Source organism: Bubalus kerabau, chromosome 7 (assembly GCF_029407905.1).
Source record: "Bubalus kerabau isolate K-KA32 ecotype Philippines breed swamp buffalo chromosome 7, PCC_UOA_SB_1v2, whole genome shotgun sequence".
In the NCBI taxonomy this organism is placed as follows: domain Eukaryota; kingdom Metazoa; phylum Chordata; class Mammalia; order Artiodactyla; family Bovidae; genus Bubalus; species Bubalus kerabau.
The window spans coordinates 115459578-115531077 of record NC_073630.1 but is presented as its reverse complement, the minus strand read 5'-3'; the positions used below and the strand labels follow the sequence as shown (position 1 = coordinate 115531077).

At 48.4% G+C, this 71500-nt stretch overlaps 1 long non-coding RNA gene across 4 annotated transcripts; it reads left to right on the top strand.

Moving 5' to 3' along the window:
* The first annotated feature begins 17833 nt into the window (after positions 1–17833).
* LOC129658130 (uncharacterized) lies at positions 17834–51304 on the top strand. 4 transcript variants are annotated; one of them, XR_008717282.1, is made up of 4 exons: positions 17834–17946; positions 23678–23796; positions 49292–49746; positions 51063–51304. It is a non-coding gene; the product is annotated as an uncharacterized LOC129658130 (long non-coding RNA). The 4 variants fall into 4 exon arrangements; XR_008717280.1 differs by lacking the exons at positions 17834–17946; positions 23678–23796 and adding exons at positions 43054–43097; positions 43769–43907; XR_008717281.1 differs by lacking the exons at positions 17834–17946; positions 23678–23796 and adding an exon at positions 43011–43097.
* The last annotated feature ends 20196 nt before the right edge of the window (positions 51305–71500 follow it).

Sequence of the window (71500 nt, the reverse complement as noted above, 5' to 3'; positions counted from 1 at the left end):
TCAAGACGTCACCCCAAGGGAAGAACAGGGGTCAGGACCACTGAGGGTAAGTCCCCACTCTGCTGCTAAGTGTCAGTTCCATCCTGGCCGCAGTCTCCCCAGTTGGAGAGGGGGTTTCCAAGGTCCCTGGGGTCGCCATGATCTGACAGGAGCGTGCAGAGACCTAGAAGGCTCTCTCCAGGCAGCTGCACACACCCCGGCTCGGAGGCCTCAGCTGGCAGAGGACCCCTGGGAGCCACCCCCCTACCCAGAGCAGCTCACAGGCTGTGTGCCCAGCAGTGGCAGCTGCTATGAGTCTGTGTGTCTGCCCCCGGGGCCTCGGGTTACTGTAGTGACCGTCTCTCCCCCAGGCTCCCCGCGGCAGATGGGACCAGCCAGCGGTAGGGCTAGGGGAGAACCGTCCCCTGGCTGGGAGACAGCTTGGTGCATCACGAAGAGCTCAGCCTCTCGGCCAGGGCAGAGGACCAGTGGTTAAGAGAATTCACAGCGGTGCTAGAGACAGGCTTGGCTTCCATTCAGGAGGTGCAGGGAGGCACCCTGGAATCGTCCTATCTCCTGGAAAGTCTGGCCGGATTCCCCGACACAGAGAAGGAAGACTATTTTAGGCAGCTTGTAACGATCTGCAGAAATCTATCCACAAACCCTGCCTCTGTATTCTCCCGAGAAGATACTTGGATGGCCAAGATGGATGGTTAATTTCAGCAGGCTTGCATGGGTTTTTATAAAAAAATTCAGATCTCAGTGCATTTAAGGTGAAGCACAGCTGACTTCACTCTTGTGACCTTTCCAATGACCGATTCTTCCTGCGCAGCTGCTGCCCAGCGGGGTGACCCCTGCCCCTGGCAGCTGGGTGCAGTCCGAAGGACACTGGCCTAGGTCCCAGGACACAGGAGCATGAGAACAACCTGGGTGACTTTGAAGAAGTTGATGCTATGCTCCGGGCCTCCGCAGACTCATTTGGGAACTCAGATTACAGTGTCTGTTGTGCCCACCTCCGGAGACTGGGAGAAGGTTCAAGTGGGCAGACACGTTGGAGGGACTTTCTAAGAAAGGGCCTGGGCCCTCCATTCCAGAGAAACAGATAGAGAAGCTGGAGGTAGAGGCAGCTTGGTGCGCAGTAAGGCTACAGTCCCTAAGTATTTTGGGGTCAGGCTCAGGTTTCGTGGAAGACAATTTTTCCAAGGACAGTGGGGAGGCGGGACACGTGGGGAGTGGTTCAGGCAGTGATGCAAGCAATGAAGAGCATAGATAAAGCTTCACTCACCTGGCACTCACCTCCTGCCAGGCAGCCCACTCCTAACAGGCCAAGGACCAGCACCAGTCCAAGCCTCAGGGGTTAAGGAGCCCTGCAATAAAGGATTGATTGTGCCCAGAAGTGTGGCTTTGCCTCCAGCTCCCGGGAGGTAACCTCTAAGCCCTTGGAATGTTCTGCCTGCTACCAGTTCCTTTGGTTACCTGGCTTTGGGGCTATGCCAGACAGTTTCCCCTAACTGTGTGGTCTAGGGTGGGGCCCATGGGCCAAGCAGTATCAGCTTGCCCTGCTGGAAGGAGCTAGATACAAAAGTCAGCCACAGGGGCGGTCAGCTGTGTCTGAGTGGCTCATCTCCGTAAAGACCCCAGACACCCAGGGTGGCCGCATGCCCTTGGCTGGCTAAACCCAGTGCACACGTCTCACGTGGCAGCTGGGAGGAGTGAGGACCATCCTGAGTCTCCTGGGAGAGGACCATGGGCTACTCACCCCTGGGATTCTCCTGGACCCTTCCCCAAGCCCCGTGCCCTCTTTTTGTTGCTGTTTATACTCTGTGAGCTTTTGCTATAATAAACCACAACCCATCCAGTCAGACAGGCCCACACTTGTTTTAATGCTCTGCTGTCCCCGTCTTTAAATCTTTTTTCATAATTTTTGGACAAGGAACTCACCTTTGGTTCTGCACTAGGTCTTGCAAATTATGCAGCCTGTTTTGCTTGGCAAGGCATCAAGTATCGTACAAGCGCAGGATCTGGTTATAACCTTTGCTTACCAGGAAATGATGGGATCCATCAAGGTGGTTTTCACAGCTGCCTCTTGCATTATTGTTATTTATTTTGTCTTAGACTTCATGAAACTACCACCTTTCCCACTTGCCGTAAGCCCCTGAGCCTCACCCCGTGGGGGCACCAGAGGCTTCTGAACCCCAGGCTCACTCCCTTGCTCTGCTGTTGTCTGTCCCTCTTGACTTTGAGCTCTTGGTGCTTCCGCTCCATTTCCCCCTTCCCTCCAGAAACGCTGCAGCCTGGACTCAGCCATCGTCGTGGCCCTGCTTTGTCCCTTTCTCCAGATGCTGCTTCTTTGTCTCTCCCATTTCCCTTTGCTCTACTTTCTCCCTGCCCTTCAGCCCTGGACGTACCCCCAGAGTGGGTTCCCTCTTGTGTCTGTTCTCCTCTACAGATCTCAAGTCTTCAAAATGAACTTTTCTGAAGCAGCTTCCAAGGCGGCTGTTCTGACCAGCTGGTGGGCATCACCCTGTGGCTGGGCAGCGTGGATGGACATCACCACATGGATGGACATCACCGTGTGGATGACTCAATCAGCTCCAAATCTAATACCACCCACCTAAGCCACCTCTACCACTCATCCTCCAGATTGTGCCCATGTGATCATCAGTCTTCTAGCTTAACTAGCCTCAACTTCTTTCCTGCCTCCATACTATTACCTTACTTAACACATGTCCATCATTAACTTTGTTCCTATAATTATTTCCAATAGGGTGTTGGGTGTGTCAGAATCTCTGGGCAGTGGGCTGGGGTGGAAAAGGGTGTCAGTTAGCCAAAGCTCCCTGGAGCTTCTGATAAATACCCCAATGACCTGCAGTTCCAATCCCTAAACTCCCAGTTTAGAGTCACTGCCTGGGAGGAGTTAGTAGCCACACCTGTGTATTGCTTATGATATTTACCCAGCTTCTGCACCAACGGTTAACATAACAGTCCCTAAAGCAAGATAGACGTTTAGGTCTCACAATACTGTCTGCCTGTGTGCCAACCAAGTCTGTTACAGACATCCCACGATTGTCAAAGACCTAGGCACCTTCTATCTCGTTTCATATCCTCAGTATATGGCTTTTACGCCATGGTCCAAAATGTCCTCTGAGCTCCAGCCATCATTTCTGCATTTCGGCCAGCAGGAGTCAGACTGAAAGATACTTTCTAGAAGCTAGACTTGACCATCCATCTCCTTTCCATTGGCTAGATATCTGAAGCAAAAAAGACAGTCTCTGTTCCACACTGTTATGACCCCACCTAAAGGTGGTGGGCCACTCTTCATCTAAGGAAGTTACTGTTAGTGGACAGCAACATCTTTGTCTCCATATACAAGCAAAAGTCTTAGGTGGAACCTGCAGGAAAACTCACTTCAATGAAGGAGCATTGTATCCCTGCTTTTTCCATCATATCTCCTTCTCTCCTCCGATCTGGCTGTCATGCACCAGACATGGATCAGACCTTGAGGATGTATGACGATGGAGAAGCAAAAAAGCAGAAAGAGCAAGTCTCGACGGCTGTGAGGTCATCATTCTACCCTGGGCAGTCCATCTCCAGACTCCGTTACATAAGGAAGAGATAACAACTGTCGTGTTTAAACCACTGTCAGTTTCTTGTTTAGCCACACACAGGAGAGCCAACCTTAAGGCCTAAAGGATACAGGCGTGAAGTCAGTCCCTGGCTGGCAGGCAGACCCCAGCTGTGATCCCCACTGTTCCTGTGAACCAAAGACAGATGAATTCACACCGCCACTGAAGGTGCTGGGAGCTCTGCAAGAGCCCTCAAGAAAGGAGTGGAATTTTGGCAAAATAAGTCATATTCAAGTCTTAGGATCCAGGGGCTGTGCAGGGGGGATCTGAAGATAGTCTGGAAGCTGGTGTTTGAGATCCATTCTGACTCAGCTAATAGGCTCCTTGGGATGGAAAAGGCTTGAAATATAAACAGAAGACCTACCTGCAAACCATAAGGATTATGGTCAAGGTGATCATAACTCCAGCCTGGGGAGGCTTGAAGACATTGGGAGCATGAGGCATGTGTGTGTAATGTGTGTGTGTGTGAGAGAGAGAGTATATATGTATGTGTGAGTGTGTGTATGCATGTGCACAGTATATGTGTCCACGTGTGTGTGTGTGTATGTGTGCACATGTGTGTATCTGTGAGTGTGTGTGTGTGTGTGAGTGTGTGCATTTTGGAGGTCACTAAATGCACATTTGACCAAATTCTAAATTGGCAGATGGTAGAATCAGTCTGTGGTCAAACCCAAGACAAAGCTGCCTATAGAAATCCTAAAAGGAAATTGAAGGAGAGTGTGATGAAGTGATTCTTTCTGCCCCGAGGCTGCCGCTCTTGGGATGCTTGGTCCACGGGGAGCCCAAGTGTCCAGATGCCACATCCTCAAAGGGATGGACACAGCATTATTGATGCTGTTCCTCCAGTCAGGCACACAGCAGGGCCAGCAAATATTTGTTGAGGAAATGAATGAATGACATGCTTTCTGCTTTCAGGCTCCCTATAACTAATGGTTGTTCAGTTGTTCAGTCTTGTCCAACTCTGTGACCCCATGGACTGCAGCACACCAGACTTCCCTGCCTTTCACCATCTCCTGATGTTCGCGCAAATGTGTCCATTGAGTCAGAGCAGGTGACAATTAACATTTTCAAGTTGCAGGGTCAAAGAAAAACTCCAACCACAGGGAATCACATTTTCAGGATCAAGCCCTGCAAGAATTCTGGTATTTTTGCCTGATGTTTAAATATATGTAAATGAAAATCTCATGAAGATACTTGAATTCAAACACACTCCACTGCTTTTCACAACCTTTATGCCTCCCAGCCTGCCACGAGCCATATCATCTCATGCCTGGCAACTGGGGTTGCTTCCCAACCATTCTCACCGATTCCATTCTTTCCTCCCGGTGAGGGGTCCAAGGCTTTCATATGTGGACACGGTACAAGAGAAACACTTCATTTTGGGATATCAATCCCATGAGGGGTGGTGAGAGCCTAAGGTTACTAATGGTCAGGTTCTCTGCTACTTGAAGAAAGTCGGTCAACAGAGAGAATAAAACAAAACAAAGCCCTGGCAACATCACTGGAACGAATGGATCTGGCTCTGCCTGGATTTGCCCCTATTCTTTCTGGACACCTAAGTCAACAACCTTTATGTTTAAGCTCCTTTGGAGCCAGGATTCTGTCTCTTGGCAACAAAAGGCTTCCAGCAAATGCAACTGTCTAGGTCTCAACTTCCTCGTCTGCAAAGCAAGTCACCTCCTGAATCTTAGGATCAGATGAAGTAGGGCTGCATCAGACCTTTGTGAATGTGAAGTAGAGTTCTTTGTTGTCATGTATAGGTCAAAAGCACTTATCAGCTAGGACGCTCTGGGTTGCAAGAAATAGAATGGCTAAAATGACTTTCAGCCATGGCTACTCTCAGACGGTAAAGAATCTGCCTGCAATGCAGGAGATATGGGCTTGATCCCTGGGTCAGGAAGATACCCTGGAGAAGGAAATGGCAACCCAGTACAGTATTCTTGCCTGGAGAATTCCATGGACAGAGGAGCCAGGTGGGCTACAGTCCATGGCGTCGCAAAGAATCGGACACAACTGAGGGACCAACACTTTCACTTTTGACTCAAGAGTGTAGCCCAGGATCAGCACCGGCATCATCTGAGATTTGCTGGAAACTCAAACTCGGGAGCCTTGCTCACCCCAAATCACACCCCTGTGCTTTAACAAGTTCCCCAAGTGATCCTCACACACACTCAAGTGTGGTCAGCAACAGCTTCAGCAACTATAGATTTAGTATTTCATGTACAAGTAGTGGGTTTCCCTGGTGGCTCAGATAGTAAAGAATCCACCTACAGTTCAAGAGACCTGGGTTCGATCCCTGGGTCGGGAAGATCCCCTGGAGGAGGGCATGGCAACCTGCTCCAGTATTCTTGCCTGGAGAATCCCCAGGGAGAGGAGCCTGGCGGGCTACAATCTGTGGGGTCACAAAGAGCCAGACACAACTGAGTGACTAAGCACAGCACAGCAAACAAGCAGCACAACATCAGCTGGGAGCTGCTGTTTGATTTGACCCGGGGCCTGGGTGCTTTCTGCGCTGCTTGGTTCACTGGCTTTTGTTCTCAGGTTTGTCTCACGGCTGCAAGATGGCGGCTCAGCCTCTGATCACGAATCTTCTTGGAATCACGTACAGGAACAGGAGGGCTGATTTCTCCACACATATCCTTTCCATCAGGGAGGAAATCCTCCCCCAATCCCCAAAGGACTCTGTCCTTTTCCGTCAGGAACGAGGGTTGTCTCCCATGGCTATGCATAAGCCATCACGGATGCAGGCAACGAGGGACCATGGATGGCTCTGACCGAGCCGCATCCATTGCCTGTGGGCTCAGAGGCTCCCTTGAGCGGGTGGGAGAGGGGATGCCCAGACCTGGCGGGGGCTTTGGCAGCAGGTGAAGAGGGTCGAGCCAGCTGAGGGGCACCCCCAGGAGGGTCTGCCGCACGGACGACAGGAGAGTGGTCTGGAGCCGCAGTACCCAGGCTTCTGGGCACCAGGGGCCGGTTTCGTGGAAGACAATTTTGCCACACACCAAGGGTGGGGAGGGGATGGTTTCAGGATTCAAGTGCATTACATTCATTGTGCAAAGTGACAAGTGTGACAAAGTGAAAGTCGCTCAGTCGTGTCCGACTCTTGGTGACACCATGGACTAGACAGTCCATGCAATTCTCCAGGCCAGAGTACTGGAGTGGGTTGCCTTTCCTTCTCCAGGGGATCTTCCCAACCCAGGGATCGAAACCAGGTCTCCTCATTGCAGGCAGATTCTTTACCAGCTGAGCCACAAGGGAAGCCCATTGCACTTTACCTCTATTATTATTACATTGTGATATACAATGAAATAGTTATACACCTCACCAAAATGCAGAATTAGATCATCAGATTCTCTAAGGAGCATGCCACCTAGACCCCTAGCAGGCGCAGCTCACAGTAGGGTTCTTGCTCCTATGAGAATCTAGTTCTGTCCTGGGTCAGACAGGAGGCAGAGCTCAGTCAGTGATGGGAGTGATGGGGAGTGGCTGTAAATACAAAAGAGGCTTCACTTGCTCACCACCACTCACCTCTTGCTGTGCAACCCGCTTCCCAACAGGCCATGGACTGGGACCCGTCCATGGTCCAGGGGCTTGGGGACCTCTGCTCTAGATGTTGGAGCGATCCTGTTGCTTTGTCCTCTGATCCGTCAATTAAACTCTAGGCCTGGGGATCTCCTCTGTGTCTGGGAGCCTTCTCCATGGGTCTTGGATGAGCAGGATTTTACAAGTGTATCAAGTGAGTTTTCGTTGGTTCAAAAGGACCAAGGAGAGAGGTTGGGCAGGCAGAGTCCCCCAGGCATCACCTGCCCTACAGGTCTATCCCGTGTGGATCGTTGTGAGTCTTCCCCGGTGTCAAGGCCACGCCCAAACCCGCCAGCATCACCATCCACGCAGCAGGGCTCCACCTGCTCAGTCCTCTCATCACCTAGCGGTACCTGACAGCCTCCAGGGACACAGTTCAAGGCATTTGCAACTTCTAAGTTCACGAACAAGGCTTCGTGGGGTACCCTGGGGATGCCCTTGGTACCAGGAGGTTTACCCGAGTTGTCCAAGCCCCCAGCTGGAGGACGCACGAGCCTCACTGGAGGGAGGGGTGTCCCGCTCCCAGAGTCAGCTTCCGTCCAACAAGCCAAGCCGCCTCCCCGGCAGGCCGGCCAGGCCGCCGCCTGGATGGGGCTCCCCGGGGGCGGCTGGGACCCAGGCAGCGCCTGGGCCCCTAGAGACAAGGGCGCAGCTCCTGCCGAGAAGTGCCCTCGTCTCCTGAGGCCTCCAGACAGACGGAGGACGGACGAGGGGACGAGCGCCTTGCGGGGATTCGAGCCGCGCGTGAGCCCTGGGGCCCCGCGGTCCTCCACAGCCAATTATCTGTGATGCCGTCTTCAGTCTTGGTCGGGTGATGTTTTTAATTCGCATCCTGGGAAAAGGCTGCAGCCTCTAAGCGCTCCTGTGGAATCTCAGGGAAGGCTCCACGCCCCATGGGGTTGTTCTGGTTACAAAGCAACGCTGGGCACGCTGAGCCCGCGGTGCTGAGAGCTCCGGCCTGAAGCAGCCTCCGAGCTTCAGGGCTTGAGGCTTTCTCGAGGTTGCTCAGGGCTCACTCTGCTCCGGGTCGGAGGGTGAGAACCCATGGACGGCGTCTGAGAGGGGCTGCGGGGGCCTGGCTCCGAGCCGGCAGCAGACGGTGCGTCCTGGCGCGGCCTCGCCCGAGGGTCCAGGACCATCTCCGAGGGCACCAGGCGGCCCCGGGGGGCCCCAGAGGCGGGGACCCGGGTGCTGACGGGCCGGCGTCTTCAGGGCTCCGCTCTGCTCTCCGGGGGCCCTGCAGGGGTGAGTCCAGGTGCCCCTGGGACGACCAGAGCGGGCGGCCGGAGGGGACGCCGACCGCAGCCCTCCGGACCCAGGAGGGAGAATGGGGAGCTTGGAGCCGCACAGAGAGAGGTAAGGGCCCAGGTCAGGGGTCTCCATCCCAGGTGACGGACCTCCGGTACCCGGGAGGGGGCCGTGGGGGCGGGATGGAGGCAGACAACAGGTCTGCTGGGAACCAGCTCTGCCCCAGCTCGCTGTGTGACGGCGGACACCAACCTCCCGGAACCTCGGCCTCCTTCTCTGAAAAAGGAGGCAGTGATGACGACCCAGTACACCCCAGACTCGAAAATCCGTATTTGCTTCCTTTTGCCTTTGGCAAATTGCTTGACCTCTCTGACCCCTGGTTTCTTCCTCTGCAGATATAATGATCCCCATGACATTGAGTTGTGGGGAAAATATGATAATAGCTGGGCTTCCCTGATAGCTCAGTTGGTAAAGAATCAGCTGCAGGAGACCCAGCTTCTATTCCTGGGTCTGGAAGATCCGCTGGAGAAGGGATAGGTACCGACTCTAGTATTCTTGGGCTTGGTGAAGAATCTGCCTGCAGTGCAGGATAGCTGGGTTCAATCCCTGGGTTGGGAAGATCCCCTGGAGAAGGAAAAGGCTACCCACGCCAGAGTTCTGGCATGGAGGATTCCATGGATTGTATAGTCCATGGGGTCACAGACTGAATGACTTTCACTTTCATGTGTTGGCTCAGCATTTATTCTGTGACTTGCTCCATCTTCAGTTCTTCATACGTATTATTCACTCATTCACTTTCTCAATGGACCCCTGAATTAAGTACTATTACCATGTCCTCGTACAGGTGAGGAAAGGGGATACAGAGAAGTCATGAAACCTACCCCATGCATGTAGTTGGTAGAGCAGCCTGGCTGCTCAGTGATGTTACCTTAGGGGAAGTGGAAGATTTATCTCTGAAATATTAGTATATTCTGAGCAATGAGACCAGGAGCCATCTTAAGCATCTATTTTGGGATTTTGTCAGTTTTCAGGTTTCCTACCATGACATGTGTGACTTTCATTATGAAACACACATAAGAGAGTCTCAACATAGGATAACATATATCAGAATGGAAACCACGGTTCAGCTCTTCTCAACCCAGTGCTCTGCAGGTCGCGGAGAAGAAGGGAGGGTCGTGCAGTTCCATTTGTGGGAAGCATCCCCAAGAGGTGACCCCAGCAAGACAGATGCAGATGTGGGGGGGGGGGCCTCCTGGGGGCTGGGGAAGGGGCGGAGCACCTGTTTCACGAGGTCGGAGGTGACCTTTCTTCAGAGGTGATGAAGGCGTGCTGGGACTAGACAGAGATACGAGTAGTTGCCCAACATTGTGAATGGACTAAACCCCAGGGAATTGTAACTTGACAAGGGTTAATTCTATGTGTTGTGAATTTATCTCAATCTTTTACAAAGGAGAAGAGACTCCTGCCTGTAGCTTATTTCTGTCCAGGGGTTGGATCTGCTGGAATGAACCCCCTCCCCGCCCCCACCACCCCCCCCCACCCCCCGCCCGCCCGCTTCCTCCCCAGGGAAGGAGCTCCAGTGGGGAAAGCCTCCTCTGCAGGTTTTGCCTGAGGCTCTGGGGGAGGCAGCCCCCTGTTGGGGCCCCAGCACCCTCGTGGGGGGCACTTATCAGGTCCCTTGGGGCCTTAGACCCTTTTCTGGATGAGAACCCCCTCCCCCGCCTCCTGCCCCCTCCTGGCTGCCTGGAAGATCCATGCTGTTACAGCCCCCACCCCCGGGGCAGAGGGTGGGGGACGGGTGGCAGGTCCGTGCTCGCTGCCCCTTCATCAGACTTACTCTTCTTTCCCTGTGATGTGGTCATTCAAGGTGAAACACTTACCCCGATGCTGCCCCCCATCCTTCGAGTCTGACCCCCGGGTCTCGCTGGGCCCCAGCTGGAAAGCTGCTGTCACAGGATGAGTGGGATGGAAGTCAGGTGGCAGAACTCAGAAGCACCACCCCAACCCCCGCCCTCAGCGATCTCACGGCCTGGAATCTTCTCCCAGCTACTCTGCTCTGGGGAGAAGCCTGCTCCACAAACCCAGCCCTGGAGCGATCGGACCACACCTGCCGTGTGGCCTCGGGTCCTCGGTGCAGGGACCAACCTGGTTCCCAGTTTCAACACTTTTAGGAGACAAAGTGGGTGCAAGTGATGAGAGAGCTCCGAGGCCCTGCAGGCCCAACAGAGAGGCGGGCAGGCCTCTGTTTCCACCCTTCCCCTCCTTCCCTCCTACAAAGTCTTCCCTGTGACTCAGATGGTAAAGAATCTGCCTACAGTGTGGAAGACCCACGTTCAATCCCTGGGTGGGGAAGATCCCCTGGAGGAGGACATGACAATCCACTCCAGTGTTCTTGCCTGGAGAATATCATGGACAGAGGAGCCTGGTGGGCTACACTCCAGAGAGGCGGGGGGTCACAAAGAGTTGGACAGGACCGAGTGACTCACATTTTCACTTTTCCCTCCTACAAACAGCTGGCATTTGGCAACGGTCTCCAGAAGATTTCTATGGAGAGACAATAAAATCTTGTGTTTCAGTCTCAGTTCTGCTTTCTGTGCTTTTCAAGCTTGGGTTTCCTTCCCTGTTCAACAGAGAGGTAGGAGCAGCCCCTGGCCCCAGCCCCCAGCACCACCCCCCAGGGGTGGAGAAGCTGGCGTAGGCAAAGGGTCGAAGGCCAGCAGGCCCTGCGAAGGGGCCAGGAGACCCTGAGCTGCAGGATGGGATGACGGCAGCTGGGAGAGGGGCCGCCACCGAGGCCCGCACATTGTCACTTTGACACATTTCCCCAAGCCACCTCATTTATTTTCCCAGGGTTCAGCCCCCTGGGGTTAAAGAGCTGGAACTCCCAGCGAGGCTTTCATTAGCTTTCCAATGTAAATAAGGAAACTTTCTTCCTCCTGGCTGCCAGGAATCTGATCCCTTCCCTCCCCCGGGAGGGAGGTGTCCTGCCCACTGTGGGCACCAGGGAGATCACTGGACCAGTTTCCACCGCACCCCGGAAGGAACAAGTGACCATGGTTACCGTCAGGGCCTCCTCCGCTGCAGCGCAAGGGTGCAGCCTGCTCCAGGCGTGGGAAACCCCAGGGCCCCCCAGCCTCCCACGCCCCATCTAGAGGAGCAGCTCCGGGCGGTGGGAGAAGGCTTGGCAGCCCGAGTTTCAGCCTCCGGTGGATGTAACACCCTTCTTGTCGTTGTTGTTGTTGCTCAGTCGTGTCTGACTCTTCGTGTCCCCAGACTCCTAAACCTGCCAGGTTCCTGTATGCATGGAGTATCCCAGACAAAAATACTGGAGCAGATTGCCATTTCCTTCTCCAGGGTATCTTCTTGACCCAGGGATCAAACTCGTGTTTCCTGCACTGGTGGGCAGATTCTTTACCACTGAGCCACCAGGGAAGCCTTGTGGGGAACACAAACACTTTATGAGCTTCAGCTTCCTTATCTGTAAAATAGAGACAACACTTCTCCCTTCGTGGGGTGTGAGTTCATTTGCTCAGGCCGCTGGAGCCAAGCACCACACACAGACAGGACTGTCTCACACAAGGGAAGGGTCTGTCCTAAGACTCTGTCCTTGGCTTGCAGACGGGCATCTTCTTCTCTCTGTATCTCTGCACAACATCGTCCCTCTATGTCTGTCTTTCTGTCCAAATGTCCCTTTTTTCTAAGGACACCAGTCAGTGTGAATTAGGACCCATCCTAATGACCTCACCTTAACAATTACATCTGTAAGGACCCTGTCTCTGGAGAAGGTCACATTTCAAGGTATTCGGGGTACAAACTTGAACATGAATTTGGGAGGATGCATTCCACCCATGCAGACCCTGATGCTGGGAAAGACTGAAGGCAGGAGGAGAAGGGGACGACAGGATGAACTTGAACATGAATTTGGGAGGATGCATTCCACCCATGCAGACTCTGATGCTGGGAAAGACTGAAGGCATCACCAACTCAATGGACATGAGTCTGAGTAAACTCAGGGAGTTGGTGATGGACAGGGAGGCCTGGCGTGCTGCAGTCCATGGGGTTGCAAAGATTTGGACATGACTGAGTGACTGAACTGAACTGAACTGAACTGATTCCACCCATATCACGGCAGATGAATGACACTCCGAGGCTGAGCTCTTGTTACCAAGGGAGGGTTCAAGTGCTTCATGCGCCAAGAGCCAAACTCTGACAGCTGTATTGGCAGCAAAGTCAGGATTGACTTGAAAGACATCAACAGAGGAGAACGGGAGACTCAGACTCAAAAGACCTGAACCCCCTGATGGCTTCCAGGAGAGGGTTTTGGAGACAGGGTTAGGAGAGGGTCTTAGGATGCCTGACTGTGGGCCTCCTTCTGATTAGTCGGTGGTGAGGTAGCAGGGCAATGGTTCAGGAATCTCAGTCAACACCCTTCTGGGCCTCAGCCTAGGGTCTCCATGCTTGTGCTCAGCAGTCACCATCCTCCATCTGGTGAGGTCTTAGGTTTTACAGAACAACTCGAGGTGTGCACCAGATTCTTCTCTGTGTCTCCAGGAGGAGTCGGGAGTCCAGTGACTACTGTTCTAATCCTTAACTGCGTGAGTCGGCTCTTTGGAACTCGGGGAAGACCTAGGGGACTCAGGCCTTTTTTCTATAAACAAGAGATGGGGCGCACGGAAGGGTTTGTGTACCTAGTGAGAGGGTAACAGGCAGGAAGGCCAGGGGTCTCCAAATGCAGGAAATAGCCTGCAAGTGTCAGACATTTTTATCTCTCTTAAGCGGCAGGAGGAAACAAACTAGCAATATTTTTTCCTTCTCTATACAAATTTAAAGAGAGGTTTCTCTTAAAATACTGTGTTGCCATAATGACACCTGGTTTCACCTGAAGTTAGCTATTCTTGAGCCTAGAGATAACCAATGCCTTTTTCTTATGGAAATGTTTGTCTTAAGCTATGCTAATGTACTACGCCTTTACCCCAAACTCGGTCTCCAAGTCGGTTCCGCCTCTGGGCGCAGAACCTACTTGACAAACCAGTATGTTATACTCAGATATTGTTCCCCTAATCTATGTAAATGAAACTATTTGTATGGTGGTCTGCCCTTCTTTAAGATTCAAGTTAATTATTTTATGGCCCAAGATAAACCATTTGGTGCCATTCTAAATTTTAAGACATTCCTTTCTTTCATTAACAGACTGCTAGTGACTATATAACATCCAGCTGAAGACTAGCAGGGGGGTACTCTTTTTGCCCCCTTCTGATGCCTATGTCAGAAGCTTTCTCTATCTCCTTTATACTTTAATAAAACTTTATTACACAAAAGCTCTGAGCAACCAAGCCTTGTCTCTGGCCCCGGATTGAATTCTTCTCCTCCGGGAGCCAAGAATCCTGGTGTATTCGCGTGATTCAACAACAACCTTTCACTAGGAGGGCCGCCAGGGTCCTGCTTGGCCTCAATCCCACCTTTTCTTTGACTCTCCTCAATCCTGAGGAGGGCTTCCCTGGTGGCTCAGAAGGTAAAGAATCTACCCACAATGCAGGAGACCCGGGTTTGAGCCCTGAGTCTGATCCCTGGGTCTGGAAGATCCCCTGGAGGAGGAAATGGCAACCCACTCCTGTATTCTTGCCTGGAGAATCCCATGGACAGGAGTCTGGTGGGCTACAGTCCATGGGGTTGCAAAGAGTTGGACATGACTGAGGGACTAACAGCTTCAATCCTAAGGGGACCTGGGAGGGACAAGAAAGGGAATGAAGTCTTGGATAGAGAGGTTAATCATAACTCAGTAAGTGAACTCAGTGTTAGGGGGACTCGGTTTCACTCAGGAGTGATTAAGCTGGGCTCCAAGCCCCTGGGTGCTGGGCAGGGTCTCCCACAGTGAGTCCAGTGTCAATCAGGCAGGAAGAAGGGGATTCTGGGACAGGAAGTGGAGTGGAAGGCGGGCCTTGACCTGGTGAGGAGCTGGCTGCCTCCTTCTCTGAGGGCCCCTCTGTGGGGACCGGGACCCCGGGGGCAGGGGGATGCCCAGGAAGAGGCGGAGCCAAGTCGGGGGCAGTTGTGGGAGGCCTGAAGGGTTCTGAGAGCTGCCATGGCGGGGGTAGTTGTCAGTTACTCTAGTTACATCCCTCCGGGGGTCCCTAAGCCTCCTATAAAATCCTGCAAAACCATCCAGCCCCGTCTCAGCTGGGTTGGGGCCTGTGTTTAGGGTTAGGTCAGAGAGTGAGAGGAGCGGCAGGGGCGTGATGACACCAGGGAGATGCTTGCAGGAGAGGGGAGTGTCAGAGCCAAGCCTGCCACAGCCCGCCCCATCCTTCCGGGCAGCCTGGAGGAGCGGGGTGAGAATCGGATGAGGAGGCTTCGGGGAGACACAGCCACCCACGTGACCGCATCCCTGCGGACATTGCCTTTCCCAATTCAGTGTGTCTGGGCTTGTGCGCCACAGGGGGTACTGGGGCCAGAGGTTCGAGTGAGGGCAGAGGGAGCCTCCGGAGGGTCAAGAGACTCTGCCCTGCGATAGCCAAGTTCAAATCCCGGGAGGACCAAGCTCAGAAGGTCAGAGCATGATTGGGGGGCATGTTATAGAGCCTAGAGTTTAGGAAGCTTCATCTGCACCCTCAAATCTCCGACCTTGTTTCCTGGCACTCCCCTGGGAACACCCAGGCTCCTGGCTATTCCCCGAGCCCGTGGAGTGGCCCAAATCAGGGCCTTGCCACTGTCAACGCCTCTCTCTGGAAGCCTTTCCCACGGTTATTCATGTAACTTGGATTTCTGCTTAAGCATCACCTCCAAAAGACATCTCTGACCGCCCCTGGGAAACAGCTCTTGTCCATCCTGCTACACTGTTTTTTACTTCACGGCTGTATTCCCCAAATTTCATTCTGTCTGTCTGCTGCTTAGTTGCTCAGTTGTATCCGACCCTTTGTGACCCTGTGGACTGTAGCCTGCCAGTCTCCTCTGTCCATGGGGATTTTGCAGGCAAGAATACTGGAGTGGGTAGCTGTGCCCTCCTCCAGGGGATCCTCCCAACCCAGGGATCGAACCCACATCTCTTGTGTCTCCCGTATTGGCAGGCAGATTCTTTACTGTCTGAGCCACCAGGGAAGCACAAAGTTTATTCTACAGCACGCTTATCTGTGTATCTGATTACTGTGAGTTTGCCCTGGGAGAATGGAACCCCATGAAGGCAGGAGCCATGTTTTGCTCCCTGTTGCCTCCCAAGGGTCTCAGACAGGGCCTGGCACATAGTAGATACTCAATGAGTGTCTGTTGAGTAAATAATTACAGGTGATAGGTGTGTACCGACCTTCCACTGGAGTGCCAACACTTGCCTTTCTGGACGTCAGGCTGCCTTAAAGGGCCAGACGCTGGCAGAGGCAATGTGGATGAGCCACAGGTATTTCTGGGCCTTTGGCGACTCCATCTCCCATCTTTGTCTCTCTGGAGCTTGGTCCTCTGCTCTGAGGAGGCCCAGTTCCCCGCGGCGCGCCTCAGCCGCACGGCACACATTTACTGCCTTGTCTTCCTTCTTGCTTTTGTCTCTTACTGTGTTCTTTTCCTTTTTCCATTTTCCAAATCTTGTTTCTCTTTAGGTCAGAACTACTCATCCTACAAGGGCTAGCTTGAAGCTCTTAAATGTTTTTGTGAAAACCTTTTTGTACCAGGCAAAACTAATATTTGTTTCCTTCAGATCCCTGAGCACTTCCATTAGACTTTGAGGACATAACAGGGGTCTGTCCTCCTTAGAAGATGATGAACTTCTTAAAAATCTCAAATGAAGTGTTGGTATCTCCAGGATTTTGCATATAATAAGCACTCAATTAATGTTTGCTTAATCGAACAAAACTGACATTCTTCTCTGAGAATCAGAGAGGGAAAAGGAAATAAATTTAAATGTGCTCTGGGTGTTTCACACCATTACATACTTTAATTTCCAAATTCTTATTTCCAAAAAAACAGCAGTCTTACAGGATATACATCTTATGGCATGTACATTACCATCCCTGTTTTATAAACAAGGATCAGAGAAGCTGTGTCAGCTGCCCAGGGTCACACAGCTAGGAAGAAGCAGAACAAGGGTTTAAAGTCAGACATATATATTTAGAGACAAAATGGCTTATATTTAGTTTAATGGCTTATATTCAAATTATTTTTATCCCTGTCAATTCAGAGTGAAATTCTAGAAGATGAAGTAGCTAGATATAAATAAGCATGGATTTGTAAACCTTATCCTAACAACCAAAGGGTAAAAAAAGTGACCTTTTCCCTCAAGAATGAGAATAGCTTTTTATTGCCTTTTGTGTAGGTGAGGAGTTTCTCTGGGTTACACAGACATCTGTCCCAGTTGAATCAAAACAACTGGCTGCCATGAGGTCGCATAAATGTGTGATGCCTAACATTGTTCTGGAGGCTAGAACAATTAGTGCAGCTTTACCCAGGGCTTGAAAAGGCAAGAGAGGTATTTATAGCAACAGTAACAGCTTATTGCAAGCATCTGTTTGCCAATGAAACTTATTCTAGGAAATCTTATAATTACCAAGTTCAGTAGCTATCCCATTGGACTCATCAGCTGAAGCTGCAGTTTAAAATTTTATTTTTAAAACCTTCAATGAAGTTAAGAATAGACAAATGAGAGGGTTGGCCTTAAATGGTGTCTCAGGGCAAACTCAGCTCCCTAAATGCAGTTTAGTCCCTGAAGAGACAAAACTTGACAATTGTGCAAGTGAAATAAAAACTATCCATAAAAAAATATTTCCAAACAATGCACTCTGATGTTTATAGAAGTTATCAGGCAATTGTCCTTTAAAGTGGGCTTCTCTTGTGGCTCAGATGGTAAAGAATCTGCCTGCAATGCTAGAGACCAGGGTTTGATCCCTGGGTCAAGACCATCCCCTGGAGAAGGGGATGTCTACCCACTCTGATATTCTTTCCCAGAGGATTCTATGGACAGAGGAACCCGATGGGCTACAGTCCATGGAGTCGCAGAGTTGGACACCACTGAGCAGCTAACACTACACTACATGAAATCCTTAAACTAAATAGTTCCAGAGTGGAAACTAAATACATCTTTAAACTCTCATTTTTTTTTCTAGAAAAGTTGGTTACCAAAATTTATCACTTATAAACTCAAACAATAGAAAAACTTTCAAACCTGAAAAAACAGAAAGGGAGGGATTGGATGGAGGTACATTCATACAATGCTACTGATTATTTTTTTCCTTCCAAGAGTTTTCTATGGTAATGCTTTCAAGCAAAGGTTTGTACAACAGAAAATCTGGAAGATGCAGAGAGAGTTTAAAAGAAAAGAAAAAGACTTTTGTCCCATTGCTCCCAGAGTCAATCGTGGCTGACATGTCAATCTCCTCTTGCTTTGCTTTGTTTTTTCTCAGCCTGCTTCCCACTGTCTCCAGCTTTGCTGTTGTTCATCTGCCCTGTTTTGCCCTGAGCAGTGCTGGTGACCTGGCAGATGTGGTCTTTGGAGGCCCAAGCGGCTGAGCTGCTGTTCACGCGGTGACCACAGGTGCGTTATTTCTCTTTTCCAGGATGGACGTTTGCACAGGTCTGTTCTGAGAGTCTGAAAGAATCAAACACCCTCTGCACAGACCCACACCACCTTGCACACAGACTCAGTGCCCAGGTCCAAACCCCTCCGCCAGCCAGAAGCCTCAGGTTCAACGCCCCAATCTAGGTGATTCAAAGACCGCTTGGCCTTAAAAGGAACACATTTGAGTCAGTTCTAGAAAGCTGGATAAACCTAGAGCCTTACACAGAGTCAAGTAAGTAAAAAAGAGAATAACGGATATCATATATGAACAGTGGTGCTGACGACCCTATTTAGAGACACAGACCTAGAGAACAGACTTTGGGGCAGATTGAATTGAGAGAGTAACACTGAAACATATACACTACCATATGTAAAATATATAGCCGGGAATTTGCTTTATGATGTAGGGAGCTCAGCCCGGGGCTCTGTGACAATCTAAAGGGGTGGGATGGAGTGGAGGGTGGGAGGGAGGTACAAGGAGGGGACATATGTATACTATGGCTGATTCATGTTGATGTATGGCGGAAACCAACACAACATTGTAAACCAATTTACCTCCAATTAAAAATAAATTTTAAAAAATAAATAAAATTAGAAAAAAATTTAAAAAAAAAAATCCTTTGGCAGTTGTGACTGCTTCTCAGAGCAGCTTTCAGGAGACCTTGCTTATTGTTTAATTCCCCATGAGTTGTGAGCAAGAGGCAGGAGGAGAGAGCCTTTCCGGAACATTCCTGGGCCTCCCCCCTGCAGACTGCTCGCCATCTCCGTGCATCTTGCAGGCGGATGGTAGGACGAGGGCAGGGGCATCAGCAGGCTTTGTGCTCCTGGTCCTGGGTCACTCACTGAGGGAGACGCTCAGATGAAAACCGTCTATTTCTGTGCGGGTCCCGAGAAAAGAAGCCATCAGCCAAGGCTTAAGGAAGGGTTTTGTTTTCTCTGTCTCTGCAAAATGGTCCAGCTTCACTACATGCCCTGGCATGCACTGGATGTCGCCTGGGGTGATGGCCACACCCAGGCCCTGGCCACACAGGGTCCAGGGGCAGCAGCACAAAAGCTAAAGCTGCCAACCTCCGAACAGCCTGGGCCACAGTGTTTGCAACCGTGGCATACGCCGTGTCCTCCAGGGGCACAGCCGAGCCAGCAGCGGGCGGCAGGGAACTTGCAGGTCAGTCAGGGACAGCCAGGGGCTGGCAGGCAGGGCAAAGGGGCCAGTGGGGGCCCCAGGGTGAACAGTGCCCCTGGAACGACTTCTCCTGGGAGCCTGCAAGATGGGAGATTGGGGTAGAAACCAACAGGGGTGTCCTTCCTAAGCACTGAGTTGGCCATATAAGTCGCTTGGGACAAACATGTTGGACAAACAGGTTGACCAACCCAACATTTACTAAACTCAATGCTATCTCTGCAATAATAGTATTATTTGAATTCATGCGAGATAGGGACTGTTCAGATATTATGGGCTGGCGCTCTGCCCCAGTCTCCGGGGCAGATGGCAGCAAGCAGACCCCAGATGTCTGTTCCCAGGAGCTCCCCTTCTATTGGAAAGAGCAGACAGGAAAGAACTAGACAGATTAGGTATCTGAGATGACAGGTGCCCCAGAGAAATCCGGAGCCACATTGATGGGGAACCTTCAGGAAGGGCTGAGACCCCAGGGGGAGGACGCAGGGGGCGCACAGCCTGAGGGCCTGGGGGCCACAGGGAGGCTGGAGCTGGGGGAGTGGTGGGGGGCAGATCATCAGAGGCCACCCTGGGCACTTTCCAAATTGTTCTGAGTCCAGGTTGAGGTGGCGACCCTCAGGGACTTCTGAGCAAAGCTGGGGCAGGATCTGGCTTCCAGGGTGAAAGCCTGGCTCTCCTGGGTAGAAAAATAGACCAAGGTGGTGGGAAAGAGAGAAGGCCGGAGCGCCTCACTTACCGATGAAGAGTCAGGGGCCCGGGAAGGGCCTTCAGCATCAGATGTCTCCATTGAGGGTCCGGCATCCGTGAGTGACTTCCCTTCGGGTTTAGAGTTAAGGCGCATGCGCGGAGGCGAGCCCAAGCTATCTCCCTCCCCTCCCATCACAATTCCCCTCTCCCCTGTCACTTTCTAGTTTTGCTTCTTGACTCCTCAAAAGGCCTGAGTCAGGAGTTCAGGTGGGCACCCGGTTCTGCCGCATTTAGTCCTGATACCTGCAGTGCGCTCAGCTCACCTGGTCAAATCCTAGTCATCTTTCACATCCTGAACGATCTTTTCTCAGGGAAGTCATTTCGCCCCCCATCCACTTTGGTGGCATTGCTCACCTTCAGGGGTCCCTGCCCTTTGGTAATCTCCCCTCCAGGTCGTGGAATACCAATGGCCTTCTCACTGTCCACTCATCAGCCCTTCAACTGGGCCCATGATGATTTGGCAGATGACACGGACCCCTGCTCATCAGTACTTTGTGAGTTCAGTAAAACACTTGCCCAAGATCACACAGCTAATTAATACACAGGAAGATCAGGATTCAAGCTTCTGACTCCAACTTCCTTGTAACCTCAGGACTTGGACTCTCATCTTGGTTTAGCCCAGGAACTGAGTGCTTCTCACTTATTTATTTATTCTTGGGTGCACTGCCTCTGTGTTGCTGCGTGCAGGCTTTCTCGAGTTGCAGGGAGCAAGGGCTAATTTCGTTGTGGAGCACAGGCTGTAGCGCACAGGGGCTCAGTAGTTGGGGCACATGGGCTTAGTTGCCCTGAAGCATGTGGAATCTTCCCAGACCAGGGATCAAACCCACGTCTCCTGCATTGGCAGGTGGATTCTTAACCACGGGACCACCCGGGAAGTCCGTGGGCGCTTCTTAAGCATAAGGTGCTTCCCGGCCTTTTCTGAGCTGCAGAATCACAGCTCCAAGGCCGACCTGGGACTCTGGTTCTGTCTGTTCGTTACTGCAATCAAGAGCCTCAGCTTCTTATTACCAAGTGTGCTTTTGAAACACATTACGATGGGGCTCCTTCCCAGAGGAGGTTCCTCAAAGAAAAAAATCAAGGAGAAAGTGAAAACAAGATTCCAGGAACTAGTTCAACTGTAACTGCAGTTCCTCCTCAAACGTCGTCTGTGTTTTACAAAAGGAAACTGCAACTGAAGCTTAATATTTATTTATGTGAATTATTTGGGGGGGCCTAACGGAAGGTTCCTCAGTTTCCACTAAGAGTGTAATTTCCTGGAAAACTCTAAATGGCACTGCCCGATGAGCTTTGACCAAGTTTGAATTAAGGAACACTTGAACACCATCAAAGGAGCTGAGGGGAAGACCCTGAAGGCCCTGAAAGAAGAGACAGAAGACCAGAGAAGTTAAGCAACCTCTCTGAAGGCACACAGCTGGCAGGTGGTACAAGTGGAACCAGACCCAGCTCCTGGTACCCCTGGCTGGTATTTTTCCATCTGAACAAGGAGAGTGTGCCAGGGCAATGTGGGTTCTGCACAGAAACAGAGATGCTCACACTTCAGAGGGAAGGTGCCCTGTAAACACCACATCAGTGACAACCCACTCTAAAAATAGTGCATGGCACACACTAGGCGCTCAGTGGATAGTGGTTAGCTGACTGCCTGACCCCAGCTTCTTATCACCTGGAAATGGAACGCTTCATACTATTTCATTCTCTGCCTTGTTAGATTAAGTCTGTGCAAATCAAGTTCCCACTAGTCAAATGAAAACATGTCTGATGATTTTGAAAAATAATTACTGTGGAATCAAGGGAGGCAGACTGATCATCACTCTGCCATCTCCTTACTTCTCAGAACCTCAGTTTCCTCATCTGGAACATGGGGAGGATGCCTCCCTCATGGTGTTGTTGGTGACAAATCAATGAGATACCGCATAACCCCTGGAAAGGGGTCAGTCAGCGTTTTGGTGGATGAAAATGAACAAATGAATGATGGAGGAAGCAGTTTGTTCCGCCTTAAATTTGGAATTTATCCTCCCTCCTCCCAACCTCTTGCTCTATTAAGTGTGCAGCAGCTATAGTCAGACGTTTCCTGAGCGAAAAGCCAGTGGTTGAAATGAGAATGTGAGTCCAAATACGCTCTACTAATAAAGGCAGCAATGAATGACAAATAAAAAAGCCCCCACAGGACCCACCACCTTTCATCAAATGTGATATATTGGCATTTAGTTATGAAGATGTTTGGTTACAAGTAATAGAAAAAAATGAAAATAACTAGCATAAATCTTATAGGGATGTTTGCCACTATAATCACAGTGGTGGAAGGAAGGCAGTGTGGGTTGGAGTGATACTCCACTGTTCCTTTCATGTCTGCTGGATGTGGCTTCCAGTCTCAAGGGGAACTCATGGCCCAAGATGGCTGTTGGAGCTCCAGCCATCAACCAAATTCTGGCCAGCAGGTAGGAGGAAGTGGTGAAGAACTACCATCTCCCTTTGTGGTGGTTCATTCAATGTGTCACCCTGACTGGCCACAGGTGCCCAGTTTAAACACTGTTTTTGGGTGTCTTTGTGAGAGTGTTTCCTGGTAGGATTAGCATTTGAATGAGTGGCTTTAGTGAATTAGATCACCCTTCCGGATGAGGTAGGGCATTGTCCAACCTACTGAGGGTTTGAATGGAACAAAAGGTTGAGTAAGAAGAGATTTCCCCCTCTTCTTTTTTCCTGCTTGAGCTGGGACATTTCATTTCATCTCCTCTCGTCTGGGGACTGGGATTTACTTTATCAGCTTCCCCAGTTCTCAGGCATTCAGACTCAGACTGAATTATACCACCGACTTCCCTGGGGCTCCAGCTTGCTGAGGGGAGATCGAGGAACTCCTCAGCCTCCAAAGTCACGTGAGTCAATCTGTAGTAATAAATATCCATATAGATCTCCTGTTCAGTTCTGTTTCTCTGGAGAACCCTCCTAATACGCCTTCTAAGGACATTTCCGAGAACTGCCTACTCCACTCTGGCTTCATTCTGCTTGACCATAATTTAGTGACGCGGGGCACACCTAGCTCTGAGAAAGGCTGGGAAATGTGATCTTCCCTGGAGGAGGCATGGGTAACTGCTTTTCTGAGGTCTCTGTGAGTGAAACAAGATGGAGAGGTGGACACTGGTGGACAAGTGGCAGTTACCATCAGGCACTTTCTTCCTATTTGTGTGCTGCTTGACTACTTGTCAAGTTCTGGACTGCTCTTTCTTTCTTTTTGAAATTTATTTTTTGGCCTTGCCGTGTAGCTTGTAGGATTAGTTCCCCAACCAGGTATCGAACTGGTGCAGCCTGTAGTAAAAGTCCAGAATCCTCACCACTGGAGCGCCAGGGAGCGCCCACTTCAGGGCTTTCCCTAGGCCGGTTCTAAATGTTGAGGTGGGGTAAAGGATAGATGCTTTTTTTCTTAAATGAAGATCTTATTTAGTAACCTGACTTTTGTAACTGACACCTGGGCATGTGCTCCCTTGAAATAGGGGTAGGACCTGGACCCTGTCCTGTTCTAGGGCTCCCTGCCCCAGAGTTAGAGAACCACACTCAGAGTGGAAGTCCTTTGAGAAAAGGCTTCTGGTGATGGAAGAGTAAAAGGGCTTTTATCAGGTAGCAGCTGTTTCAGATACACATTCCGGTGTTGCCCTTTATTTTACAAAGCTTGACGCCCACACCTCTCCAGCCCCAACACTCCTTCCGGAAGCAGGGCTAATCTTACTACAACTATTCCTAATCATAACCTTCCGGTCTGGGCTTCTTCAGTGTTCTCTCTTCTCCCACCAGGGGCTGGAAGCAAAGATCCCTGAGCTGAGGATCTGGAACCCTCTGTCCCATCTTCCAGTGAGCCCCTAGTGACAGTCTCCTGAATCCGCGTGGCTCCCACTGCCAGCATCAAGGACCACGTGAGTTTCTGCAAAGAAGCAGAAGGGAGGCAGATCTGAGCCTTGGTGTAAAAGAGGGTGTTATGAGGGGGCTTTGCCGGCCCTGGGGACACTGGCTGCAGGCACCGCTGGGGCCTTTGGGAGGCGGGTAAAGTGAGGGCCGGGGGAATGGCAACCCGCTCCAGTATTCTTGCCTGGAGAATCCCATGGACAGAAGAGCCTTGCGAGCCCCGGTCCATGGGGTCGCAAAGAGTCAGACACGACTGAGCGACTAACACTTCATAGTGGGGGGCAGGGTGCCTGAGAAGCCAAAGCTTGTGAAGGGGGGCCTGAAGGGGCAAAAAGATCCAGGTTTATTTGGGTCTCCTTGGAGTTTAGTGGGGGAACCCCTCGGACCAACCCTCAGTGATGAGGGCTGGGACCATGGTCCCCAACCTTTGTGGCACCAGGGAGCTGTTTCATGGGAGACAGTTTTCTTCCCCATGAACTAGGGATGGGGGGGTGGTTTGGGGATAATGCAAGTGCGTTGCATTTAATGTGCACTTTATCTCTATTATTATTACATCAGCTCCACCTGAGATCGTCAGGCATCGAGTCCCAGAGGTTGGGGACCCTTGAGCTAGTCTTGACAATCATTTCCCTGGATGCTCTCTGGGGAGTCTTTTAGCCTTCCACATTATGGCCCAGATTTGTGGATGAGGCCATATGCCCCCAATCAGAGTGGTACCCCTGGAGCTCCGCGTTTTGCAGACCTTGTAGCAATTTGGAGGGGACGGTGGCAAGGGTGTTGGTGTCCTGTGATAAGCTCTATCTGCAGAGGCAGGAGATGGGCTTCCCCAAGTGGTTTTGTGGTCGTGGGTGTTAGAGCAGCAGCTGAAGACGTGTCAGGTTCTGAGTGGTGGGGGCGGCAGGGGACAGACACCTTTGGTGTGTGCGTGTGTGTGCTCAGTCATGTCCGACTCTTTGTGACCTCATGGCCCATAGATCTCGCCAGGCTTCTCTGTCCATGGAATTCTCCAGGCTAGAATACTGGAGTGGTTTGCCTTCAGGGGATCTTCCCAACGTAGGGATGGAACCTGCATCTCTTGAGTCTCTTGCATTGGCAGGCAGGTTCTTTACCACTGCACCACCTGAGAAGCCAGACACCTGTGAGGACTCCCCAAAATACCCGACTGGTACTCTAAAAGGCATCTAATTTTCTGCCTAGGTAGGTAGAGGGGGCAGGGCATGGAGACTCCTCACTGGGACATAAGCATAAATGAGACTTTACTTTGTAGACCTAGGATGCTGAGGCCAACAGATGTTAGCTACAAATAATAATTGCCCTTCTTGCCAGCAACTGGAAGGAAACAACACAAGGAGAGATTAAATCTCATGGATATTCCAAAGGCCAAACCCCTTCAACAGAGAGGAAAAAGCCAGAACCTGATTAAGACACCAAGGCCCTCATGAGCCAGCTTCTCAGCACCCACCTGGGTGGCCTCTGGTCAGGCTCCTCTCTCCCACTCTACACACCCTCCTGGTCCCCAGCTTTTCTTCTGGAATGATCTACCAAAAACTAGTGTCATCCCTTCACTCCTCTACTTTATAACACTGACGACTCCTCCGTTGCCTGCAGCGTGGTCCAAATGCCTTAGCATGGTTGGCGTGTGAGCCCCTTCATAGCCTGACCCTCCCAGCCCCCTGCTCTAGTCTCATCTCTCACTCCCCATTTTATCCAAATTATATGTTCTAGACACTTTGCAGTCTAGCCCTACAATATCACTAACTGAATCTGAGTGTTATCAAACCCAAGTTCAGTCCCTGAAGCACGGTGAAGGCAGACATACTGAAACATCAGAGTTTGGAGCAGAAAAAGGTTTTTTGCAAGGGCCAAGCAAGGAGAGTGGGTGGCTCATGCTCGAGTAGCCCGAACTCCCTGATGGTTTTGGGGGAAGAGTTTTTATAAGCAGAATTTGGAGGGAGGGCTGCAGGGTGTGTGACCTTCCTCTGATTGGTTGGTGCTGAGGTTGCAGGGTGGTGTTCCAGGAATCTCAGTCATCAGCCTCCTGATTCCAGTCAGAAGGGTCCACGTGGCTTGTGCTCAGCCTGAAGTTACCATTCCCCACCTGGGCTCCTACCGAAGAACTCAGAGATACATGTCAGATTGTTCTGTACACCCCTTCAGGAAGAGCCAGGCCCCTGTTCTACTGCTGGGCCATTGTTTCTTGACCGCCTTTCCTCTGTGTCTGCATTCCCTCACTCCCCTGATTAGTAACTGTTTGGATTTGCCCTTTGGAACTCAGGGAAGCTGTAGGAGGCTGGAGTCTTTTTGCTGCAAATAAGAAACAGAAAAGTTTTGGGTGTTTGCTTCCAGTCTGAAGGTTTCTGTGTGTTCCCCTGGTAAGCACTTCCAGCTGGGAGGCAGAAGGTGGGATTTTGAAACAAATCATCCCATGTACATATCTGTTCAGGTCCACTTTCCCTCCTGGACAGAACACTCTAGAAAGGCAAGGACTGTCACCTGCTGTGTTCCTGCCACCCAGCACCTCCTGGCACATAGTGGCTGCCCAAAAATTTTTTGTTTAATTTGCTTGTGTAATACCTGCTTCCTATAATCATCTTAAACAGGAAATGAAATATTGAGAGTCATGGTTACCTTAATAAATGGTTGGGCTGCCGAGCTGGTGCTTGTGGTAAAGAACCGCCTGCCAATGCAGGAGACATAATAGACACGGGTTCAATCCCTGGGTTGGGAAGATCCCCTGGAGGAGGGCATGGCACTCCACTCCAGTATTCTTGCCTGGGAAACCCCATGGACAGAGGATCCTGGTGGGCTACAGTCCACAGGGTCACAAAGAGTCGGACACGACTGAAGCGACTTAGCACACATGCTGTTCTTACTGTTGGAAAAAATAGTATAGCCTGAGGTTGTGAGCTTCAGTTTCCTTCCCTGGAAAATGGGGATAGCGTTGCCCTCGCAGGAGGGTTTAATTAAATAAAGGAATGTATGGAAAGCACTTTCTTGATGCTTGAACAGACAGACAGTAGATGGTCACCAAAGGCAGCAGCCAGCAGACTGTCCCCTGGGTGTAATCATCTGTCTTCCCGCACACTCCCTGTTACTTGATGTCAAGGAAAAATTAACCAGTAGTCAATCTAAGAAAGACATGGAAAATTTTACTCACAGCAAACCGAGGCTCATAGCCCAGGAGAAGTCAGTCTCTCAGAGAGCTCTGAGGACTACTCCAAAGAGATGAAGGGGGTGGCCACCCACTATATACGTGACTTCAGTGAAAAGAGTTTGTGCAGTGAATCACACATCTCCTAGAAGGTTGCTGCTGGCCTCGAGGGATAATCATCTTAATGGATGGTGTTAGGGCTTCTCTAGAATGGGGAGATGCAAGAATCCAGGCTCATGAAACACTCCTCTTGAAAGTATCTGAGTGCAGGAAGGCCCAGTTTTCCCAGAACACACAGCATCTCATTCTGATCGTTGTCCTGGATGCCTAGCGGGTGCACTGCAGGTCAGGTCAGCCTCCGCGGAAGCTAATGGCTCGGTTGTTATGGACTGGGTGACAGGCAACTTTCTTTATTTTATGATCGCTTCCCTTTTGGTACTAATTTCAGCCAAGGTTTGGGAGGCGTTTTGTGACCGGTTTGTCTCACGGTGCTGGGAATCCTCATACGCAGGTCAGGCAAGGGTTCTGTTGACAGGCCACTCAGTGTGCCGTCACTGGACTGAACCCTGTTAACGATAAGAAGGGCTGGCAGGGCGGCCGAGGGGTCTAAGGCACCAGACTCAAGCTAGAACAATAAGCAAAAGCCTCTGGACCGCCTGCCTCACGGGTCTGTTATGGTCCAGGAGATGTTCCCTTTTGCTGCTTCTTCCCATACCTACACAGACAGTATTACAGCCACTCATCTTATAGAACTCTACATTTGGTCAGTCGTTTCAAGTCACCTAATCATCATTAATTTAATCTGAGGCTCAGTCACATATAACACAAGAAGCAATAATCTCCTAAAATGGGCAGAACACAAGGAATATAGCTGGTGACATTACGGCACGTTGCCGCCAGTCAGGATGGCTGTGATCCAAAAGTCTACAAGCAATCAATGCTGGAGAGGGTGTGGAGAAAGGGAACCAACCCTCTTACACTGTTGGTGGGAACGCAAACTAGTACAGCCACTATGGAGAACAGTGTGGAGATTCCTTAAAAAACTGGAAATAGAACTGCCATACAACCTAGCAATCCCACTGCTGGGCATACACACCAAGGAAACCAGAAGGGAAAGAGACACGTGTACCCCAATGTTCATCGCAGCACTGTTTATAACAGCCAGGACATGGAAGCAACCTAGATGTCCATCAGCAGATGAATGGATAAGAAAGCTGTGGTACATCTACACAATGGAGTATTACTCAGCCATTAAAAAGAATACATTTGAATCAGTTCTAATGAGGTGGATGAAATTTGAGCCTATTATACAGAGTGAAGTAAGCCAGAAAGAAAAACAGCAATACAGTATACTAACGCATATATATGTAATTTAGAAAGATGGAAACGACAACTCTGTATGCGAGACAGCAAAAGAGACACAGATGTATAGAACAGTCTTTTGGACTCTGTGGGAGAGGCCGAGGGTGGGATGATTTGGGAGAATGGCATTGAAACATGTATTTACCGTATGTGAAACAAATCTTCAGTCCAGGTTCAATTCATGAGACAGGGTGCTTGGGGCTGGTGCACTGGGATGACCCAGAGGGATGGGATGGGGAGGGAGGTGGGGGGGGAGGTTCAGGATGGGGAACATGTGTACACCCGTAGCGGAATCATGTCAATGTATGGCAAAACCAATACAATATTGTAAAGTAATTAGTTTCCAAAAAGAAATAAATAAATAGGAAAGAAAAACACCAAACAAACATCGTGTTGCATGTCAACTCAGTCGTGTCTGACTCTTTGCAACTCCAGGGACTGTAGCCCGCCAGGCTCCTCTGTCCATGGGATTTCCCAGGTAATAATACTGGAGTGGGTTGCCATTACCGCCTCCAGGGGATCTTCCTGACCCAGGGATTGTTATTGGGAAAGATTATTTTTGAATTTATACTGGATCTGCTTCTGTGACTTTAACCCTCATCTTGCTACTTTTGTTATTGTCCGTGTATGTAATGGCCTACCTCAGGGACATAACCTGTGCTGCCCACCTGTGAAGGACTCTAAGGAAGTGAAACTAGCACATCCCCCTGCCTGAGACTTGCCATTGTAGGGGACATTTGTAAGGACTGTATCGTCTTTTTATCTTGTTGCCTCACCTCCCCATACATCTAATCCCTTAAAAAAACAAACCTGGCATCCAGGCCCCACAAGATGGTTATTCTGAGGTTCTAGCCTGCCATCTTCTTGGTCAGCTGGCTCCCAAATAAAGCCCCTTCCTTTTCTCAACACCTTGTCTCAGATTTATTGGCCTGTTGTGTGATGAGCAAAGGCTTGGACTGGGTAATGGGACCAAACCCCACATGTGTTATTTCTCCTGAATTGGAGATTCTTTACTATTGGGCCACCTAGGAAGCCTCCTTATAAGGGCATAAGTAAATATTTAAGTGTGAACTTCCATCTGGTGCAGTCCAGTATCTCCCAAGGTCATCTGACCAGTCTGTTGGCAGCAGTCACTATCCCAACGGGAAATACATTGGCATTGTGAATAAAGTTCACTGAAGATCTCTGCATGTACGAGGTGAGAGTGGGTCCTCCTGACCCCTTATAGGGTTGAGGCAGGATTGTTCTCTTCTAAGGAATTGCTTGGCTGGAGCCAGTAGGAGAAAAATAGATCTTCATGGTTGAGCAGGTCTGGTTAAAACATAATGCAGCTTCTGATGCATACCAGAGGGGAGGGAGGAGGCCAAAGGGCAGGAAAAAAAGCCTTATATTTAAATTTTTCTTGCCTTGCCTTAAAATGTGAATTTCTGTCTCATCACTACTTTTGTCTTCTTCATGAACTTACGTTGTTGTTCAGTCACTAAGTCATGTCTGACTCTTTGTAACCCAACAGACTGCAGTAAGCCAGGCTCCCACATGTCCTTCACTATCTCCCAGAGTTTACTCAGGATGCTGTCTGTCTCATCCTCTGCTGCCCCCTTCTCCTTTTGCCGTCAGCCTTTCCCAGCATCAGGGTCTTCCAAGGAATCAGCTCTTCACATCAGGTGGCTGAAGTGTTGGAACTTCAGCTTCAGTATCAGTTCTTCTAATGAACATTCAGGGTTGATCTCTTTTAGAACTGACTGGTTTGATCTCCTTGCAGTCCAAGGGACTCTCAAGAGTCTTCTCCAGCACCATTCAAAAGCATCAATTCTTCGATGCTCAGCCTTCTTTATGGTCCAAATCTCACATCCATACATGACTACTAGAAAAACCATAACTTTGACTATATGGGCCTTTGATGGCATCACCAACTCAATGGACATGAGTTTGAGCAAACTCCAGAAAATGGTCAAGGACAAGGAAACCTGGCTTGCTTCAGTCCATGGGGTTACAAAGAGTCAGACATGACTGATTGACTAAACAGCCAGAACAGTACCCTTACAGAGTTGTGATATAACCTAGTCAATAGAACTACAATCAAATACACACCTCTGTAGGATCCAGTAATTCCCGGAAGGTCCTTTAGATCACATGCCTCACTCCACTGAAAAGATGCCCACTCATCTCCTTGACCCATTTCTGAGTCTTGGACAATTTCTTTTGCACCGCAGAGATCAGACTAAATCCAGCTCCTTCAGCCTCTCTGGCTTGGAGCCTTACAAATCCTTAGGATGTTAATACTTGTGGGATAAATATTATGTTAATATTTGTGGGATAAATATTTAGCTTGTGGATCCAAGAGCCCTACCGCACTAGAAATTGAAAATAACTTTGAGGGGTAGTGGTGAAAGACAGGTTGACAGAGAGCTAACAGGAGCAGAATAATTGCCTCCATTCATTGCCTACTGTGTGCCAGGTATGTTGCACACCTCATCGCATTTAATCTTTGTAAAACCTTTATTTCGTAGGTGAGGAGACTGAAATTCAGAGAGGTCAAGTACTTACTGAGAAGTATACATGAACTTGTTGCTTTGTTGGCTTGTATGTGTCATGTTCTCCTTTGTGAGAGGTTTGGCTCTGCAGGGCCAGGGGTGTCCTTTGTCTTATTCTCTGCTCTGTGTCTTTGCTGAGTCTTGTCCACAGCAGGGGCTGAGACAACCTTGGTTACGAGCAAGTGACTGAATGATTGAGTGAGTGAGTCAATGGAGTGGCAGAGCTGGAGCGCATTCCCAGGTCTGTTCAGCCTCCACCTCCCAGGCTTTCCCTACAAAACACACCTCAGTTTTTCACTCTGGCATGAGTAGCTGGTTGGGACTATAATTTAACACTTTAATTGCTCAGGCAAAAGTAAATAGTGTTTCAAGTAGCAGAAAAGTATAGTGGGTTTAAAATAAATATCTGATGATAGCTTAGGTAGCCAAGAGTGAAGCAGAATAGAATTTTGCAGAGAATGCTTTTTTAGAAAGTTTCACAATGAGGGAAATATGCTAGGGAATAAGAGGAAAAGACAAGGTTTGATAAACGACTTTCTTCAGTGTCATTCAGCATGTGAAATATAAAACTTCCCCACAACTGTCCCTGACACAGGGTGACTGACTTTTTGTAAGTATATTTTGGGTCAGAGTAACTAGAATATCCAGCTGCTAGTGAGGAACTGTGTTACTGAACTCAGATTCAGCTGCTTTTTGCTCAAGAATCTAGGATTTTCCCAGAAGTACAGTGGATGAGAATCTGCTTACCAGTATAGGTGACATGGGTTCAATCCCTGGTCTGGGGAGATTCCACATGCTGCGGGACAACTAAGCCTGTGTTCTGCAGCTACTGAGCCCGCGTGCTGCGACTGCTCAAGCTTATATGCCCTGGAGCCTGTGCTCCACAAAGAAGCCATGGCAGTGAGAAGCTTGCGCACCACTACTAGAGAGTACCCCTGTTCTCTGAAACTACGGAAAAGCCCTCGCAGCAACAAAGACCCAGCAGAGCCAAAAAAGAAAAATTAATAAATAATAAAATTTTAAGAAAAGAATCTCTTAGAAAAGAAGAATACAATACTGAGCGATGAATGTTGGGTGAAAGGAAAGACAGATTTGTTGAGGAAGCCTGAAGTCCTGGGGAGAAGGTGGGCTCACATCCCAAAGACCTACCTCCCAATTCCCCAGGTTTTGCTCAGAGTTTGAATAGGGAAAAGAAGAAGGGGCTCTGTGCTGAGTTGGGGGGAACCTTCTATTTTCAGAAATGATTGTCTTGATCACATGATTCCAAGTAGCCATCAGGTCTTCCTTGCTGTGGAAACATTACCTGAGCCATAAAGTGTGAAAGTGTTAGTCGCTCAGTTATGTCCAACTCTTTGCGACCTCATGGACTGTAGCCCACTAGGCTCCTCTGTCCATGGAATTCTCCAGGCAAGAATACTGGAGTGGGTTGCCATTTCCTTTTCCGGGAGATCTTCCTGACTCAGGGATCGAACCTGGGTCTCCCACGTTGCAGGCAGATTCTTTACTGTCTGAGCCAAATCTCTGGTTATCTAGGAGGGCTCTGCAGGATCCTGCTAGGTTTCAGGTGCTGAGAAGATACTACTGAATGAATGAATATATGAATGAATAATATTAATAGATTATTAATAAGTGCTTTCAGATGCTGATGAAGACAATGCAAATGAGTAATTCTTTAGAGGAAAGTAATAATAGTAATTATTCCCAGATGGGTAAAACAGTGTGTGCATAGATGTAAGTTTTTCTGGTTTTTGGTTGTTTTGCTGCATTCATTGTGTCTTTGTTGATGCGCAAGGGCTTTTCTAGTTGTGATGAATGGGGGCTACTCTCCACTTGCAGCGTGCGGGCTTCTCACTTCAGCGGCTTCTCCTGTTGCAGAGCACAGGCTCTAGAGCACATGGGCTTCAGTAGATGTCGCTCATTGACTCAGTAGTTGTGGCACACGGGCTTAGTTGCCCTGAAGCACGTATAATCTTTCTGGACCAGGGATCAAACCCATGTTCCCTGTATTGGCACTTGTAGATTCTGGACCACCAGGGAAGTCCTGGATATAAGTTCAGTCCTGGATATAAGTTTTGTGTTGCATAAATTAAAAGTTCCTGGGTGAATCTTTTTGGGGCTATGATAAAAACTGAATACTAGAGAATCAGAAATTGTGGGATTTTCCTGCCTACCTCCTTCTGCAACCTCTCAATAGCATTTGGCTGGAAAAAACCTTGCCTTCCTCAAGAAAATGAGAGTGAGTATCCAAACACTTTATAATTCTCTCACCTTTCACTGTTCTCCTGTTTCCCATACGGTTACTAAAGGCAAATTATGACTCCCCATCTGAGTTAGTACATGTTAAAGATGATGTCAGAGGGAAAGCCAGCCCTGGAGATGAGGCATTTATTCCAAAGGTACCAAAGACAGATTCAGCACATAAAATATAAAACTACCCCACACCTGCCCCATTAAATTGTGACTGAGTTTTCCAAGTTCTCCCCAGGTTTCGTGTTTGGAATCCAGGCTCAGAGGCACTGTCTTTGACCTGGCCCCTTCTCTCTCTTTCCTCCTCTTGCTCCAAACTGGATTGAAGTTTTTCCTCTCCATCTTTGAACCAGCATGCAATGGGCTTGATAGATGAGTTCCAAATCTTAGCCGAAGGTTTTCAAAGTTCAAGAATGTATTTCTGACTTTTGGTTATTAAACACCAACAATACTATTTTTTTGGAATCTAAGCCCAGAGGCAAGTGGAAAAAAGCAAGATTAACAGGAAATCACAAGGTAAAACGTTTATAAGAGAACCCTACCTTGCGTGAAGCCATTCCTTTCAAAACTAGTAGAATTTCTATTAAGAACAATTACTTTATTCCTTTTTCTGTCTCTGTCTGTCTCTCTCTCTCCCAGATGGTCTTTACACAAATTTCAGTCTTAAGAAGATAAATCAGTAGATGTTGAGACGATACAGATTTATTTTTCTATAGAGTCATATGCTGCCATATTTGTTAGTCATACAAACAAAATTTTTTTGGAATGTAATTATTCATAGAAATTGTCAGATTAATTAGAATAATATACTCACTAACCTATTTTGTTTTAGTCTTAGACTCAGAGGAAAATATTCCATTCTTCATAAGGAACATCTTGCCAAAGATCAAGGATTGTTGAATGACCAGGGGTTGTGTAGTGACAGTAACTGATACGTCAGTCAACGCTTCATTTCTAATGTTACATAACCCTGACAACTTTTGCTGAAACTTGAGTTTGTTATTGCAGTCCTGTTGTAATTTTTCTTTTATTATGGTTCACTCTGAGGCAGCACTGCCCGGCAGACCAGTCTGTGATATTGGAAATGTCCCGTCTGCATGCATCGTCCAAGATGGTGGCCTCTAGCCTTCTGTGGTCATTGAGTCCTGCCGTTGACCAATGAGGAACGTGAAGCGCAGGGGTTTACATGACTTACTAGGGACCACACTAGTTGTTCGTGACTGAATCTGAATGACTCTTCTAGCTCTTTCGAGGGTGACCTGTTGTCTTGGGTTTACGTTTCGTCTGGGCGGGAAAAGTGAGGATCGATTTCAGAAAGGGAGACCTAATTTTTGCATCTACTGACTCAGTGTGTATATGGGAACAGCATCACCGTCTCTGGCCTTGCCTATAACAGATGATGTAGAAATTCAGTTGCACTAAATCAAAAGGTATTCACTTCACACCCATCAGAGTGGCCATCATCAAAAAGTCTAGAAATAATAAATGTTGGAGAGGGTGTGGAAAAAAGGGAACCCTCCTCACTGTTGCTGGGGATATAAACTAGGGGCAGCCACTAAAGAGTATGGAGGTTCCTTAAAAAGGTAAAGATATGATCCACTCCTGAGAACATATCTGGAAAAACTGAAACGTTCATTTGAAAGGGTATATGCACCCCAGTGTTCATAGCAGCAGTTATTTACCATAACGAAGACATGGAAACAAACCAAGTGCCCGTCAACAGATGACTGCATTAAGAAAATGTTATATATATATATTTATATATATATGTCTCCCATATGTGTGTGTATATATAACTCCCAGATATATATATCTCCCATATGTGTGTGTGTATATATATCCCATATATTATTCAGTGATAAAAAAGAATGAAGTATTGCCATTTGCAGCAACATGGATGGACTCAGAGATATTATACATAGAGAAATAGGTCAGGCAGAGAAAGACAAATACTATATGATATCACTAATATGTGGAATCTAAAAATTAATACAAATGAATCTATGTACAAAACAGAAAGACACTCACATAGAAAACAAATTTATGGTTACCAAAGAGGAAGGGGTGAGGAGGGACAAATTAGGAACAGGTACAAACTACTATACATAAAATAGATAAGCAACAAGGATTTACTATATAGCACAGGGAATTATATCCAATATCTTGTAATAACCTATAATGGAATATAATCTGCAGAAAGTAAAAAAACAAAACAAAACAAAACAAAACTCTGTGCTGTACACCTGTAACTAATGCAATACTGTAATCCAGCTAGACTTCTATTAAAAAAAAAAGAAAATAAATTCAGTTGTGCTTAATAGTGAGCTGTTGGATTAGAACTATAAGCCAAATTGAACAGAACAAATTATTAGGGCCTGCTGCTGTCTGCCTAAGGCTGCTCAGAACACATCATAATATTGTTCTATTTTTACTACTTATTCATTCATTTATTAAACGCCTGCGACGGTCCAGGTAGAGTAGGTGTCGAGGGGTATGAAATGGATGAAAACAGTTGAAGCATTCAGTGTCTGCAGGAAGACCGGTGGCCGACCCTTTCAATCCACACTACACTATCTGTTGGGAGAGTACCGGCCAAGAGGGTTTCATGTTGTCTTGATGAAGGTGAAAGAAGAGCATTTTACTCTTCTTTAAGAATCTATATTAAAGCTATTTAATAGAATAGATCTATTCTACTTAAGAATCTATTATTAATCTATATTTAAGCTGGCTTAAAACTCAACATTCAAAAAACAAAGATTGTGGCATACAGCCCCAGCACTTCATGGCAAACAGATGGGGAAACAATAGAAATGTGACCAACTTTCTTTTCTTGGCTCCAAAATCACTGCAAATGGTGACTGCAGCCATGAAATTAAAAGATGCTTGCTCATTGGAAGAAAAGCTATGACAAATCTAGACAGTGTATTAAAAAGCAGAGACATCGTTTTGGTGACAAAGGTCCATATAGTCACAGCTATGGTGTTTCCAGTGGTCATGTATGGATGTGAGAGTTGGACCATAAAGAAAGCTGAGCACTGAAGAATTGATGCTTTTGAACTGTGGTGTTGGAGAAGACTCTTGAGAGTCCCTTGGACTGCAAGGAGATCAAACTAATCAATCCTAAAGGAAATCAGTCCTGAATATTCATTGGAAGGGCTGATGCTGAAGCTGAACTCCAATACTTTGGTCACCTGATGTGAAGAGCTGACTCATTGGAAAAGACCCTGATGCTGGGAAAGATTGAAGGCAGGAGGAGAAGGGGATGACAGAGGATGAGATGGTTGGATGGCATCACCAACTCAATGGCCATGAGTTTGATCAAATTTAGGGAGATAGTGTGGAGAAGGCAATGGCACCCCACTCCAGTACTCTTGCCTGGAAAATCCCATGGGTGCAGGAGCCTGGTAGGTTGCAGTCCATGGGGTCGCTAAGAGTCGGACACGACTGAGCGACTTCACTTTCACTTTTCACTTTCATGCATTGGAGAAGGAAATGGCAACCCACCCCAGTGTTCTTGCCTGGAGAATCCCAGGGACGGGGGAGCCTGGTGGGCTGCCGTCTATGGGGTCACACAGAGTCGGACACGACTGAAGTGACTTAGCAGTAGCAGGGAGATAGTGAAGGACAGCCTGGAGTGCTGCAGTCCATGGGGTCACAAAGAGTTGGTGGACATGACTGAGCAACTGAACACCACCACCACCATCTGTTGGGAGAGTACAAGCACAGAGGGTTTCCTGTTATCTTTTGGGTGTTTTTGGTGTTTTAGGATAATCATGGGCTCTGGAGGCCACTCTGGGTTCAAATATAGTGCTTCACTTACTAGCTCTGTGACCTTGGGCAAATTACTGAAACTCTTTTAGGCTTATCTTTAAGGCGGAGATAATAGATTGCTGTTGTTACTGGTAAGACTACATGAAATAATGCACGTAAAGTTCTCAGCCTACTGCTTCATTTGTAAAAAACATTTTTTAAGTTTTAGCTATCACCATTATTGACTTTCCTGGTGGCTCAGTGGTAAATAATCTGCCTGCAATGCGGGTGACTCAGACTTGATCCCTGCATTGGGGAAGACCCCTGGAGAAGGGAATGGCTACCCACTTCAGCATTTTTGCCTGGGAAATCTCATGGACAAAAGAGCCTGACGGACTACAGTCCATGGGGTCGCAGAGTCAGACGCTACTGCTATTGTCATTATTATTACTATCATTGTTATTAGAAGTAAAAAAGAGCCTCCTGAGGCATAATTATTTTTACTTTGTAGACGAGGAAACAGGCTCAATGAGATGAAGCAGCCAAAGTGACAGGGATAAAAAGGAACAGGGTCCAAATTCGAGGCAGGAGAGCTGGCTGCTTCTGGGAGGGGAGAGCTCATCTCTGGGCCCCACTCAGAGAGGGCTGCCTTTGAGCAGAAGTGTGGGGGTCTCTGGAGGTGTTCCAGCAGAGACCTGGAGCAGCTGATTAGATGTATCAGGGTACACCTAACCTCTCCATGCCTATAGTACAGGTCTCAGAAGTTTCTCGACCTAGGAAATATCCTAGAAATATGCACAGTCAAGCTCAGTTTAAACTTATAATTTTCTTGCATAAAAAAAAAAATATTTACTTGGTGCCCTGGGTCTTGGCTGTGGTCCTAGTGTGATTAGATTGACTAGTTTTCTGTGAGTATGGTTTCAGTGTGTCTGCCCTCTGATGCCCTCTTGCAACACCTACCGTCTTTCTTGGGTTTCTCTTACTTTGGGCATGGGGTATCTCTTCACGGCTGCTCCAGCAAAGTGCAGCCAATGCTTCTTACCTTGAACGAGGGGTATCTCCTCACCACCGCCCTTCCTGACCTTCAACATGGGATAGCTCCTCTAGGCCCTCCTGTGCCCTCGCGGCCACGGCATAGGGTAGCTCTTCCCGCCCGCTGCCCCTGGCCTCGGAATTAGGGGGGTGGGGTATCTCCTCCCGGCTGCCGCCCCTGACCTCGGACACTGGGTATCTCCTCTCGGCCACCTCCCCTGACCTCGGACGTGGGATAGCTCCTCTTGGCTGCCGCCCTTCGGGCATGGGGTCCTTACTCAATGAAACTAATGCCCGTGGGGCAACCTGAGCTGGGCGGGTCATGGTGGAGAGATCTGACAGAATGTGGTCCATTGGAGAAGGGAATGGCAAACCACTTCAGTATTCTTGCCTTGAGAACCCCGTGAACAGTATGAAAAGGCAAAATGATAGGATACTGAAAGAGGAACTCCCCAGGTCAGTAGGTGCCCAATATGCTACTGGAGATCAGTGGAGAAATAACTCTAGAAAGAATGAAGGGATGGCACCAAAGCAAAAACAATACCCAGCTGTGGATGTGACTGGTGATAGAAGCAAGGTCCAATGCTGTAAAGAGCAATATTGCATAGGAACCTGGAATGTCAGGTCCATGAATCAAGGCAAATTGGAAGTGGTCAAACAAGAGATGGCAAGAGTGAATGTCAACATTCTAGGAATCAGCGAACTGAAATGGACTGGAATGGGTGAATTTAACTCAGATGACCATTATATCTACAACTGTGAGCAGGAATCCCTTAGAAGAAATAGAGTAGCCATCATGGTCAACGAAAGAGTCTGAAATGCAGTACTTGGATGCAATCTCAAAAATGACAGAATGATCTCTGTTCGTTTCCAAGGCAAACCATTCAATATCACAGTAATCCAAGTCTATGCCCCGAACCAGTAATGCTGAAGAAGCTGAAGTTGAATGGTTCTATGAAGACCTACAAGACCTTTTAGAACTAACACCCCAAAAAGATGTCCTTTTCATTATAGGGGACTGGAATGCAAAAGTAGGAAGTCAAGAAACACCTGAAGTAGCAGGCAAATTTGGCCTTGGAATACGGAATGAAGCAGGGCAAAGGCTAATAGAGTTTTGCCAAGAGAATGCACTGGTCATAGTAAACACCCTCTTCCAACAACACAAGAGAAGACGCTACACATGGACATCACCAGATGGTCAACACCAAAATCAGATTGATTGTATTCTTTGCAGCCAAAGATGGAGAAGCTCTATACAGTCAGCAAAAACAAGACCGGGAGCTGACTGTATCTCAGACCATGAACTCCTTATTGCCAAATTCAGACTTAAATTGAAGAAAGTAGAGAAAACCACTAGACCATTCAGGTATGACCTAAATCAAATCCCTTATGATTATACAGTGGAAGTGAGAAATAGATTTAAGGGCCTAGATCTGATAGAGTGCCTGATGAACTATGGAATGAGGTTCGTGACATTGTACAGGAGACAGGGATCAAGACCATCCCCATGGAAAAGAAATGCAAAAAAGCAAAGTGGCTGTCTGGGGAGGCCTTACAAATAGCTGTGAAAAGAAGAGAAGTGAAAAGCAAAGGAGAAAAGGAAAGATATAAACATCTGAATGCAGAGTTCCAAAGAATAGCAAGAAGAGATAAGAAAGCCTTCTTCAGCGATCAATGCAAAGGAATAGAGGAAAACAACAGGATGGGAAATACTAGAGATCTCTTTAAGAAAATCAGAGATACCAAGGGAACATTTCATGCAAAGATGGGCTCAATAAAGGACAGAAATTGTATGGACCTAACAGAAGCAGAAGATATTAAGAAGAGGTGGCAAGAATACACAGAAGAACTGTACAAAAAAGATCTTCATGACCCAGATAATCACGATGGTGTGATCACTGACCTAGAGCCAGACATCCTGGAATGTGAAGAATTTGTTCACTACGAACAAAGCTAGTGGAGGTGATAGAATTCCAGTTGAGCTATTTCAAATCCTGAAGGATGATGCTGTGAAAGTGCTGCACTCAATATGCCAGCAAATTTGGAAAACTCAGCAGTGGCCACAGGACTGGAAAAGGTCAGTTTTCATTCCAATCCCAAAGAAAGGCAATGGCAAAGAATGCTCAAACTACCACACAATTGCACTCATCTCACATGCTAGTAAAGTAATGGTTAAAATGCTCCAAGCCAGGCTTCAGCAATATGTGAACCATGAACTTCCTGATGTTCAAGCTGGTTTTAGAAAAGGCAGAGGAACCAGAGATCAAATTGCCAACATCCACTGGATCATCAAAAAAGCAAGAGAGTTGCAGAAAAAACATCTATTTCTGCTTTGTTGACTATGCCAAAGCCTTTGACTGTGTGGATCACAATAAACTGTGGAAAATTCTGAAAGAGATGGGAATACCAGACCACCTGATCTGCCTCTTGAGAAATTTGTATGCAGGTCAGGAAGCAACAGTTAGAAGTGGACATGGAATAACAGACTGGTTCCAAATAGGAAAAGGAGTACGTCAAGGCTGTATATTGTCACCCTGTTTATTTAACTTATATGCAGAGTACATCATGAGAAACACTGGGCTGGAAGAAACACAAGCTGGAATCAAGATTGCTGGGAGAGAAATATCAATAACCTCAGATATGCAGATGACACCACCATGGCAGAAAGTGAAGAGGAACTAAAAAGCCTCTTGATGAAGGTGAAAGTGGAGAGTGAAAAAGTTGGCTTAAAGCTCAACATTCAGAAAACGAAGATCGTGGCATCCGGTCCTATCACTTCATGGGAAGTAGATGGGGAAACAGTGGAAACAGTGTCAGACTTCATTTTTCTGTGCTCCAAAATCACTGCAGATGGTGACTGCAGCTATGAAATTAAAAGACGCTTACTCCTTGGAAGGAAAGTTATGACCAACCTAGATAGCATATTCAAAAGCAGAGACATTACTTTGCCAACAAAGGTTCGTCTAGTCAAGGCTATGGTTTTTCCAGTGGTCATGTATGGATGTGAGAGTTGGACTGTGAAGAAGGCTGAGCGCCGAAGAATTGATGCTTTTGAACTGTGGTGTTGGAGAAGACTCTTGAGAGTCCCTTGGACTGCAAGGAGATCCAACCAGTCCATTCTGAAGGAGATCAGCACTGGGATTTCTTTGGAAGGAATGATGCTAAAGCTGAAACTCCAGTACTTTGGCCACCTCATGCCAAGAGTTGAGTCATTGGAAAAGACTCTGATGCTGGGAGGGATTGGGGGCAAGAGGAGAAGGGGATGACAGAGGATGAGATGGCTGGATGGCATCACGGACTCGATGGACATGAGTCTGAGTGAACTCCGGGAGTTGGTGATGGACAGGGAGGCCTGGCGTGCTGCGATTCATGGGGTCGCAAAGAGTCGGACACAACTGAGCGACTGATCTGATCTGATCTAGTCTGATCTGGGTCTTGGATCTTTAACCTTTGCTGTGGCATGCAGGATCTTATTTGCAGCCTGGGAACTCTTAGTTGTGGGCTGTGGGATGTAGTCCTCTGACCAGGGATTGAATCTGGCCCTTGCATTTGGAGGGTGAAGTCTTAGCTACTGAACCACCAGGGAAACCCCAAGATCAGTTTAAAAGTGAAGGTGAAAGTCACTCAGTCTGTCCAACTCTTTGCGACCCCGTGGACTACACAGCCCATGGAATTCTCCAGGCCAGAATACTGGAGTGAGTAGCCTTTCCATTCTCCATGGGAATCTTGCCAAACAAGGGATCCAGCCCAGGTCTCTTGCATTTCAGGAGGATTCTTTACAAACTGAGCCACCAGGGAAGCTCTTTGTTTTGTTTTTTTTTTTTCACTTAAAGTTGTCAAACAAATAATGCTCTTTTGAGCACCTGTTTTCTGCTAGATTCTGGGGTAAGTGAAAGAACTATTAAGTCAACCTTCCTGTCCATCATTGTCGACAGGTCTGTCCATCTTTCCATGCATTCATCAATCCATCCATATCACAAACATGAAACACTTACTGTGTGCCTGACACCATCCGGAAGGTGCTTTTTTTCTTCCATAAGTCTTATTTTTCCCACCAGGGAGTAGGAAGTTGTGAGTGAGGAGTGAGTTGAACCTCAGGTGAGAGCAGCTGGAAGGGGGTGGGGGTGGTTGCTCTTGGTGGGAGCTTCGCGCCCCTCAGCCAGTGGGGATGGCAGGGGTGTGTGTGTGTGTGTGTGTGTGTGCGTTAGTTGCTCAGTTGTGTCCGACTCTTTGCGACCTCACGGACTGTAGCCTGCCAGGCTTCTCTGTCCATGGAATTCTCCAGGCAAGAATACTGGAGTGGATTGCCATTCCTTTCTCCAGAGGATGGCGGGTAACTCCCAACAAATGAAAGCTCCGTGTGTTTGGACCTATAGTGGCTGCCTGTGTGTGTATATGGGAGCAAGGGTGGCTCTTTGTGGGTATTCTAGCCCCAGCCACTAGCATTGCGGTTGGTACACGCTAAGGGACCAAAGGATTTGAGTTTTGAGTATGGTTTTACTTGGGTAAATTTAAAAAAAAAAAAAAAAAAGTCTTGGAATCTGGCAATAAAAGCGTCTAAGGCGGCAGAGGGAGTCAACCCAGGCAGGTCTGAGTTAGAACCAGAGAGCTAAGTTTTCAGAAGCGCAGCGGTGTTCAAAGGGACTCAGCCTGCCTCGAGGAGGCGTGGGTGCTGGGAGAAGGGCGTGCGCGCCTGAGCCCGGCTCTTGCCGCGGGAAATGGCAGCACCTGGCTCTCCAGGAGTGCCCCGGGGCATGTAGGCAAAGCTGCTCAGCGGGTCCAACCGGGAGCGCGCGTACAGAACCCTCAGCCGTTCCCCACCGGGGCCCCGGGCCACGCGCTCGGCTCTCCAGCCGCGGGTGCATACGTTTCAGGAAGCGGCGCGTTCCGGCGGCCGCATCCTCAAGTTCCCGCCCGTGAGCGCCGGTTGGGGGCGGGGGTGCGGTCTGCAACAGGTCCCTGCGGCACCCCTCGCCCCGGGCCTCGCCGGCGCGCCTCCAAGGCCGGCGCCTTTCCAGACCCGCCCTGTCCCGGGGTCTGTCTGGCAGGCGCGCGGGGCTGCGGGGCCGCCTCTCCGGAAGCCAGCCCGGTGGTCCCCGAAGCCGACTCATAAATCATTTATGAGCCGGGGCGGGGTGAGCCGGGTGGGGGATTAGTGGGGGCGAGGAAAGAGCCGGGGGCGGGTGGGCGGAGGCGGCGGCGTCTAGACCTGAAGGACAGCTGGACCCAGCGCGCGGTGAGTAGCCCCTTCGGAGCCCGGAAGGTGTCTGCGGCCCCGACCGGGGGTGCTAAGCGCCCCCCTCCCAGAAAGCCGGGGGGGGGGGAATGGAGGGTGGGCGAGGGGCACGCTCCGCGACCCCTCTCCCAGCCCCCGGCGCTCTCTCCCCGGCCCGCGGCAGGTGATGCCAGCCCAGAGAGCGGCAGGGGAACCCGAGGGGCTGCAGGGCGAGGTGGACCCCGCGGGAGTTCGGGGCAGGGCGCAGACGCGCGCCAACTTTGCGGGCTGCTTGCTGGGTCTTTCCACGCGGCGGAGAGGAGCCGGCAACTGTTAGGTGCGAGCCGGAGATGGAGGCGCGGACGCGACTCGGACCCCAAGGCCACCGGGTCGCTCTCTGAGAGGAGGGCGGACCAGGGAGGCGGGTCTGGGGCCTGGGAACTGGTGGTCGGCGAGGGGAGTCCCCGGGGGAGGGGGAGGTTAGTGGAACGAGGGGTGTGGGGCACTGACTCTCCCCGGCTGGATAGGGAGAGGGGTCCCCTTCCTCTGATTTGCTGAAAGGAGTACGGAGTGCGACCGACCAGCATACGTGGGGGCTCTGGGGGTGCCGTGGGCGGCCTTGTCGCCGTGCCCACGTGCGAGCGCAGTCACCCCTGGCTTGAAGCATCCCTCGGTCCACTCTGGGCGCGCAGCGCAGGGACCTTCAGCGATTGGCAGACGGAGAACGGGGTGTTGGAGGCGCACCCCGGCCGGTAAAGCGCCGGGGAGGACAACAAAGGGAAGCGTGGACAGAGGAAGAGCTTCACGGTGCCGGAGAGTCGGGGGCCCGAGGTCAGTTTCTCCAAGTTCTCGCCGACAGCGGCGGCCGATCGGATCGCGGGAGCCCGGGGCGTAGGGTTAGGCTCGGGTAACCCCTCTCTCAACGGCGACCCCAGTCCACGCCAACCCGCGCCAGCGGCGGCCAAGTTACTCGGCACCCCCCGGTTCCCCCGGGTGGCGAAGGATTCCTGGAGTCTCCGGGCTTCTCGCGCCCGCCGGGCCGGCCGCGCATCCTTTGTCCAGCAGCCCTGGAGAGGCTCCTGGCGCCGGGGGCGAGCGGGCAGGAGGGGGCCCCGGGACGGCGGAGGGTGGCCGGGAAAGGCGGGGTCGAGCGGCGCCGCCAGCTCGGAGTAGCTACAGGTTGTGCCCTGTAGCCCGCGGCAGCTGCTGAAACTCGCTCCTGCCCCGGGGCTTGGAGGAAGGTTTTCCCGGGTTCCGGAGACAGGCGGCTGAGCTTGGTTAAATACAGCAGGTGTGTGATTGGGGTCCTGGAACGCCTCCTCCCACCCCCCCACCCCCCCCCCCAACAGAGACCCCTCCACCCCCTCCCCCGGAGACTGAACTGTTGGCTGTTCCTGGGTTGCCTGAGCCGGATGACCGTTTTCGAAAGACTTGAATATAGGCAACTTCCTATTATTCAACGTAGGTGAACTTAGGACTTTGGACTTCTCCCTCTTTTGTGAGTTTCCTCTGTCAGAGGCGGCCGCGGCGGAGCTAAGGCTGAGGCTCTTGGCAGACCCTCTGTTGACTGCCAGATGTGTGTGCGGCCAGGTCCTGTACCTGTATTCCATCGCCAGCCCTCCCACGCCATTCAAAACCCCATTTTACATTAGCAATGAGAACCACACGGGGACCGTAAACAATTTCTGTCACTCAGGTCATCAGTGAGACTAGAGACTTCCTCCTCTTAAAAGCCAGGGCCCTCTGTTCCCTGGTGCAGTGCCTTTTAATTTAGTTTTCTTAATGTATACCATTTTTAAAATGAACTTCCTTATGAGTTCCGGGCTTCCCTGATAGCTCAGCTGGTAAAGAATCTGCCTGCAATGCAGGAGACCCCGGACTGATTCCTGGATCAGGAAGATCCACTGGAGAAGGAATAAGATACCCACTCTGGTATTCTTTCTTGGGCTTCCCTTGTGGTTCCGCTTGTAAAGACTCCACCTGCAATTCAGGAGACCTGGGTTCAATCCCTGGGTTGGGAAGATCCCCTGGAGAAGGCACAGGTGACCCATTCTAGTATTCTGGGCTGGAGAATTCCATGGACTTCATAGTCCATGGAGTCGCAAAGAGTGGGACACAACTGAGTGACTTTCACTTTCACTTTATGAGTTCCATGCTGGACTATTCCTGTGTATCTAGTGTGGTGGAGCAAAGTGCATCAAAGGACAGGTAGAAAATAATAAAGCAAATACTGTTTTCTTGGGACCATTTACCGTATGAAGGAAGTCAGTTTGTAGGGATCAAGAGTTCACACTGAGGTTAGTTCAAGGTCAGGATGCATTGTCACAAATGACCGAAAGCAATTCTGCATGATTATAGCAGAAAAGAGACTGGATACTGGGTGGCTTAGTGATGGGACCGAAAGGATGGCTAGCCAGGCTTGGGAACCCAGAGGAGTGGACTTGGGGCTTGCAGCAGGATTCCTGATGGGGGTACGGCCATGGCTGCCATGAGGCTCTGACTGTGGCTGCTCGCATGTTGCCATCACTGAAGTAGAAACTGCCTCTGCCGCCCTGTGTCTCATGCACAAGCCCAGTAGTGAGCCTCTGATTGGCTGAGCCTGGGCTCAGTTTGGGTACCTCAGTAGCTTCCCAGGTGGCTGGGGTGGGTTGCCATTTCCTTCTCTAGGGGATCTTCCTGACCCAAGGATTGAACCCAGGTCTCCTGCACTGCAGGCAGACTCTTTACCATCTGAGCCACCAGGGGCTCCTTCCCAGGTGGCACCAGTGGTCAATGCAGGAGACGCAAGAGATGTGGGCTAGATCCCTAGGTCGGAAAGATCCCCTGGAGGAGGGCATGGCAACATGCCCTAGTATTCTTGCCTGGAAAACCCCATGGACAGAGGAGCCTGGCAGACTACAGTCTATGGGGTCCCAAAGAGTCAGACAGGACTTAGTGACTTAGCATGCACACATCCTTACTGAGTGCCTACTATGTGCCAGGCTCCAAGGGCAACAAGATGGGGAAGTCAGGGGCCCCACAAAGCTACTGGGCTAGGTTACCTCAGTGCAATCAAAGAAAGATGTCTGGGGAGGTTTTGCTTCACGTCTGTTGTTCTGCAGTTGTGTTTGGGAGGATGGAGGTGTCTTTGGAAAGTGGCATGGATTAGTCAGGAACAGTGTTGGTTCTCAAGCCTTCATTGTCTAAGTATCAGTCACCAAATGAAGGTGCTAAAAATGCAGATTAATGGGCCACATGTCCAGAAATGCAGTCTGATAATCTCATTTGAAACAAAGACCCAGTTTCACGCTGATGTGGCTCTTGGGTCTGGAGCCATCCTGGGGTTTGTGTGGGCAGTTCCCTGATGGCTCTCAGTGGCTCTTGCTACCGAGTGTGCCAAAGTACCCAGACCTTGAAAGCACAGCAATTTGAACTGAGATGAAAACTTCTTCCTTGTCACCTTGACTTTTATCTGTAGTCTATAGTGTTTTATAAGTAATGAGGTTTCAAAATGTTCTTAGAAGTGACTCCAAAAGTTAAGAGGGACCTTCACTTGGGAGCAGGACGCATGAGCTGCTCGGGTGCTGCCCTGAGCCAGTGGATGCCCCATCTTCGCCTTTCCTGAGGGATCTCTCCAGCCGGCTCTTCTCTGAGGATGGCTGGAGTCTGTTTATTCACAGCTCTCCCGTGGGCCTCCTGCCATCTCCCCTCACTGTTCCTCTCTGTCCCCAGCGGAGCCTTGGTGGCATTACCGGGAAGTCAGCCTTTCTTAGCAGCTGAGCCTTTAATCCTTCCAGCTGCTGTGCTCCTGCGTGTCCTCTAGCAGAAAACAAGATGTATGTGCGGTGTGTGCACGTCTGCCTGTGGAGTGTATGTACCTGCTCTGTTGCGTGTGTGTCGTGTCTATGTGAGTTGTGTATCAGTGTGCGTGCCTGAGTTGTATGTGTGATGTACGTGCATGTCCGCCTGCCTGCCCGCAGGAGCATGGTCCTATCTGAATAGCCACCCCCCCCCCCCCCCCCCCCCCCCCCCCCCGTCGTATCTTCTTCCTGCCCCGTTCAGCCCCGCAGAGGTGCAGACGGGCTTGGCAGAGGCTGACTTGCTGTGTCTCCTTTTTCTTATCTGTTCTCTCTGGGAGAGATTTGGAGACAGAGCAGGGCGCTGATTCGTGGTGGAAACCGTGAAATGCTTGAGCGCTTCTGAGAGCTAGCACGGGTTGTTGGCAGGGATCGTCCTTTAGAAACACTGACCAGGATCCCAGTGTGTCTGCGTCCGTGGGTGAAGTGGACCTGGAAGCTTGGGGTCCATGAGGGTGGCACTGGGCACTGCTGGGGAGCCGGACAGCCCGTGGTTTGATAAGGGGAGAGTCGAGGGTCCTTCCATTGGCAGGTCTGTGCAGACGAGACTGGAGTGGGACGGGGCTTAGAAGATGAGGCGGTACTAAGGGGGCCCGATGTGAATGAACGTCTTCACTCCGATGGCTCATTACCTCCTGCCTCTGGTCTGGGGCTTTCTTTAACTTGGTGGAATATAGACAGGGGGTCTTCTGGCCTCTTGTACAAATGTGTCCATTTCTTGGTGGTCTATTCCTTCATCTTGTGTGTGTTTCTGGAGAAAGTGAAAGAAAGTGAAGTCGCTCAGTTGTGTCCGACTCTTTGCAACCCCATGGACTGTAGCCCACCAGGCTTCTCCATCCATGGAATTCTCTAGGCCAGAATACTGGAATGGGTTGCCATTTCTTTCTCCAGGGGATCTTCCTGAACCCAGGGATCAAACCTGGGTCTCCTGCATTGCGGGCAGACGCTTTACCGTCTGAGCCACCAGGGAATCCCTATGTGTTTCTGGAGAACCCCATCCTTATTTTGAAAGTTAGTGAATGTAATACACAAAATAAAGTCAGGGTGCTCCTGCCCCCAGAGGAGAAAGGACAGGCAGCGCATCGGCTGCCCTGGGAAGTTAGTTCTCTTTCAAGTCCTCTCGCCCAGTGCCTTGGCACAAGCCAAGCCCTTGGTCTGGATTGTGTGGTTGCCTGCTCCGCAGCTCACACTGAGCCCTGCCTGTGTACCCGCCTTGTGCTCAGCTCTGGGGAGAGAAACTCCAGGAGCACAGGGTCCACACTGCCCCCACTGGACGCTGGACTGGGAGCTGATTTCGGTTCTTGATCTTTCTCCCCGTCCCCAGGGGAGGGCGGGGGTCTCCTGCTGCTCAGCCTCTCATCGCCTGGACCCCGAGTCGCCCAGGGGGTGACTTGAGACGGGGACTCCCATCAGGGCGACGTGGTGAGTGTGTTAGAAAGACAGAAAGCAGCATCACCCGGCCTTAAAGAGTTTGGTCCCTGCCCTTGAGGCCACGCTCTTCCAGTTTGGGTTGAGGGGAGTGAAGAGATAAAGTTAGATCAGTGAGCGCATTAGTGAGATGAAAGATGGAGTGAAACTCGTCTCCAGGAAGGGGGCTGTTGCTGTTTGTTGTTTAGTCGCCCGACTCTTTGTGACCCCACGGACTATAGCCCTCCAGGCTCCTCTGTCCATGGGATTTCCAGGCAAGAATACTGGAGTGAGTTGCCATTGCCTCCTCCAGGGGATCTTCCCCACCCAGGTCTCTTTCATTGAAGGCGGATTCTTTACCATGGAGCCAGATCACCAAGCACGTTAGTAAAATAAAAGACAAAGTAAGACATATCTGCAGAGATGGGGAGAGCAGCCCAAAACTGGAGGAAAAATGAGCACCTTATCTATTGCTGGGGGGCTCTGCCTCTCTCAGACGGAGGGCTCTTGCAGCGAGGGTGTCTTGGAGTTGGGAGAGTCCAGGCTTGGGTCATGAAAGCCACCTACTGGGTGTGAGTTCTGGCCCACTGTTAGTCAGCTGTGGCCTCTGGCAAGTCACTGAGATTCTCTGAGTCAGTTTCCTCATCTGTAAAATGGGATAATGCCTTAAGCGAGTTCCTACCTGTGGGCATGTAGAACGTTTTCAGATGCGGTTAAGTGTCAGCTTCTGAGACCGCACAGTCACTCCACTGCCTGGTGTTCCTGGGTCTGGCTCCTGGTGGGGGACCTTGTAGCTTTCCTGCCCCCGCGCTTGGAGCAGGCTCTGTGTTTCTTCCCCAGCAGCGGATTAGGCTGAGCGCTTGCTCTAAAGCCTGGCAGCCTCTCCACTAGGCGAGCAGCGGGTGCGGGCGAGCTGCGGGTGTGGCCAGGCTGCAGGCATTAGTGACCCCCCGTCCCTTCTCTCCCTGCCAGGGATGCTGCTCTGATGGACTGAGTCCCCCTCCTCTGCCTGCCGGAGAACTTTCTCTGCTGCCCTTTGCTGCCTGCCAGCCCGGCCAGGAAACTGAGCACACCATAGGCTCACCATAGGCTCAACCCTCACGACACTTCTGCACAGGAACGCGCTCCTGCCGTCCCCAAGGCTTCCAGAACACCCTGACGTGGGCAGCCTCCAGCACCACCTCATGTTTGGGGCATCCTGCTAGCCATGGCCCTCCTCCTTGGCTTCCTCCTGCTGCTGGGACTCTGTGAGGACACCCTGTCAGAGGAGCCGTCGTCATCCGGGTACCGTCCTGATGGTTTGGAATTCCAGTTGCCTCCAACCTCCTATCAGACCAGCGACTCTTATGATCCTGGTCTTGCTGGCTTCTTCTTTCAGATTGTACGCTTCTTTGTCCAAATTGTGCAGCCCAATGCTTTCCCTGAAGGTAAGTCCTGAGGGTGGGAAAAGGTAGAATTTGTCTCCTAACACCACCCTCGGGCACACACGCATTAGTGTTGTTAATGACAGCATGATCGGAGGAGGATATATTCTGTGTGGTCAAGTTTGAGATTCTGAGTGATTGAATTGCACAGGAGCAGAAAGCATTTAGATGGAAGTTAAGAAAATCAAGTGAAACAGGTTGTCAGGAATGTGAGGGTAAGAAAATGAAACTGAACTGTGTCGCCATGTTGTTCTTCCCATTCTCTATCCTCCGTCCCCGCCTTTTTTGTTTGTGTTGGTTAGAGAACTGAATGATTCTCAAGTTCCTACCAAAGGTAAAAGGTAGGATAAAAATGCGAAGTCCCTGCCATCAAATGAGAAGTTAATAATGACCACCCATGCACACTGAAAGTTACAAATTTAACTCTCCTCCACCTACCACGATATGCGGTTTTGACACTGCTTCGGGCTAGGTCTGGTGAACCAAACCTGTTACCTGGGTAACGTGTTTGCTTCAGTTCTAAGAGTCTGAGTCTGAGGACTGGAGGGAGCTCTGCTGGCCTCGTGCAGCTGCTCTGGGTATGTGCCACTGTCTGGCCTTAGCACTGGGGCCAGTCTGTCCTGGAAAATCTTCGGGGTGTGTGTTTTCAGGAACAGGATTATGAAAATGTAAGTGGTGTATGGGAAGTGTCTGCTATCAGGGTTTGGCAGCCTAAATTTTTATTGATTTAATGTTAGATCTAGCTTAGGCTTGTTCTTTTAACTATGAAGATTTGCATACTGTCATTGATTATTAAGTGTTATAAAATTTGTGGTAGTCTTGATCTTCATCCTAAGATGGTCAGCCATTGTTCATAAGAAGATTATCTGTGAGAGAGAGAGAGGAGAGAGAATGTATTTAGCGAACTTTAGCACCTGTTTCGGAGAAGGCAATGGCACCCCACTCCAGTACTCTTGCCTGGAAAATCCCATGGGTGGAGGAGCCTGGTAGGCAGCAGTCCATGGGGTTGCTCAGAGTCGGACACGACTGAGCGACTTCACTTTCACTTTTCACTTTCATGCACTGGAGAAGGAAATGGCAACCCAGTCTAGTGTTCTTGCCTGGAGAATCCCAGGGATGGGGGAGCCTGGTGGGCTGCCGTCTACGGGGTCACACAGAGTCGGACATGACTGAAGTGACTTAGCAGCAGCAGCACCTGTTTATATTATGGGCAGTTTATAGATTTTCTTAATATGCATTTACATAGAATTTTTTACATGTATTTGTCTCAGATTAAGCAGTTGAAACAGTCTGAAGTGTAGTTCTCAAATTTTTTTTAGTTTAAATATCGAATCAGTGGAATAAATCACTCTGAGCCCTTCCGTCATAGAAGAGAGTCCTGGGCAAGCACTGGTTACTGTTTACATCACTGCCTAGAAGACTCAACCTGGAAGTCTGAAGGGCAGAAGCAGAAGACACACTGAGTTTATTTATTCATAGTGAACAGAGGTTCACACTTCTCAACAGATATCTCTTCTTTTATCTTTAGACTTGATGTAAATATAATTGAATAAATACACGGTTGACCAAAAAGTTAGTTGGAGTTTTTCTGTAACATCTTATGCAAAAACCCGAACAAAGTGTTTGACCTGTAAATATCTGGTGGTTCAGTGGTAAAGGATGCGCCAGAAAGTGCAGGAGGCCCAGATTCCATCCCTGGGTTGGGAAGGTCCCCTGGAGAGGGAAATGGCAGCCCGCTCCAGTGTTCTTGCCTGGAGAATCCTATGGAGGGAGGAGCCTGGTGGGCTGCAGTCCAGGGGGGTCACAGAGAGCTGGACATGACTGAGCACATGCGCAAGTGAGCACAGGTGCCTACGAGTGACTCAGTCTTGGCTTTTTTTTTATGTAGAAAACCTAGAATTCAGTTGTTTGCTATGAATTTGCAGTGACTTCTTTAAAAAGACTGTGCAGCCCCCTTGTGCCATTCGGAGGCAGATCACGTAATCAGCTAATCCTGTAATCTCTTTCCATATGTCTATTTTTCTCCCCCTGGGTTTCATAGGAAGACTTCCTCACACTAGTTTCACTAGGGAAAACAGCATTTTTGAAGGTCTTCATTCGAATGATCAGGTTAAAAGGTGTCTTACCTCCAGTGCCTTCTAGGGTTTTTACCTCCAAAAACATTATTAGTGTGGAATTTAAATCCTAATGTAATCTTAGGGTGTTAGCCTTCCTTGTCCCTTGACCTTCATCAATACTTATTACTTTGGAGAAAGAAGTTCCCAGAAGTAGATCAGAGCAGACTGACACTGCCCCTTTCGAAAAGCTTGTCAGGCTGCTTAGAGAGTATAATAACTGAATTTAGCAGCTGATGCTTGCAAGTGTTGGCTTTCTTCCCCCACTTCCTTACTTATACCCTTCCACTCAGTTACTAACTTACATAGTAGCTTCAAAGTGCTGATTAGGTGCTTTGCAATATAAAGGACACTAGGGCACAAGCATGGCTTTCTGGGTTTTTTCCCCTCTTTCACATGACTTTTTTAAAAAATTGAAGTATAGTTGATTTACAGTGTGTGTTAGTTTCAGGCATTCATCACATTGATTCAGTTTTATGTGTGTGTGTGTGTGTGTGTGTAGTGTATTTATATACATATTCTTCTCAGATTCTTTTCCCTAGTCCCTGTGCTATAAGTAGGTCTTTGTTGTTATCTGTTTTATATACAATAGTCAGTCACATCCTCCCAAGTGATCCCTCCCTGCCATTCCCCTAAGTAACCATGGGTTTGTTTTCTGTGTCTGTGGGTCTATTCCTGTTTTGTAAATAAGTTCATTTGTGTTGTTTTGTTTTAGATTCTACATGTAAATGGTATCATATGATATTTATCTCTGTCTTACTTCACTTAGTGTGACACTCTCCAGGTCCATCCATGTTGCTGCACGTGGCATTATTTCATCCTTTTTTATGGCTGAGTAATATTCCACTGTATATATGCACCACATCTTCAGTATCCACTCATCTGTTGATTATTCCATTATATATATGCACCACATCTTTGGTATCTGTTGATGAACACTTAGCTTGCTTTCCTGTCTTCTCTGTTGTGAATGGTGTTGCCGTGATCTTTGGGGCCAGTGCATTTCATGAGCCTCAGAATGAAGGCTGATGTCTTCATAATTTAAGATGCAGAGAGAGAGAGAGGTGGATTTTTATGTATTAATTACTTAATACATTAATCAAAGCAGGTAACTTCAGGATGAGTCGTCTGTGGAATAACATCTTCACAGAGGATCATATCCCACAGGTCTGTTCTTTCATGTGAGGGAGTAGAAGTGTTTTGGGGGCACAATCCCAGTTCAGGGGCAGAACAGGAAGGGAGGGCCCTGGAACCTGGCTCCCTCTTCTTGTGCCATAGGACCTGGGGGGTTTTCCAAGTTTACATCCGTGTTCAACCAAAAGGAATACCCAGTTTTGCATTTGGAACTCTCTAAAGAGAAGCACAGAATGTGGTCCACTGGAGAAGGGAATGGCAAACCACTTCAGTATCTTGCCTTGAGAACCCCATGAACCATATGAAAAGGCAAAATGATAGGATACTGAAAGAGGAACTCCCCAGGTCGGTAGTGCCCAATATGCTACTGGAGATCAGTGGAGAAATAACTCCAGAAAGAATGAAGGGAGGGAGCCAAAGCAAAAACAATACCCAGCTGTGGGTGTGACTGGTGATAGAAGCAAGGTCCGATGCTGTAAAGAGCAATATTGCATAGGAACCTGGAATGTTAGGTCCATGAATCAAGGCAAATTGGAAGTGGTCAAATGGGATGGCAAGAGTGAACGTCAACATTCTAGGAATCAGCGAACTAAAAGGGACTGGAATGGGTGAATTTAACTCAGGTGACCATTGTATCTACTACTGTGAGCAGGAATCCCTTAGAAGAAATGGAGTAGCCATCATGGTCAACGAAAGAGTCTGAAATGCAGTACTTGGATGCAATCTCAAAAATGACAGAATGATCTCTGTTCATTTCCAAGGCGAACCATTCAATATCACAGTAATCCAAGTCTATGCCCCAACCAGTAACGCTGAAGAAGCTGAAGTTGAATGGTTCTATGAAGACCTACAAGACCTTTTAGAACTAACACCCCAAAAAGATGTCCTTTTCATTATAGGGGACTGGAATGCAAAAGTAGGAAGTCAAGGAACACCTGAAGTAGCAGGCAAATTTGGCCTTGGAATACGGAATGAAGCAGGGCAAAGGCTAATAGAGTTTTGCCAAGAGAACGCACGGGTCATAGTAAACACCCTCTTCCAACAACACAAGAGAAGACGCTACACATGGACATCACCAGATGGTCAACACCAAAATCAGATTGATTGTATTCTTTGCAGCCAAAGATGGAGAAGCTCTATACAGTCAGCAAAAACAAGACCGGGAGCTGACTGTGGCTCAGATCATGAACTCCTTATTGCCAAATTCAGACTTAAATTGAAGAAAGTAGGGAAAACCACTAGACCATTCAGGTATGACCTAAATCAAATCCCTTATGATTATACAGTGGAAGTGAGAAATAGATTTAAGGGACTAGATCTGACAGACAGAGTGCCTGATGAACTATGGATGGAGGTTCATGACATTGTACAGAAGACAGGGATCAAGACCATCCCCATGGAAAAGAAATGCAAAAAAGCAAAGTGGCTGTCTGGGGAGGCCTTACAAATAGCTGTGAAAAGAAGAGAGGCAAAAAGCAAAGGAGAAAAGGAAAGATACAGGCATCTGAATGCAGAGTTCCAAAGAATAGCAAGGAGAGATAAGAAAGCCTTCCTCAGTGATCAATGCAAAGAAATAGAGGAAAACAACAGAATGGGAAAGACTAGAGATCTCTTCAAGAAAATTAGAGATCCCAAGGGAACGTTTCATGCAAAGATGGGCTCGATAAAGGACAGAAATGGTATGGACTTAACAGAAGCAGAAGATATTAAGAAGAGGTGGCAAGAATACACAGAAGAACTGTACAAAAAAGATCTTCATGACCCAGATAATCACGATGGTGTGATCACTGACCTAGAGCCAGACATCCTGGAGTGTGAAGTCAAGTGGGCCTTAGAAAGCATCACTACAAACAAAGCTAGTGGAGGTGATGGAATTCCAGTTGAGCTATTTCAAATCCTGAAAGATGATGATGTGAGAGTGCTGCACTCAATATGCCAGCAAATTTGGAAAACTCAGCAGTGGCCACAGGACTGGAAAAGGTCAGTTTTCATTCCAATCCCAAAGAAAGGCAATGGCAAAGAATGCTCAAACTACCACACACTTGCACTCATCTCACACGCTAGTAAAGTAATGCTCAAAATTCTCCAAGCCAGGCTTCAGCAATCTGTGAACCGTGAACTTCCTGATGTTCAAGCTGGTTTTAGAAAAGGCAGAGGAACCAGACATCAAATTGCTAACATCCGCTGGATCATGGAAAAAGCAAGAGAGTTCCAGAAAAAACATCTATTTCTGCTTTGTTGACTATGCTAAAGCCTTTGACTGTGTGGATCACAATAAACTGTGGGAGATTCTAAAAGAGATGGGAATACCAGACCACCTGACCTGCCTCTTGAGAAACCTATATGCAGGTCAGGAAGCAACAGTTAGAACTGGCCATGGAACAACAGACTGGTTCCAAATAGGAAAAGGAGTACGTCGAGGCTGTATATTGTCACCCTGCTTATTTAAATTCTATGCAGAGTACATCATGAAAAACGCTGGGCTGGAAGAAGCACAAGCTGGAATCAAGATTGCCGGGAGAAATATCAATAACCTCAGATATGCAGATGACACCACCATGGCAGAAAGTGAAGAGGAACTAAAGAGCCTCTTGATGAAAGTGAAAGAGGAGAGTGAAAAAGTTGGCTTAAAGCTCAACATTCAGAAAACTAAGATCATGGCATCTGGTCCCATCACTTCATTGGAAATAGATGGGGAAATAGTGTCAGACTTTATTTTGGGGGGCTCCAAAATCACTGCAGATGGTGATTGCAGCCATGAAATTAAAAGACACTTAGTCTTTGGAAGAAAAGTTATGACCAATCTAGTTAGCATATTAAAAAGCAGAGATATTACTTTGCCAACAAAGGTCCGTCTACTCAAGGCTATGGTTTTTCCAGTAGTCATGTATGGTTGTGAGAATTGTACCATAAAGAAGGCTGAGTACCAAACAATTGATGCTTTCAAAGTGTGGTGTTGGAGAAGACTTTTGAGAGTCACTTAAACTGCAAGGAGGTCAAACCAGTGAATCCTAAAGAAAATCAACCCTGAGTCTTCATTGGAAGGACTGATGCTGACGCTGAAGCTGATGGCCACCTGATGGGAAGAACTGACTCATTGTAAAAGAACCTGATGTTGGGAAAGACTGAAGGCAGGAGGACAAGGGGATGACAGAGGATGAGATGGTTGGATGGCATCACCGACTCAATGGACATGAGTTTAAGCAAGCTCCAGAAGATGGTGAAGGACTGGAAAACTTGGCATGCTGCAGTCCACGGGGTCGCAAAGAGTTGGATATGACTGAGCGACTGAACAACAGCAAAGAGAAGCACAGGCTGTATCCTGGTAAATACAAGATGGAGAGTTCCTGTTCAGGTGGGGCTTGAGACACAGGCCTGTTCCTGCATAGAAGAAGGGTTTAGCTTAGATTAGACCAGGAAGACAAGCAGGTAAGCATACAGCTCGGCAGAATGTGCTCTAGAACTTGGTCTGGGTATTTCACAAACTCTGCCCTGATCTGAAGCTGCAGGAGAGATGTAGTGTCCTGGGCTTGGCCCACGAAGAAGTGAGTGATGAATTGTTAGTCTGTTTATTAACCTAGAAAGGGTGTTGATGGCAGAATGTGTATGTGGGGGATGGGGAGATGGGGAGATGGGGAAAGATCGTGCCAGGCAGAGAAAACAGCGTGTCCAGAGAGTGGAGGAGACAGTGGTTCATGCTGGACCATGAGGTGTGTGCATTCATGGGGTAAGTCGGCCAGGGTTGGGGAGCTAGAGCTGGAGGACCCTGACTGGCAGCCCGGGGAGCTTTGTAGGGGGCAGGAAGCTAAGGCAGCATAAGCAAAGGTTGGATTCACTTGGCAAGTGTTGAAAGCCGAGCCTTCTGTGGTGCACTTTCTGGGTGCTGTGAACCAGCCTCGAAGTGGACTTGGGTTTTGGGAAAAGAATCCGACTGCAGCTGGTAGTAGCTCACAGGGAGGGTGAGGCCCCTGCCGTGCTCCAGAGGGTGGTACTGATGACCTAACCTGGGAAGGTAATGGGGCAAACTGAGGCAGCTTTCATTTACGTCCGGGCATTTGGTTTAAGTCCTAGTTCTTGCCTGTTGCCTGTTGGGCTAACAATTTTCAGAGCCCCTGTTCTCATAAATGTAGTGTGACTCTATAGCTTTTGTCTGTGAGACTTAAATGAGAAGACGCATGTAAAGCCTATGTTTAAAACCATGCCTGAGAGACACAGAGAAAAATCCCCCATCATATTGTTATTTAGGGCTTCTCTGGTGGCTCAGATGGTCAAGAATCTGCCCACGATGCGGGAGACCAGGTTCAGTCCCTGAGTGGGGAAGATCTCTTGGAGAAGGGAATGGCAACTCACTCTGGCATTCTTGCCTGGAGAAGTCCATGGACAGAGGAGCCTGGCAGGCTACAGTCCACGGGGTTGCAGAGAGTGGGACATGACTCAGCATCTAACACGTTTACTTTCATATTGTTATTTGCAAGGAAGCATTGACCAAACTTGTTGCCAGAATTATTGTTGGGAAGAATACAGGAAAGAAAAAGTGTCTCCAGGAGGGATCTTTAAAATGTCCTTGCTGCTCTTCCCTTAGGAACATTCTCCGTGGAGATGCCTTGTGAGAAGCAGTTCTGTTACTTTTGAAGGTGGTTGAGCTGTGTCCCCCCAGCAGGCCCCACAGCAGCAGAGCTGGTCTAGAAGCCAGGACTTGGATGCAGCGCTGGTTTACGAAGTAGTCTCTACTCCCACAAAGTGTCTGCATCTCATGGGTGCTTGTTTTTCTCTGTTTTTCTCTTTTTTCCCCGCTATCCCCAGGGTCTGCTGGAAGGCATACTGTGCACCACGTCGGCTTGTTTGAATCTCCCACCAGCTTTGAGAGGTGGACGGTGATCTTATTTCTATTTCTTACAGCCCCTTTTACAGATTGGAAAACTAAGTCAGGGTGCGATTACAGGTTCAAAGCACACAACTAGCCAGTGGCAGGTTGAGAACCCCGTGTCTCCAGGACTAGTTATTTCTGCCGTATTCTACAGCTTACTTGGTGGGTAATTTTTTTCCATTTTGTTTTGGCCAAGCTATGCCGCACACAGGATCTTAGTTCACCAACCAGGGACTGAACCCATGCCCTCTGCACTGGAAGCGCAGAGTTATAACCACCGTAACACCAGAGAAGTCCCTCCCTTTTATTTTAATAATAGTGCTTTTATTTTTTTATTTTTTTATTTTTTTTATTTTTTTAATTTTTTTATAATAGTGCTTTTAAACTGATTGCGAGTCACAATGAAAAGTAGTGACTTGCCCACTGGCAGCGGGCACTGCAGGAGATTATCTGGTGTGGATGGTGAGCAGTGCCTTTCCAGTTTCGTGTGGCCGTGATGAACTTGGCAGAAATCATAACCCACGTCAGAGCCTTTCTAATGGAGCAAACCAAAAACCCTCCTCTGCTTTTATTTTCATAAAATTATTGTCTACTCTGTTTTGGTACGTTTTAAAATTAGAGTTGAGGATGGTTGACCTATTTCTAGGCCTTTCCCAGGTGGCGCTCGTGGTAAAGAACCCACCTGCCAATGCAGGAGACATAAGAGACTTGGGTTCGATCTCTGGGTCAGGAAGATCCCCTGGAGGAGAGCATGGCAACCCACTCCAGTATTCTTGCCTGGAGAATCCCCGTGGACAGAGGAGCCTGGAGGGCTACAGTCCAGGGGGTCACAAAGAGTCAGAGACGACTGAGCGACTGAGCCCACACACATGCACGACCAACTTCCAGCAGCCTTTTAGGCTCATCCGATTTGCTCCCAGGAGGGGTGGTGTGGGGTGGAGTTGCGTAAGTGGTGGGAGTGGAGTAGAGGGAGACGCTGAGGTTGGTGTCCAAGGAGTTTGGTGCCATCAGACTGAGCACCGCGAGTCTGTCTGTTGCAGGCGATAAAAACCTATTCGTAAAGGCGGTTCAGAAAGGGATTTATCAACAATAGCATCTTAGTGCATAACTCAGGGGACCGTGTTCAGTATCTTATAATAAAGCAAGATGGAAAAGAACATGAAAAAGAATACATATATGTCTTTATATCTATGTCTATATATTCCGAATCACTTTGCTGTACTCCAGAAACTAACACAGCATTGAAAATCTGTAGTGAATACTTCAGTTAAAAAATTTTGTTTTTCCAGAGGGGGTTTAATCATTGCAACTCTGGGTTACTTCGTGACACTTGAGGGGCTGGGGAGGGTTTCGGTCAGCAGGGACTCTGCCCGCCCCCTTCCTCGGCTCCTCCCTGCCCGTGGCCTCTTCCTTCCTTCTCCTCCTCGTCCTCACCTCTGGGTTCCCCCATCCCCTCAGTCCTCATGGTGGTGCTCCAGGCTGCCAGCCTCCTCGGTTTCAGGCCAGCTTCCTAGAGAATCGCTGGACAGTCTCTCTCTTTCTGTCTCTCTTTAAGTCTCGATCCCGGTGCTGCCTGGGGTCAGTCGCCAGCCACGGGCCCGTGGGGGTACCCGTGCCCACAGTCACAGCGCACGTGGGCCTGGCACTGAGCCATCACAGCCCCGAGGCACCACAGGCAGGGAAGCTGGTTTTCAGGAAAGGAGAGGTCGGGCAGATGGCCCAACGTGCGTCTGTGCCAACGTCCACCCAGAATCAGGGTGCTGTATTATGCCCAGCACCTGCGTGTCCCCCTTTATCAGACAGAGCCAACACTGTCTCCTGCAAATCACGCGGAGGCATGTTGGCAGTGCGCCCGGCCATAAATAAGGTCGTGGAGGGAAACGACGACATGCATCCATCCTCTGTCCCCGGTGTCACTCACTGTGCTGGGCCGTCCACCATCGCTTTGCATCCTAACAGCGACAACAGCAACAGCCACGATGGGCCTGCTTCTGGGGATTTGAGCAGCTCAGCAGCTCTGTGAGCTGGGGACTGTTAACCTCATTCATTCAGAAGAGGAAGCTGAGGTCCCGAGAGCTAGCTAGTTGACCAGGGTCTCACAACGAGCCAGCAGCAGAGCCAGGGCTGCTGGGTTGGATGTCCAGGCTCATAGTTGCCGCTTGTGTTTTGCTAATAAGGAAAGGGAGACCCAGGGAGGGAGGTTGAAGGACTGCTCCAAGGTCACACACGCCAGTGGCTCAGGACCATGCCAGGGGCTGACCCAGGGCGCTGTGAGTGCGTGTCTCCTCCATGGGCTTCCTGGAAGGAGGTGGGTCTGGAGAGAGTGTGTAACGGGCACTCCACCGATCCATCCAATGGGTCTCTTAGTACAGCTTTCATACTATGGACTTGAAAAGCAAGGCCTCTGTTGACTGTCTTCCCATAAGTTTGTCCACGAAGTGTGTGCCAGCCCCATGGAAGACATGAGAAGGCGAGCTTCCTGGTCTCCAGCGATGATGTCCTCTTCGAGGCCTTCAGGTACACGCAGGAAATGAGAGATTAAGAATGTAGTGTTAGCCACTCAGTCGTGTCCAACTGTTTGCAACCCCATAGACTGTAGCCCCCCCAGGCTCCTCTGTCCATGGGATTCTCCAGGCAAGAATACTGGAGTGGGTTGCCATGCCCTCCTCAAGGGAATCTTCCCGACCCAGGAGCGAACTCGGGTCTCCTGCATTGCAGGTGGATTCTTTACCATCTGAGCCATAGAATGTCAATAAAGAGAGGCCCTTTTACCCCAGCAGCTGTGGGATGAGACCCACATGGTGGGAGACATCACTTGTCCATGGAGTGGGAGAGAAGTTCTAAGATAGACACCCTAGAGAAGCAGCTGTCCATCATGATCTGGAAGTGCTGGGGCAAAAGCAGAGAGATGTTACAGGAGGGGTGGCCCCAGGTCGGCCTGTCGTGTCCCCTCTGCTGGGCTGGAGTCTAGATTCAGAAATGAGCCCGACAGGTTTTGTTGCTGTTGCCTTTTTGGCCACATCACACAGCTTGTGGGGATTTTAGCTCCCGGATCAGGGATTGAACCTGCAGCTCCTGCCTTGGAAGTGTGGAGTCTTAACCCCTGGACCACCAGGAAAGTCCTGAGCCTGACATTTGAGTGGTGGTGAAGAGTCTGCACTCTAGGGCCACTGCCTGGGTTTGAATTCTGGCTCCTGTGTTGATGAGCTGTGTGACCTTGGGCGTGCATGACTCATTGGAAAAGACCCTGATGCTGGGAAAGATTTAAGGCAGGAGGAGAAGGGAAGACAGAGGATAAGATGGTTGGATGGCATCACCAACTCAATGGACATGAGCTTGAGCAAGCTCCGGGAGATGGTGAAGAACAGGTAGGCCTGGCGTGCTGCAGTCCATGGGTTTGCAAAGAGTCGGACACGACTGAGCGAGTGAACAACAACACATCAGCAGTGAGCTAGGCACCTGGTGCTCTTTGGAAAGATGGTGCTGCCTGTATCTCCCTGCTCTCAAAAGGCTGACGTTGAGCCAGCAGCCTCTGCCTCAGCAGTCAGCTGCAAGGCTGGAAGGCTGGTCCCTGCTGACTGCCAAGCATGAACAGTGCCCACGACTTCTGGAGGAGGGACTCGTGCTGGTGGGCCATTGTAGAAGACTTCCTGGAGGAATAGCGTTTGAGCTGAGCTGTGTGGGTGTGGAGGAGCTCAGAGAGCAGAGTGGAGCACTCCTGGTGCACAAGCAGAGAGGCCGGAATGATGGGAGATGAGACAGGGGCTGGAAGGACGGGGCCTGGAGAGCAGGGAGCCCAGAGCCCTCCGTATCTGGGAGGTTGTCAGGCTCCTAGCTTGGGGAGGAGCTTGTGGGCAGATGGCAGACTGGCTCTGGAATGTTGACCTACGTGCCTGCACGGGGTTTGATAGACGGTGGAAGATGGGCATTGCTCAGTAAACCTGTCACCCCAGCCCGAGCTGCAGGAAGGAGGCCATGGGGTGGGGTGGGGTGTGCACAGCCTATTGAGGCTGTTCTTGGGAATTCTCATGTTCACGTGGACACTGGTGGCCTAGCTCAGTGCTACTCAAGGTGTGGCCTTCAGACCAAAAACATCAGCCTGACCTGGGAGTTTGTAAGCCATGCTTGGGCTCCACCTGCTAAATCAGGGGTCGCAAAGATTCAGACATGGCTAAAGCGATCTGGTGGCAGCAGCAGCCTCCTTGCTGTGTCCTCATTTGGTGGAGAGAGAAGGTTCTGGTCTGTCCCTCTCTTTCTTTTTTTTTATAATAAATTAATTTATTTTGCTGCACCAGGTCTTGGTCACGGCACGCGGGATCGTCTGTGTTCATTGTGGCAGGCAGGATCATTTTTAGTGCTGCAGGCGGACTCTGTTATGGCATCTGGTTCCCCAGCCAAGGCGCGAACCTGAGCCCCCTGAATTGAGAGCCTGGGGGCTTGGCCACCAGACCACCAGGGAAGTCCCTGGTCTCTTCCTTTTCTTGCGAGGACATTAATCCCCCCATGAGCCCATCCTCATGAATTCATCTAAACAGATCACCTCCCACAGACCTCACTTCCAAACTCCTGCATACTCAGGGTTAGGGATTCAGTCTATAAATTTGGGGTGACTCAGTCCATAGCAGGGCCTTAATACATAGTGCTGCAATGAAGATTCCTGTATGTGTCTTTTGTGATTATATATTCACATAATATATATGAATTGGGATGAATTCATATATGAATGAATTGCTGGGCCACAGGGTAAACATTTTTTTTCACCTTTACTAATACTACCAAACAGGTTTCCAAAGTCAGTAAACCAACTCAATCCTTAATTTTTTTTTAAATATGGAGAATTTCAAATACGTATGCAAGGAGAAAGGCCCTCATCAGCCATCACCCTAGATTCTGCAACTCAACCCACGGCCAGTCTTATTTCTGCATCTACCCAATCCTCACTCCCTTCATTTGGCAACAAATTCCAGTTTTCCTATAATTTCCTCCATAAATATTTCAGTGTAGGTCTTTAAAAATAAAGACATCATGCTGTTATAGTGTAGAAAGTTAGCAGTAGATCTTCGGCATAATAAAATATCCAGGAAATGTTCAGATTTCTTGATTGTCTCATAAATGCAGTTTTTAGAGCCGTTTGTTTGAACTGGGATCCCGACGGTGCCAGCACACTGCAGGTGTTCATGTGGCTCTCTCTGTCTGTTTTTACCTTGTATGATGCCCGGCCGTGTCTTTCCCCCTTTGCAGTTTATTTGTTGAAGAACTTAGTTACTGTTCAGTAGTATTTCCCATGGGCTGAATTTTGCCGACTCCATCTTCATGGTGTTCTTTACATGTTTCTCTGTCATCTACGTCTCTTATAAACTAAGACCTGTAGAGCTCAGATGCAGATTTGTTTTGGGAGAAAGAACAGTTTATAGATGGTGTTGACATCTGGTTATCTCTCCTTTTGATGATGTTAGCAGCACAGATGGTCACCATCTATATTCACTCATTCATAACCCATCCAGTCCTTTCAAAATGGTTTGTAAACAGGCTCTCAAGTACATTGGAACTCTTCAGAAAAAACACAGATTTCTTTGCATATTCTGTAACTTGAATTGTTCGCTGAACACTTTATGGCAGACATCTCTTCTTGTCTGTTTCTGTAAGTTGTGTTGCCTAAAATAAAAACTCTTCTAAAGCAAGGAACCTAAAGCGTTCATTCACCAATCTTCTGATGTAGGGTCAAGGCATACATTTTTAAATTATGAGTTCATTGCTTACAGTTCAGCATCAATTAGTGTCTCCGATATAAACAGCATCCACGACGCATCCTCCATAATTTTTGGTTCTTTGTTTTGATTTCTTTGAAGTGGACAAAACAGAGTTCAGATCTCTATTTTCAGTCTGGTTTTTCCTCTCCAGACTTTTACAGTTTACTCACATGTATTTCATCCAATGAACTGGCCTTTACTAAGTCTTTATAGAACATTAGACTTAGTTTTCAAAGGTCATTCTTTTCATGTTCATATTTCCTCAGCTTGTGTAATGTTTTATTCACACATTTCTTTAATATTTAGTTATTTATTATATATGGAGAGGCAGAAAGAAACTTGAAAGCAAACCCAGGGTTATGGGTTGCATTGTCCCTCCCACAGTTCCTACATTGAGGTCCTGACCCCCAGTACCCCAGAATGTGACCTTGTTTGGGGGTAGGGTTCTCCTGGAGTAGCATGGGCTCCTCTTCCCCTGGGACCAGTGTCCTTGTGAAAAGGAAAAGCTGGGGACATATCCAGACCCAGGGAGGATGCCACGTGAAGAGTGGAGTCACGGTGCCACAGGCAAAGGAAGTACCAGAGCTAGGTGAGATCTAGAACAGGTCTGCCCTGAGCATCTTCACAGGGAGTGCCTTGACACCCTGATTTCAGACTTCCAGCCCCCAGAAGCGTGGGACAATAAATTTCTGCTGGTTAAGCCACTCTATTGTGATCCTTTTTTTAAAACACTATTTTAAAACTCATTTTTGGCTGCACTGGATAAAGATACAAAGATAAAACAAATTTATCTTTGTGCACGTGGGCTGTCTCTAGTTGGGGCGAGCAGGGGCTACTCTCTAGTTCTGGTGCATGGGTATCTCACTGAGGTGGCGTCTCTTGTTGTGGAGCACAGGCTCAGTTGCCTCCTGGCACGTGGGATCTTCCCAGGCCGGGGATTAAATCTGTGTCCCCTGCACCAGCAGGTGAATTCGTAACCACTAGACCACTGGGGAAGCCCCCATTCCAGTGCTGTGTTACAAGAGCTCTAGCAAACCCGTCTGGACGAGTGGACTGGTGTTTGCAGAGGACCAAGGGCAGGGGTGAACCTTCATGGTGATGGCTGATCCACAGCCGTGTTCTCTGAGGGCGGGGATTGATGTCTGGGTCCTCTGCTCAGCTGCAAAGTGGGGTTTAGCTCCAGAATCTCCACCGTCCATTTGCACACTCACACCATCCTTGCCTTGAATTCATGAAGATTCAGCTTTACGTGTTGAAGAGTAAGAAAAAGACAGAGAAGTGGCTTAAGCAGTACAAATGTTTCTTCCTACAGCGGTGCAGTTGCATCGTGTAGTATGGAGCTGCCTTCTGCATCAGTGCTTTAAAGAAAAACTCATTGCTTGCTTGAGACAAGACTTGAGGGGCTTTCATGAATAATTCCTTTTCTACCTGTTTTTTTTGTTTCCTACACTTCCTGCTTGACCTTGAGGACCTCACCCCCTGGAGATCAGACACGTCATTCTGTTTCCTCCTTCCCTCCACTGGCCTTCTGGCAAACTCCTTCTGTTTCTTTAAAACTGTCTTCATGTGATACCTGTTCTGGAAATCTGGTCACGCTCCTCTCATCATTTGGTTTGTATTATTTCGGTGTCTTTGTATTTTATGCACTTTTACTATTACATGTTTAACACTGCCTTTTAATAGTTTGCTGTCTTAGGTTATAGAGTTACTGATGCTAACAGTGCCTGGCATATTGGAGATCCTTCATCAACAGATGAGTGGATAAAGAAGATGTGGTATACACACACATGCACACACACAATGGAGTATCACTTAGCCATTAAGAAAAATGAAATTTTGTCATTTTCAACCACATGGATGGACCTGGAGGGCATCATGTAAGTGCAGTAACTCAGACAGAGAGAGAGACAAATAATGTATGTTATCACTTATATGTGGAATCTAAAAAAAAAACTCAACAAACTAGTGAGTATCACGAAACAGAAGCAGACTTCCAGAGTCAGAGAGTAAACTAGTTACCAGTGGGGAGAGAAGTGAGGGCCTGTAAAACGGTGGGGGAATGGGAGGTACAAACCATTAGGTGTAAGATGGGCTCAGCCACGCATTGTGCAACACAGGGAACAGAGCCAATATTTTGTCATAACCGTAAATGGAACAGAACCTTTAAAAACTGTATAAAAATAAATTAAAAAAATTAAACAATAGAATCCTAAAAGCCAAGTTCTTCTTGAGTGGGATTTAAAAAAATACCTAAATAATTTTAAAACTAGAAGAAAAAGGTTGGAGAAGACCCCCAGGGCAGTGGCTTAGGTGAGAGAAGTCTCTGCAGGAGAGGGGTGACCCGTTCACAGGAAGCAGCTTGAAGAGAGACAGGCTTCTGTTTGGTAATTCTCCAGGAGGAAACTCTGGAGTCAGCGCTGTGGACCAAAAGGTGGCAGTGACCTAATTTCTTTTGTGTTTGACCTTTGTTTAGCTTGTGTCGCAGGAATCTGTAAGTCTTTGTCCAATTATTTGAAAATACTTAATATTTTAATAACGTAGTTGACGGTGTCACTGACTCAGTATGACGTGTTTATTGACGGAGATGAAGTCTGTCTCCCAACCTGATTGGCAGTAAATAGCCTTGTATCCCGGAGAGGAGGAGGTTGTGTGCGTTCTAATATCCTCATGGAGGTTGGCTGACCCAGAAGCTCAGCCTAATGAGCTTTGGACAGCAGGCTTCTGGAAGGGCGATTGATTGTGACATGTGCGCTTAGCGCCGGAAGGCCACTGTGCTACAAAACGACGGAATACTCGGAAAGCCTGCTTTGCAAGGAACTGCCTTTCTTGAAGGAGTCATTCCAAATCTAACTGGAATTTAGTGCAATAGCAATAAAGCAGAGTCAAGATGAACATCTACTCTGAAATTAACAGCTGACTTCAGAAACGCGTTTTTCCCGAATATTGCATTGTGATCACAGACACAAACCAGTCTCCTAAAGAACCAGCTTGCTCGCAGGTAGACCCACGGGTTCCGCTGTGAGCATGTGTATCGGATCCGTGCGCTTCTCTGTCCGGGTGTTCTCCCTCTCTGAGGCCGCTCATCACCCAGACCCTGTGGATTCTTGAGCTCAGAGAGTGGGGAGGACGTACACGGTAGCCTCCAAAGGACCATAACAGTTTGCACCAGCTGCCTCCCCCATCTTCCTGGAACACACCCCACGATGTCCTGCCACGGACCCTTGGCCTCTGACTGTTCTCTTTGCATGGACCTTTCTTCTGCGTGGCTTGCTTCTCATGTCACTTGGTCTTTGCTCAGATGTCATCTCCATCTCTGGCCACACTCCCTAATTGAATACCCTTCTCCTCAGTCCTTACCTTGCTTCATCTTTCTGTCTGGCACATATAGTGGTGTTCTAGTATGACCAACCTAGAGAGCATATTAAAAAGCAGAGACATTACTTTGCCAACAAAGGTCCATCTAGTCAAAGCCATGGTTTTTCCAGTGGTCGTGTATGGATGTGAGAGTTGGACCATAAAGAAAGCTGAGCACCAAAGAATTGATGCTTTTGAACTGTGGTTCAAAAGACTCTTGAGAGTCCCTTGGACAGCAAGGAGATCCAACCAGTCCATCCTAAAGGAAATCAGTCCTGAATATTCATTGGAAGGACTGATGCTGAAACTGAAGCTCCAATACTTTGGCCACCTTATGTGAATAACTGACTCATTGGAAAAGACTCTGATGCTGGGAAAGATTGAAGGCAGGAGGAAAAGGGGACGACAGAGGATGAGATGGTCAGATGGCATCACCGACTCAATAGACATGAGTTTGAGTAAACTCCAGGAGTTGGTGATGGACAGGGAGGCCTGGCGTGTTGCAGTCCATGGGGTCACAAAGAGTCAGACACAACTGAGTGACTGAACTGAACTGAGTAAACATCTCTTATCTTGCTGATCGGCATCTTGAAGGGTGGGACTCTTGGGCTTCCGTACTGTGTCCCCAGAGCCCAGAAGAGTGTCCCCAGGACATACACAGCAAGTGCTCCTTAAATGTTTGTTGTGTTTGCACCAGTGGATAAGCTCTTGTACACCTCCGCACCCTGCCCTGCCCCCGCTGGCCTGTTAGTAACCAGAAGCTCTCCACGTTCCTTCCTGTCAGTGGTGGCTTTGCACGTGGCATGCCTTCCATCTCAATGTTTCTCATCTTGGTGGGTGGCTGGTTCCTTCATCTCTGCCAAGTCTTGCCTGCCTGTTTTTCCTCCTCCGATGGTGACCTTCCCATATGCACAACAGCAAGCTGCCTCCTTGCTTTTCCTTCTCGACTCAGTGCTGCCTCGTCCCAGCCCCTCATCCTGCAGGAGCCCCCTCTGTTGAGCACCAGCCCTATCATCCCCATCCCCTTCTTCTTCTCTTCCATCTCGATTCTCTTCTGGCAAAACTTCAAATCTGATCACCCCACTTTCTGGTTACTCCATCTTATGTCTGTGTCAGAGCAACTCACTGCTTCTAAGAAACATCGAGACTGTGCCTACAGGACTCGCTTTAAATGTGTATCCACAGACCTCCAAACACAGCACACCCCTGGCAGTCCAGACATGGGTAAATTCCCTTCCTATTTGCATATTCTCTCTTGAACATGCAAGAACCTCGTACTTCATGGAGAAAATGGGTGGAATCACATGGGAAATAACTTATCCCTCCATACTTTTATTTCCAATTTTTTGCTAGACTTAATCAGGCATTTAGAATTGTTTTCCCTAGAGTTAACAATCAAAAGCTAGTTTTGGAAAGGACTATCAACTTACCAGAAGGTCCTAAAATGGTTGACACCACCACCAGTAATGTGTTGGACATTTTTAAGATGGAATTAATTGCATGTCATTACTTTATGTTTCTGATCACTGGGAAGGTTGATTGTTTTCCCCCCTGTTTGTTTCCTTTTCGAGGAGTTTGTCTGTGAAACGCCTTCTGCTGGGTTGTGTCGCAGAGTCAGTCTTTTTAATACTGATTCCGTGTCAGCAGGTCCTTATACAGACATACTTTGCGTCATTTCTTTATTTCAGTTGGCATTAGGTCATTGGTTTTGGGCAACTTATTTAGGGGCAACCATCGGGTCAGAAATAGTCATCCAGTTTCATTGTTCCATTTTGTAGATGAAAACACTAAGGCCCAGAGAGACAGGGAGATTGCTCATTTTAACTCATCCAGCCAAATGAGAGCTGGCAGGGAGTCAGGAGAGATGATGAGGGGAGTGGTTGGCTGGGAGGGAGGCAGTGTCTGCTCATTGTTGCAAGTTGGGTTCCTGGTACTTGAGGTATAGCAGGAACTTTTGTTGACCGAAGATGCTTTTGTTGACAGCGTGAGTCATTTATCATTTTTGGCCATGTCGTTCTTGGCAAGTGCAACAGACATACCTTTATTTGTACCCATTTTACAGATAGAATATGTTCATATACAAAATGCACAGAAACAAACGTTTTTAAGAGTTCATTCTCCACCCAAAGATAGTTTTCCGGATTTTTTCCCTAGGCAAAGATTTTTTTGGTTATTGTTTTTTTCTGTATCTAAAATCACCCTACGTTCCCGTATATAATGTGAGCATAAAGTTGTGAACTAGAGGAAAAACAAGAAGATACTTAGATCATCTGGTTTCAAACCATTTACCCACTGGTGTCCTGTGGATACAGATTATCTAGAACTGACTGTGCTTGAAGGTCTAATCATTTTTTTTTATGATAAATGAGACAAAAATAGGTTGTGCATTTAAAAAACAGACTGAATTAAGGACTTATAGCTGGAGGGAAATCAGATTTTGTCTGATGTTTAATGTATCACTGAAATGAGCTGGTTTTTAAGATTCAACAGTAATGATGATTTGGGATTCTCTTTTAGTTGTAAGAGGGCTTCCCTAGTGGCTCAACTAGTAAAAAGTCCACCTGCAATGCAGGAGCCCTGTGTTCAATTCCTGGGTTGGCAAGATCCCTTGGAGAAGGGAATGGCTACCCACTCCAGTATTCTGGCCTGGAGATTCCATGGACTGTATCGTCCATGGGGTCGCAAAGAATCTGACACGACTGAGCGACTTTCACTTTAGTTGTAAGAAGTCTTTGATTTCTCAACCCCACCCCTTTTGGTAAGACATGCAGGATTTTCTTTTTCCTTTTACAAATTATTTCTTATTTTTTTAACTTGATTTTTATTTAAATTAGAATATAGTTAAGTTATAATATTGTGTTAGTTTCAGGTGTACAGCAAAGTGATTCAGTTATATATATATACCCATTCTTTTTTAGATTCTTTTTCCATATAGTTTATTACAGAATATTGAATAGAGTCCCCTGTGCTATACAGTAGGGCCTTGTTGATTATCTGTTTTGTGTATAGTAGGATGTGTGTGTTAATCCCAGATTTCTAATTTATCCCTTCCCTCTATGGTTCCCCATTGGAAACTATAAGTCTGTGAGTCTGCTTCTCTTTTATACATAAGTTATTTGTATAATTTAGAATTCACATATAAGTGATATCATATGATATTTGTCTTTCTCTGCCTGACTTCAGTTAGTATGATAATCTCTAGATCTATCCATGTTGCAGTAAATGGTATTACTTCATTCTTTTTCATGGTCGAGTAATATTCCATTCTATATATGTACCACATCTTTACCTATTCCTCTGTTGATGGACATTTAGGTTGCTTCCATGTCTGGGCTATTGTAAATACTGTTGCAATGAACATTGCATGTATCTTTTCAAATTATGGTTTTCTCTGGATAAACACTCAGAAGTGGGATTACTGGATGATATGGCAGTTCTATTTTTAGACTTTTAAGGAACCTGCATTCTGTTCTCCCTAGTGATTGTACCTATTTACTTTCCCACCAATAGTATAGGAGGAGGATTGTTTTAACACAAAATGTAGCAAAACTGCTTAAGAATAGTGCCATGATTGTTCATAGATATTTTTTTCAGGGAAAACATTCTTGCTTTGAAGAAGTTAGTTTCTTAGACCTGATTTCCATATCTTGTTAAGGCATGCAAGTTTTACTGAGCCCTTGCCACAGATCGTAACACTGGTTTAGTGATTATGCGATTTACATGGGAGAGAGAACATGTCCTACTTCAACAGTCCCTGGTTGAGGAGGCAAGATGCATTTACAGAGAATAAATAGTCCGGGGGACATGTAAGCCAGTGGATCATTCAGTGTTGCAAGTGAGTGATGAGTTGTAGGTATTTGACGACAGGGGAAGTCAGCTGAGAATCTCAGGTTTTAACTTTGAAGGGTAGAAGGAGGGTTTTGATAGAGGGAGGAATAGAATCACCAATCTCAAAGGGGTCTTGAATAAGGCGTGTTTTGTTTGGGGGGAAAAGAAAGGGATCTGGCTAGATTGGAGGAGTCTTTATTTATAGGTGACATAATTACAGCAACTCTCTACTGACAGTGTAATATGTGCTGAGCATCTCGTTCAGAGCTTTTCACTTACTGCTTTTTGATGATGGGTATTATTGCCTCCGTATTACAGATGAGAAAACTGAGGTCCAGGGACAGTAAACAGATGGCCAAGTTCACACAGCATTACATGTCAGACCTGGAGTTTGAACTCAGAATCACCTGATTTACAGTGACCATTCAATTTATCATCCAAGCTAGAACGTTTTAAGAGTGGAAGGGAGTGCTGGTGCTGACTCGGCCAGGACAGCATGTTCGGACCTAGATAGCTTGGGAGATAAGTGGTGGAGGCCGTGCAAGATGGGTTGTTCAGTTCAGTGCAGTCACTAGTCGTGTCCGACTCTTTGTGACCCCATGGACTGTAGCATGCCAGGCCTCCCTGTCCATCACCAACTCCTGGAGTCCTTTAGGATGGACTGGTTGGATCTCCTTGCAGTCCAAGGGACTCTCAAGAGTCTTCTCCAA